General features: G+C 33.1%; 1 protein-coding gene across 1 annotated transcript; it reads left to right on the top strand.

The window, feature by feature from the left end:
- Nucleotides 1-45803: 45803 nt before the first annotated feature.
- Nucleotides 45804-61477, top strand: LOC145291612 (uncharacterized). The gene is made up of 4 exons (XM_080137687.1): nucleotides 45804-46930; nucleotides 47488-47756; nucleotides 49663-49795; nucleotides 60793-61477. The coding sequence occupies exons 1-4, from the start codon at nucleotides 46915-46917 to the stop codon at nucleotides 61185-61187; spliced, it is 813 nt and encodes a 270-aa protein (XP_079993813.1). The 5' UTR covers nucleotides 45804-46914; the 3' UTR covers nucleotides 61188-61477.
- Nucleotides 61478-72089: the final 10612 nt, after the last annotated feature.

Below are 72089 nucleotides of genomic sequence, written 5' to 3'. Positions count from 1 at the left end.
AAGAATTCTGGTGAAAGAACTGATCTGCTCAATTACTGCCCCGTCAGTCTCCTCTCCCTCTTTGCTAAAATCTTTGGGTCATTAATCAGTCAAGCTCTAGTTCACCACCTTGTAAAAGCGAATCTTCTTTCTTCTCTCTCACCTACAATATCGATTTAAGCAAGTCCATTCTACTGTGAATATTTTAATCGCTATCTCTGAACACTGGCTAAGGCAGGGAAAAATAGGGCAGTATCCCTTAATATATCCAAAGACTTTAACATGATCTGGTATGAATGGTATTCTCATGAAAATTAAATCATGCAGTATTACTGAAAAAATGTTAAATATAATCAGGTCCTGTTTAGACAAGAGAAAAATTTAGATTGTTCTCAATAGGTGTACAGCCGAGCAACATGATATTAATATAAAAGTGCCTGAGGGGTTGATCCTTGGACATTTATTATTCCTGATTTTCATAAACGCCTTCCCAGATAAAATTATATCTGAAACGAGTATATTTGCTGATGACACCATGCTTTATAATAGACATGAAGGAAAAACTGAATGGAAATATATGTTGGTAATGGCAGAAACCCTAGAAAATGACCTCCAGTCTGTAGTGAAATGGATGATAACATTAAATGCTACGAAAACTAAGCTGCTTTTCTTCAACAATAACAAGAAACCTTCTCAACCACCAATAGCCATAACTAATAACACATCGCATGAGAGCTTCTTGTTCAAATTCTTTGGTTTAACATTCACAGACAACATGAATTGAAAAACATACATCGATGACATTGCCAATGTTGAGCAAAGAAGGTGAGGGGTTCCCTATATCGTGCTAGAAAATTACTCACACTTGAGAGTATTCTGTATTTCTACAAAGCCACCATTTGCATGGAGTACTGTTGCCACATGTGGGATGGTGCATCTACCACTAGTATCTTCCTCTTGGACAAGGTCCAAGAAAAAGTCTCCAATCTAATAGGCCTCGCACAATCAATTAAGCTCACACTCCTGTCCCATCAGTGCAATATTGTATCCCTGTGCTTGTTTTACTAGTACTTTAATAGAATGTGCTTTGATGGACTCATAGCACAGTTGTACAATATACATACAATGTACATACCCCCAACTAACCTATCAAACAGCAAAATTCCACTCCTTCAGTGTTAAGATCTCTAGATGCCGGAAAGTCTTCTACTCTAGTAGTAGAATTGTTTTTCTGCTTCCTGACTGTACTGCAGGAGTTTAAATGTAATGTGAACAGACATCTCACTGCTAATCTCTTCCTGTAGGCATTATCCCAAATAGTAGCCCTTTACATTCAAGATAAGGACAGATTGTTTAGTCTCTTGAGCAAATATGTATTGACTTATGTTGTTTCTAAGAAACTGAAAGAAAAGGTAAATTCTGTCAAAATGATTGTTGAAGAGGATGCAAGATATAAGCGGTTTTGGATTGAAAATGAAAAGTAAATAGGTGATGTTGGATTTTCATTGCAGGGAAATAAGTAAATAAAATGATTTATGCTAATTATGTTATTGATCGTATTATAATGTTTAAGTTGATGTTTACAGAGAAAAGTCTCGTAAAAATAATTGTTTATGCATCAAAATGTGGTTTGAATGAAGATGCAAAAGATGAGTTTCAGGAATAAGTGTTGTTGCATAAATGTTTAAGGTTGTATATGGAACAGGGACTGAGAGGATCACACACTTGACAAATCAGATCATAAAAGAGTGTGTTCTGAAAGACTGGGAATTTAGTAAAGTTGTCAACTGTTACAAGGTTAAGAGTGAAACCCTCTAAATAGGGGTAAAAATTATTGAAGTCCAGAAACCGGTACGAGAATAAGTAAATAATTAATAAGAAATAAGTTAATTGAATAAGTAATAAGAAATAAGTTGATTGGTTTCCTGCCCAAGTGAAGAGATGTTTTATGCTGATAATTTAATTATTACCTGTGAAATAATGTAAGGTTTACTTTTTTAAATTAATGCTATGGAAAGTAATGTTCTGAAAGTGAAAATTACACAGAACAAATTGATTATTAATGGTTATAGTACTGAAAAGCCCCAAGAAATAGACAAGTTTCATGCTCAGTTTGTAGAAAGTGAGTTGGGAGCAACACAATTTTTTTGTACTTGTAAGCATTGGATATTCAAGGAATTCAGGAGTATTACAGGCAATTTGAGTTGAGTCAATGAGAACCCTGATGTGAAGAAAATATATTTGGGTAACTGTTGAGAATATCTAGAATTTTGTAAGCTTAGTAACACCACAGAAACAAAGAGAGTAGCTTAGACTGGTGTGATAGCAAGAGTTAGGAATGGATTGGGAAAGTTTAAAGATGTTTTGTCATAATTAACCAGTAGATTTTTAATGTTGTTGACTAAGGGTAGAATTTATCAAACATGAGTCTACAAGGTGCTAATGTATGCAAATGAAATATGGCCATTGAGGATACAGCATTCTAGAGCTATCATTGATGTTTTCTAGTGAAGGATTAGGATTATGCATATATATATATGTGTGTGTGTCTGTGTGTGTCTGTGTGTATGTACAGATATGCAATCGTGTGTGTGTGTTTTTTTTTTATTTTTGTAAGCATCATTAAAATCAGATTGTGCAATATTGGGTGTATATGACATTATTTTTTTCATGGCATGATGCAATTTTTAATTGTTCAAAACTATATTTTAACTTGATTCTAATATACAATTTTTTGTTTGATTCAATTTCAGAATGTCAATCCAACTGACATAATTACATTAAATCAAACAAGTGAATTGCTTGAGATTGTTATTACAATTAAGAAGACATTTCCAAACAGACCAGTGGAAACAGAATTGAGTGTAGAACTTTGTAGCAAGTTAAGTGAGTATATTTGTCATTAATACTAACGTTGTTCTAACAATTGTTGTAAATTTTAATATTGCATATGTGTCAAATGCAATAGATTTATTTCTATAAATATGATTATAAATATGATTTTAAAATATTATTTATATTCACTATCTATTTAAACTTATAAAAAGAGTTATTTCAAAATTAAAAATAACATTTTCGTTTAATTTCCAAGAAAATAATGAAATAACTTGTCAAAATCAAGCGAATCGTTTATTTTTAATGATTTTAATGAAGAGTATGACAAATGGTGCATCAAATGAAGGTCTAGGTGAATGCAGGTTTAGTTGCTATGAGAATGGTATTAGAAACAAATTAAAACATTGTGGAAATATTAAGTATGAAAAAAGACATTGTAGTTTGTACGGTTTGTTGACTCATCGATGTCTAAGAAAATGACCAAATTGGATGTCAGAGCCTGTGAAGTGTATCAGTCAACTGATTTAGCACCAAATCATTGGAATCAATGAGAGTCATACATGAATTAAAACTGTAACAGGTAGATATTACCCATTATAATAGTGGACATTTTTATCACTTATTGTTGTAATCCAAACCAATTCGTAATCTGGTGGACAGTTTTTTCAACAAGGATCAGCTAATGTTCCTATTTACTTGCCTCCTCACGAGGGAATAGTCTGACACAAGGTCATTTTTTATGTGGGAAAATATCCAGTTCCTTAAAAGAAAAGAAAACACCCTGGATTGGAGCAAGCATAAATATTGCCTCGGTCTAGAAGATTTCGCTTCACTGAAAAACTATGTGCAGCATCAGAGCAAGTACTACACTTGGCTCTGAACCAAAAGGATATAGTGTTATTATGACTCAACCAGTGTTCATATTTGCTTGTCTTTCCAAGAGGGACGAGTTAGGCATATGGTCAGCTTTTAATCTGGGTAAAATCCCATCCCCAAAAAAAAAAAAAAAAAGGGCACCCTGAATTGATACAAAAAAAATTCTCAGTCTGTAAGGATGTCTCCTTCCCTGATAATTCAAATATTTTTTGCCTTAAAATTATATAAAATTTTACTTGCTTAAAATTGATGAATAAAAATGTATTGTTTTATTGCTTGAATATTTAATTGTAAGTTTTATTAATAAAAAAATGTATATTTTCAATTAATATTTTTATTTATTCTATTTATCACAGCTCCAACAGGTAAGTCATTTTATGAATTATTTTTTTAAATTAAAATCCCTTTTATAATATTGATTTAATATTCAAGTATTATTGTACATAAGGATTAATTGCTAATAATCTAACTATATATCTATAAAAGTGGGAATGTGTGTGGGAGTGTAAGTGTGTGAGGACGCTACTCAACCTATATATTGATAGTCAACGAATGTCTTATCTACAGACTTGAAATTTGGTATATAATGTCTTCAGACATATGGAAAACGTTTTAATCGGTTTTCATCCGGAAAAATGGGTTGCTAAGGGGGTCAAAATGGAAAAATTAGTACTTGGGGGGGTGGTCATCGGATTTTTATTTGTCAACTATTTCTCGACTGCACATGCGCGAATCGTTCACATGACAGCTTCCTTACGTTAAAAATAAGTAGGTTTGAAAACACTTTTTAAAGATTGCAGCAAGCTGATCTAATTGTTATTATACTTGACTCACTGACTTTAGGTTTTGATTTCAATCTCAGCTCAAGTATTTTTCTTGTTTTTACTTACAAGAAGTTAACTGTTTAGAAAAAACATAATACTTGTATGCACATGTCTCACTTTCTTTCCGTTTTTTACTTCTTTTTTTTTTTTTTTAGAAATCTAACGTTACATTTAATGCCAGACAACGCCAAATACATCTGTTAGTTCTTCGATATTTTTCTTATTAAAAATGTTTTGTAGATTTAGTTTAATATTTCAAAATTAAACTCTGTTAAGTCATGGAACCAAAAGTCTCTACCTGCATAGTTTTAAACAGACAGTTCCATTATTATTTCCATCTTGTTCTTTTTAACTGAGTAAAAATAATATTTAAATAAAATGTGGTGTATAGCTGCAGTGTGCTATGATCCCTGGAAAGTTAAAGAACCACTATCATAGAAAGTTGCCACCAGGATTTTCATATTAAATGTACCAGTACCACATGGCCAAAAAGTTGAATTTCGGTTTATTTATCATTTCTTATTTAATTGAGATTCACTAAAAATTTGTAAAGTACTTATAGTATAGCCAGGAAATATGTCTGGCAAATGGCCAAGAGTTGGAAATATATATGGCAAATGGCCAATAGTTATGACTATGTATTATTCTGAAGTGAAAACTAACCAAATGTACTGAATTTTCTTTATTTCTTCTTTTGTTTTTTTTTTTTGTTTTTGTTTTTTTTTTGTTTTTTTTTTGCTAGGGCAGTGAATATACTGAAAAAACTAGAAATATGTTAGAGTTTATGTGAATGTCACAGAAAAAGGGAAGAACGGAGAGACTGACTATGTGTAAAAAAACAAGGATAAATATATTATTAATAAAGATAAATCTGGATAGTTTCTGTTAAAGTAAAATTATTTGCTATTCAATTGATAAATAGCTGCAGACGCGTTTGGAATATTTTATTCTTTATGTGGACACGATTTTCATATGTTTTGCCATATTAATGATACAACATGTGTGCCAGGCAGAATCATAAAATAAACAGTTATTAAAGGTAGCATTTATGTTCATCTTACAGTTTGCTAGCAATGCCTTTTAGACATTAAAACCTGTAGAAGACGTCTGATTATATGGAATTGTGAATCACACAAGCAACATAGAAAAAACATTAATTATAAACGTTTCATCACAATATTGAAATACACGAATCTCTGAGGCAATGAAAAATAATTTTAGATAAAAAATTGCTTCTTATCTGTGATTAAGTTATTAGCTACCAAACAAATCAATATATGCTAACATCTACTGATGTGTACTAATTCCATAATATATATATATATACACACTTTTTTCTGTTTGACTCGCTGATACCCCTCTCTCCTCCATATCCATCACTTCTCTGTTACTGCTAATTTCTTGTAATAAAATATATCTTTTGGAATAATAATTTTCTGAATAAATATATATCATTGACCCTGACTCGTATACCATTTCTCTTAATTAATTTCTTTAAGAAAATATTAACATTTTTTAAGATAATTTAATCAAGGTACATATGTCTTTTAAATCACTTGGATATCTTATCAAAATATATATATCTTTAATGTTTAAATATTTTAAAAGATTTACATTTACATTATGTTGATAAAATATTACAATCTTTGCGATAACTTTTTTTCCAACTACAATATTAATCACACTGTTCCTACTATTGTTCCAACAACTATACCAACTACCATACCTACCACTGTATTTACCATAATACAAACTACCGCGCTTACCACAATTCCAACTACCATACCTACAATAATGGCAATTATCATACCTATAATAAAAAATACCATACCGAACACAACACTAACTACAATACCTATCACAATACCATATCTACTACTATACCAACTACCATATCTACTACCGCACCAACCACCGTGCCTACGATTATACTGACTACAATACCTTCCACAATACCAACTACAGTGCCTACTACAATACCAACTACAGTGCCTACTACAATACCAACTACAGTGCCTACCACAATACCAACTACCATACCTACCACTATACCAACTACCATACCTACCACTATACCAACTACCGTACCTACCACTATACCAACTACCATACCTACCACTATACCAACTACCATACCTACCACTATACCAACTACAATACCTACCACTATACCAACTACAATACCTACCACTATACCAACTACAGGTAGATCTTTTATCTTTCATTGAAAAATTTGTTAACTTTTTTCTAGATTATTTAATCATTTAATAAAATAAGAAAAATTATTCAATACTTTAGATATAATTGATATATTGTTTCTTACTCTAATCTTCATATGCTTGATACTCTAGAACAAATAAATGTTGGTAGATTTTCAGAGAGGTCTGGAGGATTCACAGTTACGTAGGGAGTCCCATGGGCTTAATTGGCGTAATAAGATACATCAGACTGATTACAGGATTACTAGTTACAATGATAAATTGCTGGATGAAGAACAAATAGATTTCATTTAATGGAAAAACAAATTAACATATCGATGTTGAAAATTGCTAAATAAAAGAGATAAACACCCTTTGATAAGTTTTATACTGATCTGAAGGGAGGTAAGTGGAAATTTCATGATAGAGTAGGAATTTACAACATTTTAATTGTGATATTTAAGCTGATACAACTAGTCCTATTGTTAAGCTGCATATACACCATCTTGAAAAAAAAATAAGACCCTATGATTTTCTTTTCCATGGGTCAGACTGTTAACAACATGTACTACACATGATAATAGCCTGAGTGCATAGTATGCTTGAAATTGGAAGATAAATTATATGTAAACATAAAACGAGCATAAACACATGTGGATTTGTCAAATATCATTTACTAGATATCAGTTTAGCAATTAGCGCCAGTGATCAGACAGTCATGCATCAGGATGTTTACTTTTATATGATATAGCCTGGAGAAGAGGGAACCTGAACTAAAAACTAAGGATCACTTTTATTTTCTTTTTGTTGTTATCTTTTATTTATTAGCATATAAAAAAAAAGAAAGAGAAATATTGATAAGAACCTGCTGCTGAAGACATAATGAAGATGGGCCTCAGAAACTTTATCATTTCTTTTTCTTTTCATTCTATTTTATTTTATTACTAGCAGAGTTACCCAGCATTGCCCAGGTGTTTGTAGGTGTAAAAGAAAAACAAAATTCGAACCCATGACAAACCCTTAGGCGGAAAAGAAAGTGAAAGAAAATGTGAGATCTTACCACTGCAAGACCATAGGAAGTGAAAAACATTGAAATTTAGCGATGTCAATGAAAAAGTTGACTTGCAGAAACGAACATTGGCTGGAGGCTAGTTAAGCTTTCTGCCATTTCATTTCCCAACGATATTGGGAAACCAGCTCCCCACAAAAAAGGAGTGTCCAAATGAATAGCAATTGTCTGATATGATGGGTTTTCTCAATACTGATCCACGCTAATTGCTTTCTGGGCATCCCGGCACGAAAAGTCAAGAAACTGCCTTCGCTTTTGATTAGTTTCACTTTTATACGAAAAGCACAAACAAACACGCGAGAGGATGGAATAATGTGAATTTTATAAAAGTCGATCAAAATAAATCTAGATACGACGTCCCTTCACAAATTGTAGATTTATAATCTAGGGAGTATATAAAAAGTTTTAAAGAATAGTAACCCTCCCCTGCCCCCCGTAAAACCTTGTGAAAAAAGCTTTTGCTGGACATATAAAAACACACGCCGACATTTTGTCTTTTATATATATAGACTAGTGGGGCGGGTCCCAGCATTGCCCGAGTGTTTGTTGGTGGTTGTGGGAGGGGAGTTTTGGTAGACATGTAGGCTCGAACCTGAAGCCTTAAGGCGATGGTGGAACCGAAAGTGGTAGCCTGATAACTTACCACGATGCTACGAGGGTAGCCGAAGTGAGAATGGTTGAAATTTAATGAGTAAAAGGTTAAGTGGCAGGTGCATAAATTTAATAAGGTAAAACATCACGCCATAGAGAAATGTAATGCCGCACTTAAGTTTGGCTGCAAGCCAGATTTTTGCATATTTGTTTGTTTCCCCAACATCTTGTTGTAAAGCCAGCTCCCTATAAAAGGGGGAGTCTCCAAATGAATATCGATTGTCTGATATGACAGGTTTTGCCCGCATTAATCAAAGCTCATTGCTTTATTGACGTCCCTGGCACACATGCCAGAAAGCTTCCTTTGCTATGGATTCAGTTTCGCTTATATATACGGAAAAGCCAAACAAATACATGCAGAGTCAAAAATAGCACAAAAATAGCATGTCAAAGTCACTCAAATAAAAGATAGACATGACCTCCTTTCGTAAATCATAGATATTATAATCTAGGGAGTATATAAAAAGTTCTAAGAAACAGTAACCCTCCCGAGCACTCCTCACTCGAAAAAAACCTTTGCCGGACATACAATAAAAGCGCGCACACACAGAAACACACACACATTTTCACTTTTATATAATAGATTATTACAGAGCACACGTTAGTTGATATTCTTTAATTATTTTATTGCAATCTGTTGGGGGTGGTAAAGAGAGAGATACAATGAAAATGTTCATGTATAAACATTTTGGAAAATAGAATAATGAGTAATGTTAAAAAAGGTTACCTAACAGAACTAGGAGCAATTGGTATAGACATGCATCAGGTCAGTAAAACAAGTTTGGTGTTTCTCAAACATAAAATACTTGCTGATTGGAAATGTTAAATATCAAAGTCAGATGTACTGGAAGGTCATTTAACAGAAATAGGTGCACTTGACATGAACACGCACTTGGCTGAAAAAAAACTTAACATGATTGATTATCAAAAATAAAATAATCGTTGGGTGAAGTTGAGTAACATTTGATTGGTTAAAAATGATCAGCAGTACCCGCTAACTGGTGTTGCTCGATAGAAGCGTGCTCCCCTTTCAAAGAAAGTTAAAGTATGGTTGCTGTTGTTGCTGCCCAACCCCTAACCTCCTCAATGTTACAAACGACATTCAGAATAGACATTCCCAACTCCTCATGGTAAGAATGTCAAAGACGGTTGGAGAGAATATCGATCAACTCCCAGCCGTAAAAAAAAAAAATAAATAAATAGCAGCAAGGGGAGGGAAGCAAAAAAAAAATTGACTCAGTAAACATGCCGGGTGAAGAGAGGGGAAAAAAACAAAAAACATCCATTTAGGTGTTGAAGATGTGGTAATGTTGACTGGTTAATTACCGCCCTCCATGCTTAAAAATAGTTGGTCTCAAAGTTTTATTAAGAAGCAAAAATTTTATTTAAGAAGTAAAATATGTAATCCGATCCTAATGAAATGAAATAAAACTTCTTAAGTGTATTTATTCTTGAATATTGTTTTTATCAATTACTACAATAATTTCACTTATCAGAATGTAGAATGAGTACATAACTCTTTTTCAATGTTAAAACATTCTCCATCAAAAAAAAAAAGAAGAAAAAAGACTATGTTATATTGGTGCAAACCTGAAACCCCTATATTTCGACTCTGCTCCTTTATCCACTGGTCCACAGTGACGAAATTGAAATAACGTCATGTTTTTTTTTACTATTAAAACAAAATCAAGAAAGAACGCAAGCCCTTGTTGAATTCGCTGTGTTTATAAAAATGGGGGCGGGACACGTTAGCATAGGGAGATATCAACCATTCCACATACCAGTTATTATAGGTGCTACAGGGCTTATGAAGAAGAACCTGAAGTCCTACCTAACTAATATTCCTGGTGAACAAAGTGCAAAAGAAATCCAGACAATTACACTTAAGGGAACAACGAGGATACTAAAAAGAGCTCTCGGTTGACTTTAGTAAAAAGCAGGGTTATGTTGGCAGCTGGTTATGCTGCCCCATACCCTGCATTACAATCTTTAAAGAAAGAAAATGATTTTTAAACAAATGACCCCTCCCTCCACAAAAAAATAGAAAGTAAAAAGACAAGAAATGTGGCTTCGTTGGTTAGAATGTAATCAAGATAAATATAGGATAGTGAAACCTGATATGATGTAAAGAAATCTGCAACGTAATTGTTTAAATCGAAGAATATCTTAAATAACTCCCCCAAAACACACCCAAAACAAATGAAGGTTTTTTGTTTCTATCTGCAAAAACAAAATAAATACAAAGCCCCCTAAAAAACAAAATAAATAAATGTAACTGAAATAATCAGATATCGAAAGTTTTATAAATGAAAAAAAAAGAAAAACATGTAATTTATAAATAATGAATATCACCCCCCTTCCCCACCAGAGGTATCAAAAAGTATATAAGGAAACGAAAAATACAAGAAAATGTGGAGTATATTGTATGTGTTGCTAATTATTTTTTAATGTTTTCTAGTTGGTTTAAATCTAATTGAGGTAAATATAGGACGCTAAAACCGGATGTGATGTATAGAAAGCTATGATGTAATTGTTTTAAATTTAACAATATGTAAATAATTGTAATGTAAGAAATGGGAAATGGCATGTGTAATTTTAAAGTGATTAAATAATTTATAGCAAGATGGGTAAGTTTAAATGGAATAGATGATGCATAACAATATGTGTCAATTGCACTGCCGTAGTGAATTAGGGCTGCCGTGTTCGTTTTTTGTATGTTTGGGAATAATTACAAATTCAACAACAACAATTATTCAAACATTAACAACATACAGACGAAAAGCGAAAACAACTACAAAAAAACAGTTATTTGAGTGGAAACAGCATCTGGAGGAGTTACTTGCTCAAGTCGTAACATATAATGTGTTCACTGAGAATAATACCTTATTTTCACAAGCCTCTATATGGAATGCGATTGACAACTGCTATATACCAGAAGAAGTTAAGTCATTTTCAGCTTACTACCGAAGAAATGAGGACTTTTTTTAGTCTATAGACCGGTCCGACCAGAAAAAAGTTTGTTTGCAATTATGCAAATTGGAGACTGTTGAACATAAATTTGGGGTTTTTATTTTGCCACGTTAAACTTCGGAGCTATCTTTTGCCGATATCGTGGAGCTTCTTACTGAACTTTTTAGCCCAAAAGTTTAAAATGTTCTATAAACTATGGAAATGTTTGAATTTGGTTAAAAACGACAAAGATGACTTTGCAACATATGCGGCCATGGTTGATAAACAATGTAACGAATTTAAACTATCAGACGTCAGTGTGAAAATTTTTAAATGTCTAGTATTTTCGCAAGGACTGACATCAAACTAAGATGCTGAAATCAGAAAGCTTAAATCGAGTTTAACTCTACAAAAATTAACAGAAAACTACCAGAAAATAGAAATTATTAAAAAAGACTCAGAGGATACTGAATATGGCATTGAAAAAAAGAAGTAGCTAAACGATCGAAAATACATGTAACAAATAACACACAAACTAGGAAAATGGCCACACATATCCAAAAAAGAATTTTCAGAAAGGAAAATTTCATCCCCTTGTAATCGATGTGGAAATCTGTATCGGGTTAGAGACTGCCCATATCTGTGAAAAAATGTTTGGCATGTAAACAATGGGACACAAAAGATCTCATTGCAGAAATAAAAATAAAACCTGGGTGCATTTCATGGAAACCAAAAACAACAAAGGGTAATGCAAATATGTGATGGTAAAAATTTGAGATCAAGAAATTAAAATGTAATTAAACTTAGGTTCAGACTTTTCAATATTAAATTTAAATTTAATACATGGAAAAAATCGTCTAGACCCACAATGTTGAGATCACACAAAACAGCAAATGAACTTTCAAGGAGAACTTTTGATCTATGTTACACTATTGGGAAAAACAACAAATTAAAAATCTATGTATTAAGGAATACCACGAACGTACTCTGTTCGGACTGGATACATGAATTTTATTCATATCAATGTTCTGTAGAAAAGCAGAATATATTTCATTAACAATAACAACAACAACAAGAAAGCAATACAAATTATGACTCAGTTTAAATCTGCTGACCTAAATTCTCTTAAGATTCGATCAAATCAGCTTCAGGATTCCGAAGTAAAAATCAGCAACCAAATGGTATTCCTTTTCAAAAAAGAAAAAACAAAACAGGCTAAAATCGCAGCAACTCAAAATTTCAAAGCTAGAAGAAAAATTCTCCAGACAAAGTAATAATTCCCAATGGTCTCATATAAAACTTTTTAAAAATACAAAACTTAAGGAAACCTTAAGTATGGTGAAGAAGTTATTCCTGCTCTTAAGAGTGTTTGTTCAAAAAAGAGCAATTCTCAAAATTACCAAAAAAGTCATATTCATTTAAGGGAAGTGAACTATCTGCAGTTAAATGTAAAAAAGGGAAATCTATCTATATATCTATCTATCTATCTATCTATCTATCTATCTATCTATCTATCTATCTATCAAAGTGAACGTGTCTGTGTGTTTGTGTGTGTGTCTGTGTACATTTCCCTATGCAATAACTCTGTCAATTTTGAGTCTACAGACTCGAAATTTGATATACAGGGTACTGACATGTGGGAACATCCATTGGATCGGTTTTCGGCCAGAAATATTGCTGGTAAGGGGTCAAATTTCAACGATTTGACCTTTGAGAACTCTACCAAAACTCCTCCGACAATTTGGGGTCTAAACACTTGAAATTTTAGATATAGGTTCCTTGGACATTGGATCTAACTGAATAACTTTATTTGAGCTCCAAACAAATGTTAAGGGGACATAATAGGGATCAAAGTTAAAAACATTGACCGTTTTTTTTTGTTTTTTTTTTAGCATACACCTCACACCCGGGAAACGCCGGGCACCCATGCTAGTATATATATAAAAGTGAACGTGTCTGTGTACATTTCCCTATGCAATAAGTCTGCCAATTTTTAGTCTACAGACTCGAAATTTGATATACAGGGGTCATAATAGGACTCAAAGTTTAAAAAGAATTTGATATAAGGGGTCATAATAGGAGTCAAAATTTAAAAAGAATTTGACCTCTGCAGTCTCTACTTAATTACTCAGACAATTTCTGGTCTAAACATTTGAAATTTGACATAAAGGGTATTCAGAGATACGGCAAGCTTTGTAATTGGTTTCGGTCGAAAATGTTTAGTTACCAACAGATAAATGTGTGTATGTATGTTTGTTTGCATGTCTACCTAAAACTTTCGACAGGGGCGACGACGGATTTTCACAAGACCAGTATTATTTTGAAGTTCGACCTTTCAGACAACAGATATCGAAAAATTAGCTAAAAACATTAATATCTTCACCTTATACTGGGCACTTTTCTACAGGGGGTACTTGCTTTTTCTGCTGATAAAATCATTCTCTCCTTTTGGTTGTCTAGCCGTAATTTGAAAACCTACGTCACCATCCGGTTTGGCGGCGGTTGTAACAGTAAAGATGTCAGGTTTTTTCCCTTCCTATTCCTCCTTCGCGGTATCGAGACTGCCTTCCTACTACCACTCTGGGCTGAAATGCTAGTCTATATATCTATAAAAGTGAACGTGTCTGTGTGTCTGTCTGTGTGTCCATCTGTGTGTCTGTGTACATTTCCCTACGCAATAACTCTGTCAATTTTCAGTCTACAAACTCGAAATTTGATATACAGAGTATTGAGATTTGGGAAAAATCTATATGATCGGTTTTCGGCTAGAAATTTAGCTGTTAAGGGGGTCGAAGTTCAACGATTTGACCTTTGAGACCTCTACCAAGCTCCTCCGACAATTTGGGGACATAATAGGGGTCAAAGTTAAAAAAAATTGACTCTGAGGTCTCTACCTAATTACTCAGACAATTTTTGGTCTAAACATTTGAAATTTTACATAAAGGCTACTCAGATATAGGGCAAGCTTTTTCATTGGTTTGGGTTGAAAATTTTTAGTTACCAATATATAAATGTCATTATGTATGTATGTTTGCATGTCTGCCTAAAACTTCCAACAGAGGCGATGGATTTTCACAAGATCAGTATCATTTTGAACTTCGACTTTTCATACGACAAATATCGAAAAATTAGCGAAAACATTAACATCTTCACCTTCAACTAGGCACTTTTCTACAGGAGGGTTCGCTTTTTTCGCCGATATTTTTTAAAGATATCCGCCGCTTTTGATTGGCTAGCCTTAATTTTTTTAGAGAGTGCAACAGAATGTACATTATATAAAATAAATTCAAGGTAATTGTTTTATGCAATTTAAATTAAATTTTTATACCTTACTTTGTAAAATTTTGGGATATAACATTTTATAAGATGGTCTTTTATATTGTGTAGACAAAAATAATTTGAATTAAGACATAAAAACTGAAAGAAATATATAATGCATTTTTATTTGATTAGCTTTTCTAATTTAATATAAATACTTAAGTTTGTTTTCTCAGCGCCATATCTCATTGTGTATATAGCAATTATTTTCAAAGTGAATTAATTATGTTACCATGGAAATGTATATCTACCTATCCATCATTAACGTGACCCGACATCTTGCTACCCAACTCCCCACCTAGTACCCCTGTAGCCTGTGTCCCCAATAGTAGCCCCAATGTGCCTTGTTTGGGGATTAAAATGTAATTAAATTACATTATATATATATATATATATATATATATATAAATATATATATATATATATAAATATATATATATATATGAACTCAACTTAGTTGTGTATCACCGTCAAACATAATAAATCTTTTATGTATATAATGACTTTTCATTTGATTAACTTTTATTAAACAAGGTTTGCTTCTCCCTTATATTCATATCTGATGAAGCCAAATATCATTGTTTATATAGACATTATTTTCAAAGTGAATTAATTATTTTACTTTGGAAATGTTTAGAAAGGTTCATTAAATATTTCTGCTTTTTATTTTACTTTTTCTAAAATGAATTATTCTTTTTCATAAATAAATGTAAAAAAGCATTAAATATTCCTTAATGCCAATTTTCTCTACAATTTTTGCAACCAATGTACCACCAACAATTTCAATAACTGCACATACAACTGTTTACACAATATTCAAATAACAATTTCAACTATTGTAGAATAAAATTTTACAATATTTGCCAACCACAATACTAATCACATCTAACTGTTCGAACAACCTAATCCGCCACAGTTCCTACAACTATTCCAACTACTATTCCAACAACGATACCAACAACTATTCCAACAACGATACCAACCACTGTACCAACAATAATTCCAACAACGATATCAACGACAGTACCAACAACTATTCTAACTGTACCAACAACTATTCCAACAACAATTATGTTTTTTTCATTTATTTAAAACTAAAATTATTATATCTTTTGATAAGGACTACTACCACTGTGTCCACATTCCACTCTAAAGCTTATTGCCTTAAATATCAGAACAAAATACAGATAAGAGAATATTCTAAAATCACGGAACATTAATTCAATAAAACGTAAAAATAAAACAAACATTGCAGTTAAATTGCTAGGTTCTTATCTGATTCAGCCACCAAATCTGTTTTTGCTAGTTTTTAAAAAGATGTTTTACTGAATTAATCTATAGTCATGATATTTTTCTGCAGTGCTTTTATAGAGCATATGAATGTGAATATGTTAGAGCTTAGTCTTGCAGTTATGATTTATAAATTTCCCTAAAACCTATTCTATTTCATGATTATGAAATCCATTAGAAAATTTTAATTAATAATGGGAGAATGTTTATTCTGACAGTAAATTTCAATTGTTTTTAAACTTGTACATGATTGATGATTAATAAACAGAAATCATTGTAAAATGCTTCCATTGGTGTATGCATATAAAAGATGGTAATAATTATTTTATCTTTTTGCAGCAATATGTGCTCATGATGAAGAAATAACATATGAGAATATTGATAATGATGCTCTGGATATACGTACCTCAACCAATCAAGATCATTTCCGAGAGCTTGTTGTTGGTGATGGTGTGTTCAGTTTTGATGTGCAAGATGATGGTCCAAGAATCACTGTAACTTTTCTGAAGCCAAAAGTTCCAGTTAGGATGAGTCTTGTGAATACAACAAATATACTTTCTTATAATCTGACTGTTACTTATATAAATGGTTTAGTTATTGAATATAAGGTGAGTAAAAAAATTTTTTAAATAAAATGCTATTGTTCTTTGAATATATTATGATTAAATATATGTGTTTGTTGTTTAGCTTAATGAATAAATTGGAAATATTTTCTCTTCTTATGTGTGTATATAAATGAAAATACTAATTTATATAAAAATACTATTTACTTCATTATGAACCATAATCTATTAAAACAGATGTTACATGCACACATGTAGAATGCTGAAATATTTTCTAGGGCTATAAAATATGTCAACTGCACACCCTCTCCATAAGGCTCTCTATTAATCATGATGTCTCAGCACAGGATCAGTGCCTTTCTTACTTAAATTGTTATGCGGTTTGCAGCCATTAAAAGTGATTGGTCACAACATGCCCTTGCAAAAAAAAATAAATAAAAATAAATATATATTTGACTTGATCATGAATTGAAAAACATACATCGAGGACATTGCCAATGCTGAGCAAAGAAGGTGAGGGGTTCCCTATATCGTGCTAGAAAATTACTCACACTTGAGAGTATTCTGTATTTCTACAAAGCCACCATTTGCATGGAGTACTGTTGCCACATGTGGGATGGTGCATCTACCACTAGTATCTTCCTCTTGGACAAGGTCCAAGAAAAAGTCTCCAATCTAATAGGCCTCGCACAATCAATAAAGCTCACACTCCTGTCCCATCAGTGCAATATTGTATCCCTGTGCTTGTTTTACTAGTACTTTAATAGAATGTGCTTTGATGGACTCATAGCACAGTTGTACAATATACATACAATGTACATACCCCCAACTAACCTATCAAACAGCAAAATTCCACTCCTTCAGTGTTGAGATCTCTAGATGCCGGAAAGTCTTCTACTCTAGTAGTAGAACTGTTTTTCTGCTTCCTGACTGTACTGCAGGAGTTTAAATGTAATGTGAACAGACATCTCACTGCTAATCTCTTCCTGTAGGCATTATCCCAAATAGTAGCCCTTTACATTCAAGATAAGGACAGATTGTTTAGTCTCTTGAGCAAATATGTATTGACTTATGTTGTTTCTAAGAAACTGAAAGAAAAGGTAAATTCTGTCAAAATGATTGTTGAAGAGGATGCAAGATATAAGCGGTTTTGGATTGAAAATGAAAAGTAAATAGGTGATGTTGGACTTTCATTGCAGGGAAATAAGTAAATAAAATGATTTATGCTAATTATGTTATTGATCGTATTATAATGTTTAAGTTGATGTTTACAGAGAAAAATCTCATAAAAATAACTGTTTATGCATCAAAATGTGGTTTGAATGAAGATACAAAAGATGAGTTTCAGGAATAAGTGTTGTTGCATAAATGTTTAAGGTTGTATATGGAACAGGGACTGAGAGGATCACACACTTGACAAATCAGATCATAAAAGAGTGTGTTCTGAAAGACTGGGAATTTAGTAAAGTTGTCAACTGTTACAAGGTTAAGAGTGAAACCCTCTAAATAGGGGTAAAAATTATTGAAGTCCAGAAACCGGTACGAGAATAAGTAAATAATTAATAAGAAATAAGTTAATTGAATAAGTAATAAGAAATAAGTTGATTGGTTTCCTGCCCAAGTGAAGAGATGTTTTATGCTGATAATTTAATTATTACCTGTGAAATAATGTAAGGTTTACTTTTTTAAATTAATGCTATGGAAAGTAATGTTCTGAAAGTGAAAATTACACAGAACAAATTGATTATTAATGGTTATAGTACTGAAAAGCCCCAAGAAATAGACAAGTTTCATGCTCAGTTTGTAGAAAGTGAGTTGGGAGCAACACAATTTTTTTGTACTTGTAAGCATTGGATATTCAAGGAATTCAGGAGTATTACAGGCAATTTGAGTTGAGTCAATGAGAACCCTGATGTGAAGAAAATATATTTGGGTAACTGTTGAGAATATCTAGAATTTTGTAAGCTTAGTAACACCACAGAAACAAAGAGAGTAGCTTAGACTGGTGTGATAGCAAGAGTTAGGAATGGATTGGGAAAGTTTAAAGATGTTTTGTCATAATTAACCAGTAGATTTTTAATGTTGTTGACTAAGGGTAGAATTTATCAAACATGAGTGTACAAGGTGCTAATGTATGCAAATGAAATATGGCCATTGAGGATACAGCATTCTACACCTTTTACACCTCAAATTAAAAAAGCACAACTTCAAATTAAAAAACACAACTTCAAATTAAAAAAACTAAACTTCAAATTAAAAAACATAACTTCAAATTAAAAAAAGACAACATCAAATTAAATAAACCCAAGTTCAATTTAAAAGCACGTGACATTATGTTAGAATTATTCATACTCAAACTTTGTAAGGTAATTTGCATAACATCACTTATGCAAATTACCCACTATTACTTGTAGTTGCTCGCAACAATAAAAAAAGAAAAGTTTCTAACAATTAACATTACAATAATTTAAAATATGGAAAATAACAATGGATCTCCGGTAGTTGTGCGATCAAGTAGAGGAGTCAAGAGAGGCACAGTACGTGGTCAGTACAAACGCAATCGAAATTCTCCTAAGCGTCGGATTCTGGAAGCCGCTCGAAATAGCAGGGACTGGACAACTGTCGCAGAGAACTGTGGGATAAATAGGAACACCGCGTACGCCTGGGTGAATAAACAGGCCAAGGGGCAAGACGTGGAGGATAAGCCGCGGGGTGGAAGGCGACATGGGAAAGTGAATCCGGACATGGTCAACAACATGCTTGATATAATCGGAGAAGATCCTACCATCACTCTCAAGGAGTTGGCCTTGAAGATTTCGGAGATGCATGGAATCAACCCCCCAATCAGCGTTACTTCCATAAATAACCATCTCGATGGTAGACTCTTCACTGTAAAACGGGTTCACAAGCAAGCCGAGAATGTCAACACTCCAGAGAATAAGGTAAAACGTCGTATCTATGTAGAAAGGGTTATGGCCGCATTGGGAGCTGGTAAACATGTGGTGTATTTGGATGAGTCAAACGTGAACTTATTTTGTACTCGGACCGTTGGACGATCCGCGAGGGGCCAGAGAGTGGTGCTACATGTTCCAGGCTCGAAAGGTCCAAATATTCACATGGTTGCTGGTATTAGTCAACAGGGACTCATCAACTTCACCCGCAGGCGTGGCGCCTACAAGCACCCGGATGTCAACCAATGGGTTGCAGAACTACTCAATTCTGTCTTCGCAATGGGATATGATGCCGGACAGGTAGCCTTGGTAATTGACAACGCCCCGTGCCATTCCCGAGTGGAACAACTACACGACCAGGCAGCTTTTGCAGAAGTGGAGTTTATTCGCTTGCCTCCATACAGCCCGGCTCTCAACCCCATCGAAATGGCCTGGTCAGCCATCAAAGCCGTCATCAAGAGGGATCTACCGAGCGTTATACATGTGCCACAACCGGAAGATATCACAAAAGTGGAGCACCGTCTTCGTCTTGTGGAGACCGCCATCGACCGAGCCTACCAAGTGGTAACTCCTGCCATGTCTCAGGCATTCTGTAATCGGGTTCAACGCCATCACGCTAGATGTCTCAGGGAAGAGGACCTCCCTGTTGGAGAATAAATGGTTTATCTATCATGTAATAAAATTTTAATTTAATTTGAACTTGGATTTTTTTAATTTGAAGTTGTGTATTTTAATTTGAAGTTTAGTTTTTTTAATTTAAAGTTGTGTTTTTTAATTTGAAGTTGTGTTTTTTTAATTTGAACTTTAGTTTTTTTAATTTGAGGTGTAAAAGATGTAGAGCTATCATTGATTTTTTTCTAGTGTAGGATTAGGATTATGCATATATATATATGTGTGTGTGTGTCTGTGTGTATGTACAGATATGCAATCGTGTGTGTGTGTTTTTTTTTATTTTTGTAAGCATCATTAAAATCAGATTGTGCAATATTGGGTGTATATGACATTATTTTTTTCATGGCATGATGCAATTTTTAATTGTTCAAAACTATATTTTAACTTGATTCTAATATACAATTTTTTGTTTGATTCAATTTCAGAATGTCAATCCAACTGACATAATTACATTAAATCAGACAAGTGAATTGCTTGAGATTGTTATTACAATTGAGAAGACATTTCCAAACAGACCAGTGGAAACAGAATTGAGTGTAGAACTTTGTAGCAAGTTAAGTGAGTATATTTGTCATTAATACTAACATTGTTCTAACAATTGTTGTAAATTTTAATATTGCATATGTGTCAAATGCAATAGATTTATTTCTATAAATATGATTTTAAAATATTATTTATATTCACTATCTGTTTAAACTTATAAAAAAAATTATTCCAAAATTAAAAATAACATTTTCGTTTAATTTCCAAGAAAATAATGAAATAACTTGTCAAAATCAAGCGAATCGTTTATTTTTAATGATTTTAATGAAGAGTATGACAAATGGTGCATCAAATGAAGGTCTAGGTGAATGCAGGTTTAGTTGCTATGAGAATGGTATTAGAAACAAATTAAAACATTGTGGAAATATTAAGTATGAAAAAAGACATTGTAGTTTGTACGGTTTGTTGACTCATCGATGTCTAAGAAAATGACCAAATTGGATGTCAGAGCCTGTGAAGTGTATCAGTCAACTGATTTAGCACCAAATCATTGGAATCAATGAGAGTCATACATGAATTAAAACTGTAACAGGTAGATATTACCCATTATAATAGTGGACATTTTTATCACTTATTGTTGTAATCCAAACCAGTTTGTAATCTGGTGGACAGTTTTTTCAACAAGGATCAGCTAATGTTCCTATTTACTTGCCTCCTCACGAGGGAATAGTCTGACACAAGGTCATTTTTTATGTGGGAAAATATCCAGTTCCTTAAAAGAAAAGAAAACACCCTGGATTGGAGCAAGCATAAATATTGCCTCGGTCTAGAAGTATTTCACCTTAACTGAAAAACTATGTGCAGCATCAGAGCAAGTACTACACTTGGCTCCGAACCAAAAGGATATAGTGTTATTATGACTCAACCAGTGTTCATATTTGCTTGTCTTTCCAAGAGGGACGAGTTAGGCATATGGTCAGCTTTTAATGTGGGTAAAATCCCACTCCCCCCCCCAAAAAAAAGGGCACCCTGAATTGATACAAAAAAAATTCTCAGTCTGTAAGGATGTCTCCTTCCCTGATAATTCAAATATTTTTTGCCTTAAAATTATATAAAATTTTACTTGCTTAAAATTGATGAATAAAAATGTATTGTTTTATTGCTTGAATATTTAATTGTAAGTTTTATTAATAAAAAAATGTATATTTTCAATTAATATTTTTATTTATTCTATTTAACACAGCTTCAACAGGTAAGTCATTTCATGAATAATTTTTTTTAATTAAAATTCCTTTTATAATGTTGATTTAATATTCAAGTATTATTGTACATAAGGATTAATTGCTAATAATCTAACTATATATCTATAAAAGTGGGAATGTGTGTGGGAGTGTGAGTGTGTGAGGACGCTACTCAACCTATATATTGATAGTCAACGAATGTCTTATCTACAGACTTGAAATTTGGTATATAATGTCTTCAGACATATGGAAAACGTTTTAATCGGTTTTCATCCGGAAAAATGGGTTGCTAAGGGGGTCAAAATGGAAAAATTAGTACTTGGGGGGTGGTCATCGGATTTTTATTTGTCAACTATTTCACGACTGCACATGCGCGAATCGGTCACATGACAGCTTCCTTACGTTAAAAATAAGTAGGTTTGAAAACACTTTTTAAGGATTGCAGCAAGCTGATCTAATTGTTATTATACTTGACTCACTGACTTTAGGTTTTGATTTCAATCTCAGCTCAAGTATTTTTCTTGTTTTTACTTACAAGAAGTTAACTGTTTAGAAAAAACATAATACTTGTATGCACATGTCTCACTTTCTTTCCGTTTTTTACTTCTTTTTTTTTTTTTAGAAATCTAACGTTACATTTAATGCCAGACAACGCCAAATACATCTGTTAGTTCTTCGATATTTTTCTTATTAAAAATGTTTTGTAGATTTAGTTTAATATTTCAAAATTAAACTCTGTTAAGTCATGGAACCAAAAGTCTCTACCTGCATAGTTTTAAACAGACAGTTCCATTATTATTTCCATCTTGTTCTTTTTAACTGAGTAAAAATAATATTTAAATAAAATGTGGTGTATAGCTGCAGTGTGCTATGATCCCTGGAAAGTTAAAGAACCACTATCATAGAAAGTTGCCACCAGGATTGAACTTAAAAGTGGAATTTCGGTTTACTTTATCATTTCTTATTTAATTGAGATTCACTAAAAATTTGTAAAGTACTTATAGTATAGCCAGGAAATATATCTGGCAAATGGCCAAGAGTTGGAAATATATATGGCAAATGGCCAATAGTTATGATTATGTATTATCCTGAAGTGAAAACTAACCAAATGTACTGAATTTTCTTTATTTCTTCTTTTTTTTTTGCTAGTGCAGTGAATATAGTGAACAAACTAGAAATATGTTAGAGTTTATGTGAATGTCACAGAAAAAGGGAAGAACGGAGAGACTGACTATGTGTAAAAAACAAGGATGAATATATTTATTAATAAAGATAAATCTGGATAGTTTCTGTTAAAGTAAAATTATTTGCTATTCAATTTATAAATAGCTGCAGACGTGTTTGGAATATTTTATTTTTTATGTGGACACGATTTTCATATGTTTTGTCATATTAATGATACAACATGTGTGTCAGGCAGAATCATAAAATAAATTATTAAAGGTAGCATTTATGTTCATCTTACAGTTTGCTAGCAATGCCCTTTAGACATTAAAACCTGTAGAAGACGTCTGATTATATGGAATTGTGAATCACACAAGCAACATAGAAAAAACATTAATTATAAACGTTTCATCACAATATTGAAATACACGAATCTCTGAGGCAATGAAAAATAATTTTAGATAAAAAATTGCTTCTTATCTGTTAAGTTATTAGCTACCAAACAAATCAATATATGCTAACATCGACTGATGTGTACTAATTCCATAATATATATATATATATATACACACTTTTTTCTGTTTGACTCACTGATACCGCTCTCCCCTCCATATCCATCACTTCTCTGTTACTGCTAATTTCTTGTAATAAAATATATCTTTTGGAATAATAATTTTCTCAATGAATATATGTCATTGACCCTGACTCTTATACCATTTCTCTTAATTAATTTCTTAAAGAAAATATTAACATTTTTTAAGATAATTTAATCAAGGTACATATGTCCTTACAATAACTTGGATATCTTATCAAAATATCTAAATATATAATGTTTAAATATTTTACAAGTTTTACATTTACATAATGTTGATAAATTACAATCTTTGTGATAACTTGTTTACCAACTACAATATTAATCACACTGTTCCTACTATTGTTCCAACAACTGTACCAACTACCATACCTATCACTGTATCTACCATAATACAAACTACCGCGCTTACCACAATTCCAACTACCATATCTACAATAATGGCAATTATCATACCTACAATACCAACTACTATACCTACCAAAACACTAACTACAATACCTATCACTATACCATATCTACTACTATACAACTACCATACCTACCACCGCAACAACCACCGTGCCTACTAATATACTAACTAATATACCTATCACGATACCATCTACTGTGCCTACCACAATACCAACTACAGTGCCTACCACAATACCAACTACCATACCTACCACTATACCAACTACCATACCTACCACTATACCAACTACCATACCTACCACTATACCAACTACCATACCTACCACTATAACAACTACCATACCTACCACTATACCAACTACAATACCTACCACTATACCAACTACTATACCAACTACAATACCTACCACTATACCAACTACAGTGCCTACTACAATACCAACTACAGTGCCTACCACAATACCAACTACCATACCTACCACTATACCAACTACCATACCTACCACTATACCAACTACCATACCTACCACTATACCAACTACAATACCTACCACTATACCAACTACAGGTAGATCTTTTATCTTTCATTGAAAAATAATCTTTTTTCTAGATTATTTAATCATTTAATAAAATAAGAAAAAATTATTCAATACTTTAGATATAATTGATATATTCTTTCTTACTTTAATCTTCATAAGCTCGATACTCTAGAACAAATAAATGTTGGTAGATTTTCAGAGAGGTCTGGAGGATTCACAGTTACGTAGGGAGTAGCATGGGCTTAATTGCCATAATAAGATGCATTAGACAGATTACAGGATTACTAGTTACAATTATAAATTGCTGGATTAAGAACAAATAGATTTCATTTCATGGAAAAACAAATCAACATATTGATGTTGAAAATTGCTAAATAAAAGAGATAAACACCCTTTGATAAGTTTTATACTGATCTGAAGGGAGGTAAGTGGAAATTTCATGATAGAGTAGGAATTTACAACATTTTAATTGTGATATTTAAGCTGATACAACCAGTCCTATTGTCAAGCTGCATATCAACCATCTCGAAAAATAAATAGGACCCTATGATTTTCTTTTCCATGAGTCAGACTGTTAACGACATGTACTACACATGATAATAGCCTGAGTGCATAGTATGCTTGAAATTGGGAGATGAATTATATGTAAACATAAAACTTGAGCATAAACACATGTGGATTTGTCAAATATCATTTACTAGATATCAGTTTAGCAATTAGCGCCAGTGATCAGATAGTCATGCATCAGGATGTTTACTTTTATATGATATAGCCCAGAGAAGAAGGAACCTGAACTAAAAACTAAGGATCACTTTTATTTTCTTTTTGTTGTTATCTTTTATTTATTAGCATATAAAAAAAAAGAAAGAGAAATATTTATAAGAACCTGCTGCTGAAGACATAATGAAGATGGACCTCAGAAACTTTATCATTTCTTTTTCTTTTCATTCTATTTTATTTTATTACTAGCAGAGTTACCCAGTATTGCCCAGGTATTTGTAGGTGTAAAAGAAAAACAAAATTCGAACCCATGACAAACCCTTAGGCGGAAAAGAAAGTGAAAGAAAATGTGAGATCTTACCACTGCAAGACCATAGGAAGTGAAAAACATTGAAATTTAGCGATGTCAATGAAAAAGTTCACTTGCAAAAACAAATGTTGGCTGGAGGCCAGTTAAGCTTTCTGCCATTTCATTTCCCCACGATGTTGGGAAACAAGCTTCCCACAAAAAGGGAGTGTCCAAATGAATAGCAATCGTCTGATATGAGGGATTTCCCCAACATTGATCAACGCTAATTGCTTTCTGGCCGTCCCGCCACGAAAAGTCAGGAAACTGCCTTCGGTTTTGATTAGTTTAGCTTTTATACGAAAAACACAAACAAACACGCGAGAGGATAGAATAGTGTGAATTTTATAAAAGTCGATCAAAATTAATCTAGATACGACGTCCCTTCACAAATTGTAGATTTATAATCTAGGGAGTATATAAAAAGTTTTAAAGAATAGTAACCCTCCCCTGCCCCCCGTAAAACCTTGTGAAAAAAAGCTTTTGCTGGACATATAAAAACGCACTCCGACATTTTGTCTTTTATATATATAAACTAGCGGGGATGCCCAGCATTGCCCGAGTGTTTATTGGTTGTGATGGGGGTGGGGAGAGTTTTGGTAGGCTGGTACGCTCGAACCTGAAGCGATGGAGGAACCGAAAGTGATAGCCTGATAACTTACCACGATGCTACGAGGGTAGTGGAAGTGAGAATGGTTGAAATTTAATGATTAAAAAGTTAAGTGGCAGGTGCGTAAATTTAATAAGGTAAAACATCACGCCATAGAGAAATATAATGCCGCACTTAAGTTTGGCTGCAAGCCAGTTTCTGCATATTTGTTTGTTTGCCCAACATCTTAGGGTAAAGCCAGCTCCCTATAAAAGGGGGAGTCTCTAAATAAATATCGATTGTCTGATATGACGGGTTTTGCCAGCATTTATCAAAGGTCATTGAATAGACATAACAACTCCTCCTGGTAGGAATGTCAAAGACGGTGTGAGAGAGTATTGATCAACTCCCAGCCGTAAAAAAATAAAAATAAATAAATAAAAAAATAGCAGCAAGGGGAGGGAAGAAAAAAAATGTAAGCAGTAAGCATATCGGGTGAAAAGAGGGGAAAAAAAAATATCCATTAGGTGTTGAAGCAGTGGTAATGTTAACTGGTTTATTACCGCCCTCCACACTTAAAAATAGTTGGTCCCAAAGTTTTATTAAGAAACAGAAATTTTATTTAAGAAGTAAAATATGTAATCCGAATGAAACTTCTTAAGTGTATTTATTCTTGAATATTGTTCTTATCAATTACTACAATAATTTCACTTATCGGAATGTAGAATGTAAAATAAGTACATAACTCTTTTTCAATGTTAAACATTCTCCATCAAAAAAAAAGAAGAAGAAAGACTATGTTACATTGGTGCAAACCTGAAACCCCTATATTTTGACTCTGCTCCTTTATCCACTGGTCCACAGTGACGAAATTGAAATAACGTCATATCATTTTTTACTATTAAAACAAAATCAAGAAAGAACGCAAGCCCTTGTTGAATTCGCTGTGTTTATAAAAATGGGGGGGGGGACACGTTAGCATAGAGAGATATCAACCATTCCACATACCAGTTATTATAAGTGCTACAGGGCTTATGAAGAAGAACCTGAAGTCCTACCTAACTAATATTCCTGGTGAACTAAGTGCAAAAGAAATCCAGACAATTACACTTAAGGGAACAACGAGGATACTAAAAAGAGCTCCAGGTTGATTTCAATAAAAAGCAGGGGAATGTTGGCAGCTGGTTTGGCTGCCCCATACCCTGCATTACAATCTTTACAGAAAGAAAATGATTTAAAAAAAAATGACCCCTCCCTCCACAAAAAAATAGAAAGTAAAAAGACAAGAAATGTGGCTTAGTTGGTTAGAATGTAATCGAGATAAATATAGGATAGTGAAACCTGATATGATGTAAAGAAATCTGGGTACTCCTGCAGTATTTTACCCACCGATTTCACGATCTTTGCCGAGCGTTGACGAACGCTTTCGGCGTTAACGCCGACGAAAGCCGAGAATTCGGAGCTACGCCGACGGTGCAAGAACGCTAAAAGTATGTGAATAGCAACAACATTACAAGGAAAAGATATTACACACACACACAACAAAATGGATAAAATTATTCACAAAAAATTTGGATAAAATAAATCACAAACACTTACCGTAAGTTTTTTTTAAAGTAAAATAAATTTATTTTGTTGAATATTTTTTTTTTTTTTGGTTCATTTTGTTTTCCGATAGCTTTTTTTTTGGGGGGGGGGGTAAGCAACAGTAATAAACACTTCAATGTTTTTTTTTTTTTTGTTTGTTTTTAACAAAACGTTATTAAACAGTAACAACAATGTTTTTTTTTTGTTTTTCTTTTTTTCAGTAAAGTTTGTAGGGGGGGGGCAACAATTACTGTTTATCTTTAGTTCCGACTGGAAGATTTTCTACTGACTGTAGAGAGGCAAAGTAGGGAGCAAAGGGTTTTCAGAGGATGTGGAAAGAAGCTCCTTCCCAAACCGGGTAGCCTTCCGCGATTTGATTTATTATGGAGACAAAAGGGTTGTGTCCAAATTTTTGTCTCCACATAAATTCGCATAAATATGTTTCCAACAGCTCCCGTTTTTTTTGGTTTTTTTATCGCTAAATTAAATAGCTGAAATGAAAGGTTGTGTATTTTTACTTTGAACAATAAAATAACTGAAATGAAACGCTATGTGTGTAATTCCAATGAAAATTATTCGTCTGCTGCGCGTTCGTTTGAAGCGCCCTGATTGGCTGATAGAGTATCGTACCGCTCGCCATGTTCCGGCGTTTTCCAACGGATGTCGATCAACCCTCGGCTAAGATCGTGAAATCGGTGGGTAAAATACTGCAGGAGTACCGAAATCTGCAACGTAATTGTTTTAATCTAAGAATATCTTTAATAACCCCCCAAAAACACACCCAAAACAAATGAAGGTTTTTCATTTCTATCTGCAAAAACAAAACAAATACAAAGCCCCCTAAAAAACAAAATAAATAAATGTAACTGAAATAATCAGATATCGAAAGTTTTATAAATGAAAAAAAAAAAAAGAAAAACATGTAATTTATAAATAATGAATATCACCCCCCTTCCCCACCAGATGTATCAAAAAGTATATAAGGAAACGAAAAATACAAGAAAATGTGGAGTATATTGTATGTGTTGCTAATTATTTTTTCATGTTTTCTAGTTGGTTTAAATACAATTGAGGTAAATATAGGATGCTAAAACAGGATTTGATGTATAGAAAGCTATGATGTAATTGTTTTAAATTTAACAATATGTAAATAATTGTAATGTAAGAAATGGGAAATGGCATGTGTAATTTTAAAGTGATTAAATAATTTATAGCAAGATGTGTAAGTTTAAATGGAATAGATGATGCATAACAATATGTGTCTATTGAACTGCCATAGTGAATTAGGACTGCCGTGTTCGTTTTTTGTATGTTTGTGTATAATCTAGAATAATAGAATGGCATCGTTGCAGGCAATGAAAATAGCCGGATTATGGGGAAGAAATCGGTACTTTTGAATAGCAAAGTGTACTGGTAGTTGTAAGTGTATGAGTGTGCAATCCAGCTAATGTGGGTTTAAGAGCAATATAGTTATAATGGTTATGGAAGTATCCAGTCCTGTTTAGGAGCGTGGGAGGACTTTTCAGTTAGAGGGGGAAATATGAGCTACTTTGTCTTTAGCTCTTGGCAATCCCCTTGTCTTAGGTCTTGGTGATGATGTCACTCCTAAGCAATTAGATAAGATTTTATTATATCTAATAAATGTGTCTGTAACGGCGTTTATAAGTTACATAAGATGGTGGGTAAAAGTTTAAATGAAATAAATTCGTATGTGGCATCTGTCATTGCAGACTTATTACTATAATTATTATATAAATAGTTAAATTCAACCACGTTTGGTCAACCCCACACCCAGCCCCGCATGTAAATCAAATATCCCCATTATAAAAACAGCTAATTAACCACAGTATATAAAGCACTCACTCAAACATCGATTCAAACCCAACGAACAGCAAAACAAACTCATCTATAGATCGCCTCTAAACAGAAATATACATTTTAAATAAATTTTAAATAAACGTAATTAAACCAGACCACACTATGACAACAAGCATATTGAACTAACTGTATCTCAGTTCATCAAGTTACCTTTAAATATACACTCAAAATTAAAAGAACCCAACCTTAAACTCACTTAAATAAATAACCCTCCTAGCATTTCAAAATTTCAGACCATGCATACATAATTCAATGTTCAAATTCTATTACTCACGGGGATAATTACAATGGAATGATATATCTACCCAACATCGGATACACTTTGTCAACACTGAGAAAGCTTTTGGCCTACACTCAACACACCAACGAATAAGGCTGCCTCGTATACCTTTCGAAAATTCAATAAGGAGCAATATGCTTTTGTTATATGGGAAGATTACTTTCTCCTCTGGACCTATTTTCTGCCCACCTTGATTTATAATCCCGAAGGACATTGTACTCCTTCTGATTTCCCAGGTTGTATCAAATTCTCTTTTTGTATAATTTTTTCCATATAATTATCCATAACCACTAAAAAAACTATTTTCAATATTTGTGCTGAAAAGCAAAATAAGCGTCCACTCACAGCTGAACATTTTGCTTTCATTTCCTCTGATGTTATGAGCCATTATTGAAAATCCATGGATTAAGGAAATTAACATAACCCCTTCTATATATTCCTTTTGTCAAACAATAAATTCTTAATTCAAATATATGGGTCTATATGTTGTTGCTTTTTCAGAATTTAAAATTTAACCACCAAACTTACATACACACACATATATATATATATACATATATATATATATATATATATATATATATATATATATATACATATATATATATATATATATATATTCATACACATATACATACATCTATACATATATCTATCTATCTATATATATATATACATACATACATACATATATATACACACATATATATACATATATATATATACACATATATACATATATATATATATAGACATTTATGTATATATATATATATATATATATATAGAGAGAGAGAGGGGGGGTAGTATGAATGAAATAAAAAAACAATATAAAAATATATACTAATGTATATAGATTTATTCGTTTATTCAATAAAGATTATACATCTATTAGAAGTGTAGGATAAGTAAAACTCCTTATACCATGGTATTTCGAAGTCTAATGTTTCTCATCAAAATGGAGAAATGCTAGGTAACATATTAGGGATGCAACGTCTAGCAATAGCTACATTAGAAGTAAAATGTGTGCGATAAAATATTGAGACTGTTTTGGTAGGGAATGAGAGAACTAAAGTGATCTCTATGATATAGGAGGAATATAGTTTTTATGTAGGTAGGTTTATACCACATATGCCATGGTGGGTTTAATATATGTGTGCATATGTGCATCTAAACTCTCGGGAAGAATATAGAATAAGTGATTGAAAGAGAATGTTTAATTATATGTATTAATGGGTTATAACTATCGAAGGAGGTTTACTTGAAATAGGGGATTTAGGCTAGGTTAGTATATATTAGTAAGGTATCGGAATTACAGCTTAGTATTTAAATGAAGTATAAATTATTAGAAATAATGTATATAATAAAGGAATAAAGGTAAGAGGGTAAATTTTAAAGGATAAAATAAAAATTGTAAGTGAATAAGATAGAGGATAAATAAATGATAGAATAGGGGGGTTAAAAATACAAAGGAATGTGGGATAAAAAGTATAAAATTACAAAATAATAATAAAGGTATAAGAAGTACAAAGTTATTAAATACAAAAGAATAAAAAAATAAATATAAAACATAAGTAAAAAAGCCAAGTAAAATATAAAATAAAAAAATGAAATAAAATAACATGAATATACAACAATAAGGAAAAAAAATTACAATGAGTGAAAGTTCTTAAGCAAAGGAGTTGAGATGTTATCCAAAGTTTTGAGGTCGTTGTTGAGGGCAAAGTAGTGTTGAAATATATATATACTTCATTTATATACTAATTTGTAATTCCGATACCTCTACTAAAAAACACTTCTTAGTTCTGGTCTATTGCTGATACACTACAATCCATCATTAGACATTACTTTTGTGACGGATGCTTCAGTAATCTAATATATAAATCTCACTATGTGTGTGTGTGTCCGTTTTTTAATTTGTATCTTCTCCTAGACGGATGACCGTTAGACGATGTGCAATAGCTCAAAAGATTGCATTTTTGGTGCATAATTTTATTAGGGGATTTAATCGAGTAAGATAATTGCTAAGGGCTTCAAAAAGGGTTCAAACTTGAAAGCAATAACACCTTGACGAGCGTAGAACAATGGCGTCATTATGCTCATACGTTACATCGAGTAAAAGAGAAATGTATTTATTAAGATATTTCACAACGGTTTGAAAGCGATTGTCTCTTTGGTGCAGCGGCTAACGACCGATTACTAGCACAAGTGTTGCGGTTTCAATCCCCATCATTTCTTTTCTTTCTTTTTTTTTTACATTTCGATATTCTTGATTTTTAAATGTTATATAATGAATACACAATAACACTTTTATTAAAAAAAAAATGAAGGAATGTTTTTGCTTTACGTAACGAAAATGTCATATTCAAATATATATATATGATATATCGGCTTATTTGTTACATTCCAAAAAATCACGTAACTAGATCAAGTAATGGCATTTGTATTGGATTTACTCCTAAACTAATTACCCGATCATTATGAATTTTAATTATGTGTATATGTTTATATATTTGTATGCATTGGATTCAGTTCTACACTAATTAACCGATCATTATGTATTTTAATTATGTGTATATGTTTGTATATTTGTATGTATTGGATCCACTCCTTAAGCAATTAACCGATCATTATGAATTTTAATTATGTGTATATGTTTATATATTTGTATGTATTGGATTCCCTCCTAAACTAATTAACCGATCATTATTAATTTTAATTATGTGTATATGTTATATATTTGTATGTATTCGATTCACTCCTAAACTAATTAACTGATCATTGTGCATTATAATTATGTTTATATGCTTGTATATTTATGTATTGGATCCACTCCTTAAGCAATTAACCGATCATTATGAATTTTAATTCTGTGGCCAAGCCATTCGTTTTTCCCTATGTTGTTTGCTCAATGGAGGCCTTGGAATAGTTTTGATGTTCCTTGCCATCTCATTCAGCATATTACATCAGGCCTGCCTGGACCTTGGAGCGATTCTAGCTCTTGCAAAAATGGAAGCACTGGTGCTGTTTGAGTTTCTGTTGACTTCCCTACAAATACTGTAGAAGTACCATTTTTTCTAACTTAAAAATGTAAAAACTCGATATTTATAAGTAATTTTCTGTTGTGCTAAATTTTCTGTGCGTCTAGAGTAAGAATTTGTTTGTTTTTTCATCTATTGTTATAGTGAAGAAGCACCTTATTTCTCATTTAAAAGTCATGCTATTTGAATATATAATGCGATTTTCGGTTTTAATCACTTTTATGCACGTCACAGGTAGGATTTTATTTGTTTTTCATATGAGTACTATACTAAACAAGCACCTTATTTCTTGGGTAAGATAATGTGCAAGTACCTTATTTATAATATATAGATGAAACTACTCAATGACTTTACATAATTTTCTGTTGGGCGAACATTTCCGTATGTCATAGGTGAGAGTTTGTTTTTATAATAGAGTGCTATAATAAAGCACCTTATTTCTTATATAAATGTCATACTACTCGAATATATTATTTTTCGGTTTAGATTACCTTTATGTACGCCACAGGTAAGATTTTCTTTGTTTTTTATATGGGTACTATACTGTACAAGTACCTTATTTCTTAGTTAGGATACTGTACAAGTACCTTTTTTCTAATGTAAAAATGAAAGAACTCTATACGTTTATATAATTTTCTGTTGTGATATATTTTCTGTACGCCATGGGTAAGAATTTGTTTATTTTGTTATCTGGGTGCTATAGTGAAGAAGCACCTTATTTCTCATATGTAAGTCATACTACTCGAATATTAAACGGGATATTTGGTTTTAATAACTTTCATGTATGTCACATGTAAGATTTTCTTTGCTTTTTCATGAGTACTATACTACATAAGTACCTTATTACTTTGATAGAATTTCTTCTACACATAAATACATTAAAAAGTGATCATTGTATGTGGTTTTTGGCATATGACTATACAAATATACAAACATATATAATACATTAAATTTATTATGATCAGATAATTAGTATAGGAGTGAATCCAATACACACAAATATATAAGTATATACGTATACTAATCATTGATAATATTCGCTTAATTATTTTAGGAGTGACTCCATAGAAATATACAAACATATAAACATAATTATAATGCACAATGATCGGTTAATTAGTTTAGGAGTGAATCGAATACATACAAATGGACAAATGGGTTGCTAAGGGGGTCAAAATGGAAAAATTAGTACTTGGGGGGGTGGTCATCGGATTTTTATTTGTCAACTATTTCACGACTGCACATGCGTGAATCGTTCACATGACAGCTTCCTTACGTTAAAAATAAGTAGGTTTGAAAACACTTTTAAAGATTGCAGCAAGCTGATCTAATTGTTATTATACTTGACTCACTGACTTTAGGTTTTGATTTCAATCTCAGCTCAAGTATTTTTCTTGTTTTTACTTACAAGAAGTTAACTGTTTAGAAAAAACATAATACTTGTATGCACATGTCTCACTTTCTTTCCGTTTTTTACTTCTTTTTTTTTTTTAGAAATCTAACGTTACATTTAATGCCAGACAACGCCAAATACATCAGTTAGTTCTTCGATATTTTTCTTATTAAAAATGTTTTGTAGATTTAGTTTAATATTTCAAAATTAAACTCTGTTAAGTCATGGAACCAAAAGTCTCTACCTGCATAGTTTTAAACAGACAGTTCCATTATTATTTCCATCTTGTTCTTTTTAACTGAGTAAAAATAATATTTAAATAAAATGTGGTGTATAGCTGCAGTGTGCTATGATCCCTGGAAAGTTAAAGAACCACTATCATAGAAAGTTGCCACCAGGATTTTCATATTAAATGTACCAGTACCACATGGCCAAAAAGTTGAACTTAAAAGTGGAATTTCGGTTTACTTTATCATTTCTTATTTAATTGAGATTCACTAAAAATTTGTAAAGTACTTATAGTATAGCCAGGAAATATATCTGGCAAATGGCCAAGAGTTGGAAATATATATGGCAAATGGCCAATAGTTATGACTATGTATTATTCTGAAGTGAAAACTAACCAAATGTACTGAATTTTCTTTATTTCTTCTTTTGTTTTTTTTTTTGTTGTTTTTTTTTGCTAGTGCAGTGAATATAGTGAACAAACTAGAAATATGTTAGAGTTTATGTGAATGTCACAGAAAAAGGGAAGAAGGGAGAGACTGACTATGTGTAAAAAAACAAGGATAAATATATTATTAATAAAGATAAATCTGGATAGTTTCTGTTAAAGTAAAATTATTTGCTATTCAATTGATAAATAGCTGCAGACGCGTTTGGAATATTTTATTCTTTATGTGGACACGATTTTCATATGTTTTGCCATATTAATGATACAACATGTGTGCCAGGCAGAATCATAAAATAAACAGTTATTAAAGGTAGCATTTATGTTCATCTTACAGTTTGCTAGCAATGCCTTTTAGACATTAAAACCTGTAGAAGACGTCTGATTATATGGAATTGTGAATCACACAAGCAACATAGAAAAAACATTAATTATAAACGTTTCATCACAATATTGAAATACACGACTGTATTCCAATTATATTACTCAAAAAACTTCAACCTGAACTAGCGCCTATACTTACAAAAGTATTTAAACGTTGTCTTAAGGATAATAGTTTGCCATCTCCCTGGAAAATTTCATCAGTATGCCCTGTATTTAAGAATTCAGGTGACCGCTCATCCCCCTCTCAGTACAGGCCAATAAGTCTCCTGTGCGTTATAAGTAAGTTGCTGGAATCTGTGTTAAATACAGAAGTAATCAACCATCTCAACAAAAATAACCTTCTTAGTGACACTCAATATGGTTTCCGTTTTGCTAGATCTGCAGCCGATGTGCTTACAGTTATATCTCATAGGATTAGCAAATCTCTCGACGGAGGCAACCTTTCTAGGGCAATTGCTCTTGACATATCTAAGGCCTTTGATAGGGTATGGCATAAAGGTTTACTTCATAAGATCTCTAGCTATGGTATAGCTGGAAATGTCTTTCAATTATTAAATCATTTCTTTCTGATAGGTTCATAAGAGTAGTAGTTGAGGGACAAAAATCAGAAGCCCACAGTAATAATGCCGGTGTCCCTCAGGGGTCCATCCTGGGCCCAACTCTTTTCCTGATCTACATTAACGATCTTCCAAATCACATCCTTACATCATTTGTAGACATTTATGCTGACGACACTACCATTTATGGTAGCACATCTAAGACAGTAAACGACCAAGTTCTCTCCAATTCTCTCTCCTCTGATCTTGAGCATGTAGTACAATGGGGAAAGGAGTGACTGGTTACTTTTAATGCATCTAAAACCAAGCTTCTCTCTTTACATCATCAACATTCTGATCCCCATCTGGCATCAATTGAAATGAATGGCTCTCGTCTTCAGGAGGCCTCAAGTTTTGACAAGCTTCTGGGCTTGACCATTACTCCTGATCTTAAATGGAACACGTACATCAAATCTGTTGCCAAGGCCGCTGGAAAAATGGTGAGATCTTTCTATCGATCCAGTAGATATCTCACTGCTGATGCAATTCTCTATCTATATAAGAGCCAGGTACGTCCAAGGGTGGAATACTGTTGCCACATCTGGGCAGGAGCTGCTAGAAAGGACTTGTCCTGCCTTGATAGAGTTCAAAATAGACTTCGTAGCCTCGTAGGAGATGTCCTTTTCTCTTCCTTGCAACCTCTATCTCACAGTAGAGATGTTGCGAGTTTGTCTCTGATGTATCGTTATTTTCATGGAAAGTGTTCGACTGAGCTTCAATCCATGGTCCCCCCTCGCAAAACTTTCACAAGAAACACTCGTCTAGCTGTAAACACTATCAATAATTCCCCCCACTCTTTATCTGTGCCTAAACCTAAACATAGATTCCATGAACAAAGCTTTTTTCTTAGAACTGCACGCCTGTGGAATTGTCTTCCGTTTTCCTGCTTTCCGGCTGACTACAATATGGTTGTCTTCAAGTCTAACGTAAATAAGTTCTTGATGAGCCGTTCCATATAAGTTATCAAATTTAACAAATTTTCATTACTAATGATTATTATATTGTCCAATTTCTACTGTACACTCTTTAACCCTTATCCTTGAGTGGCCTCTTGGCCTTGATAATGTGTTGATACCTATGAAAAAAAAAAAAAAGAAAAAGTCCAATGTGAACAAGTTCTAATTGAATCGTCCCCCTAAGTAATCCAAGTTACAAAATTCCCACTGTTTACTATGCTAAAATAACAATGATTAATGTATACCTATTAACCCTTATCCTCGAGTGGCCTCTGGGCCTTGATAAGTGGTGACACCCATGTAAAAAAAAAAAACAAAAAAAAAACACGCATCTCTGAGGCAATGAAAAACAATTTTAGATAAAAAATTGCTTCTTATCTGTTATTAAGTTATTAACTACCAAACAAATCAATATATGCTAACATCTACTGATGTGCGCTTATTCCATAATATATATATATATATATATATACACTTTTTCTGTTTCACTCAGTGATACCCCTCTCTCCTCCATATCCATCACTTCTCCTTTACTGCTAATTTCTTGTAATAAAATATATCTTTTGGAATAATAATTTTCTCAATGAATATATGTCATTGACCCTGACTCTTATACCATTTCTCTTAATTAATTTCTTTAAGAAAATATTAACATTTTTTAAGATAATTTAATCAAGGTACATATGTCATTAAAATCACTTGTATATCTTATCAAAATATATATATATCTATAATGTTTAAATATTTTAAAAGATTTACATTTACATTATGTTGATAAAATATTACAATCTTTGCGATAACGTTTTTTCCAACTACAATATTAATCACACTGTTCCTACTATTGTTCCAACAACTATACCGACTACCATACCTACCACTGTGTCTACCATAATACAAACTACCGCGCTTACCACAATTCCAACTACCATACCTACAATAATGGCAATTATCATACCTACAATACAAAATACCATACCTAACACAACACTAACTACAATACCTATCACAATACCATATCTACTACTATACCAACTACCATACCTACTACCGCACCAACCACCGTGCCTACTATTATACTAACTACAATACCTACCACAATACCAACTACAGTGCCTACTACAATACCAACTACAGTGCCTACCACAATACCAACTACCATACCTACCACTATACCAACTACCATACCTACCACTATACCAACTACAATACCTACCACTATACCAACTACAATACCTACCACTATACCAACTACAGGTAGATCTTTTATCTTTCATTGAAAAATATTTGTTAACTTTTTTCTAGATTATTTAATCATTTAATAAAATAAGAAAAATTATTCAATACTTTAGATATAATTGATATATTGTTTCTTACTCTAATCTTCATATGCTTGATACTCTAGAACAAATAAATGTTGGTAGATTTTCAGAGAGGTCTGGAGGATTCATAGTTACGTAGGGAGTCGCATGGGCTTAATTGGCATAATAAGATGCATCAGACTGATTACAGGATTACTAGTTACAATGATAAATTGCTGGATGAAGAACAAATAGATTTCATTTAATGGAAAAACAAATTAACATATCGATGTTGAAAATTGCTAAATAAAAGAGAGAAATACCCTTTGATAAGTTTTATACTGATCTGAAGGGAGGTAAGTGGAAATTTCATGATAGAGTAGGAATTTACAACATTTTAATTGTGATATTTAAGCTGATACAACTAGTCCTATTGTTAAGCTGCATATCCACCATCTTGAAAAAAAATTAAGACCCTATGATTTTCTTTTCCATGGGTCAGACTGTTAACAACATGTACTACACATGATAATAGCCTGAGTGCATAGTATGCTTGAAATTGGAAGATAAATTACATGTAAACATAAAACTTGAGCATAAACACATGTGGATTTGTCAAATATCATTTACTAGATATCAGTTTAGCAATTAGCGCCAGTGATCAGACAGTCATGCATCAGGATGTTTACTTTTATATGATATAGCCTGGAGAAGAAGGAACCTGAACTAAATACTAAGGATCACTTCTATTTTCTTTTTGTTGTTATCTTTTATTTATTAGCATATAAAAATGGACCTCAGAAACTTTATCATTTCTTTTTCTTTTCATTCTATTTTATTTTATTACTAGCAGAGTTACCCAGCATTGCCCAGGTGTTTGTAGGTGTAAAAGAAAAACAAAATTCGAACCCATGACAAACCCTTAGGCGGAAAAGAAAGTGAAAGAAAATGTGAGATCTTACCACTGCAAGACCATAGGAAGTGAAAAACATTGAAATTTAGCGATGTCAATGAAAAAGTTGACTTGCAGAAACGAACGTTGGCTGGAGGCTAGTTAAGCTTTCTGCCGTTTCATTTCCCCACGATGTTGGGAAACCAGCTCCCCACAAAAAAGTAGTGTCCAAATGAATAGCAATTGTCTGATATGATGGGTTTTCTCAATACTGATCAACGCTAATTGCTTTCTGGGCATCCCGGCATGAAAAGTCAGCTTTCGCTTTTGATTAGTTTCAATTTTATACGAAAAGCCCAAACAAACACGCAAGAGGATGGAATAATGTGAATTTTATAAAAGTCGATCAAAATAAATCTAGATACGACGTCCCTTCACAAATTGTAGATTTATAATCTAGGGAGTATATAAACAGTTTTAAAGAATAGTAACCCTCCCCTGCCCCCCATAAAACCTTGTAAGAGAAGCTTTTACTGGACATATAAAAACACACGCCGACATTTTGTCTTTTATATATATAGACTAGCGGGGCAGGTCCCAGCATTGCCCGAGTGTTTGCTAGTGGTTGTGGGGGGGGGGGGAGTTTTGGCAAACATGTAGGCTCGAACCTGAAGCCTTAAAGCGATGGTGGAACCGAAAGTGGTAGCCTGATAACTTACCACGATGCTACGAGGGTAGCCGAAGTGAGAATGGTTGAAATTTAATGAGTGAAAAGTTAAGTGGCAGGTGCATAAATTTAATAAGGTAAAACATCACGCCATAGAGAAATGTAATGCCGCACTTAAGTTTGGCTGCAAGCCAGTTTTTTGCATATTTGTTTGTTTACCCAACATCTTGTTGTAAAGCCAGCTCCCTATAAAAGGGGGAGTCACCAAATGAATATCGATTGTCTGATATGACGGGTTTTGCCCGCATTAATCAAAGCTCATTGCTTTATGGACGTCCCTGGCACACATGCCAGAAAGCTTCCTTTGCTATGGATTCAGTTTCGCTTATATATACGGAAAAGCCAAACAAATACATGGAGAGTCAAAAATAGCACAAAAATAGCATGTCAAAGTCGCTCAAATAAGAGATAGACATGACCTCCTTTCGTAAATCATAGATATTATAATCTAGGGAGTATATAAAAAGTTCTAAGAAACAGTAACCCTCCCGAGCACTCCTCACTCGAAAAAAACTTTTGCCGGACATACAATAAAAGCGCGCACACACAGAAACACACACACATTTTCACTTTTATATAATAGATTATTACAGAGCACACGTTAGCTGATATTCTTTAATTATTTTATTGCAATCTGTTGGGGGTGGTAAAGAGAGAGATACAATGAAAATGTTCATGTATAAACATTTTGGAAAATAGAATAATGAGTAATGTTAAAAAAGGTTACCTAACAGAACTAGGAGCAATTAGTATAGACATGCATCAGGTCAGTAAAACAAGTTTGGTGTTTCTCAAACATAAAATACTTGCTGATTGGAAATGTTAAATATCAAAGTCAGATGTACTGGAAGATCATTTAACAGAAATAGGTGCACTTGACATGAACACGCACTTGGCTGAAAAAAAAACTTAGCATGATTGATTGTCAAAAATAAAATAATTGTTGGGTGAAGTTGAGTAACATTTGATTGGTTAAAAATTATCAGCAGTACCCGCTAACTGGTGTTGCTCGATAGAAGCGTGCTCCCCTTTCGAAGAAAGTTAAAGTACGGTTGCTGTTGTTGCTGCCCAACCCCTAACCTCCTCAATGTTACAAACGACATTCAGAATAGACATTCCCAACTCCTCATGGTAAGAATGTCAAAGACGGTTGGAGAGAATATCGATCAACTCCCAGCCGTAAAAAAAAAAAATAAATAAATAGCAGCAAGGGGAGGGAAGCAAAAAAAAATTGACGCAGTAAGCATGCCGGGTGAAGAGAGGGGAAAAAAACAAAAAACATCCATTTAGTTGTTGAAGATGTGGTAATGTTGACTGGTTAATTACCCTCCTCCATGCTTAAAAATAGTTGGTCTCAAAGTTTTATTAAGAAGCAAAAATTTTATTTAAGAAGTAAAATATGTAATCCGATCCTAATGAAATGAAATAAAACTTCTTAAGTGTATTTATTCTTGAATATTGTTTTTATCAATTACTACAATAATTTCACTTATCAGAATGTAGAATGAGTACATAACTCTTTTTCAATGTTAAAACATTCTCCATCAAAAAAAAAGAAGAAAAAAGACTATGTTATATTGGCGCAAACCTGAAACCCCTATACTTTGACTCTGCTCCTTTATCCACTGGTCCACAGTGACGAAATTGAAATAACGTCATATTTTTTTTTTTACTATTAAAACAAAATCAAGAAAGAACGCAAGCCCTTGTTGAATTCGCTGTGTTTATAAAAATGGGGGGCGAGACACGTTAGCATAGGGAGATATCAACCATTCCACATACCAGTTATTATAGGTGCTACAGGGCTTATGAAGAAGAACCTGAAGTCCTACCTAACTAATATTCCTGGTGAACAAAGTGCAAAAGAAATCCAGACAATTACACTTAAGGGAACAACGAGGATACTAAAAAGAGCTCTCGGTTGACTTTAGTAAAAAGCAGGGGAATGTTGGCAGCTGGTTATGCTGCCCCATACCCTGCATTACAATCTTTAAAGAAAGAAAATGATTTTTAAACAAATGACCCCTCCCTCCACAAAAAAATAGAAAGTAAAAAGACAAGAAATGTGGCTTCGTTGGTTAGAATGTAATCGAGATAAATATAGGATAGTGAAACCTGATATGATGTAAAGAAATCTGCAACGTAATTGTTTAAATCGAAGAATATTTTAAATAACCCCCCAAAAACACACCCAAAACAAATGAAGGTTTTTCGTTTCTATCTGCAAAAACAAAATAAATACAAAGCCCCCTAAAAAACAAAATAAATAAATATAACTGAAATAATCAGATATCGAAAGTTTTATAAATGAAAAAAAAAGAAAAACATGTAATTTATAAATAATGAATATCACCCCCCCCTTCCCCACCAGAGGTATCAAAAATTATATAAGGAAACGAAAAATACAAGAAAATGTGGAGTATATTGTATGTGTTGCTAATTATTTTTTAATGTTTTCTAGTTGGTTTAAATCTAATTGAGGTATATATAGGATTCTAAAACCGGGTGTGATGTATAAAAAGCTATGATGTAATTGTTTTAAATCTAACAATATGTAAATAATTTTAATGTAAGAAATGGGAAATGGCATGTGTAATTTTAAAGTGATTAAATAATTTATAGCAAGATGGGTAAGTTTAAATGGAATAGATGATGCATAACAATATGTGTCAATTGCACTGCCGTAGTGAATTAGGGCTGCCGTGTTCGTTTTTTGTATGTTTGGGAATAATTACAAATTCAACAACAACAATTATTCAAACATTAACAACATACAGACGAAAAGCGAAAACAACTACAAAAAAACAGTTATTTGAGTGGAAACAGCATCTGGAGGAGTTACTTGCTCAAGTCGTAACATATAATGTGTTCACTGAGAATAATACCTTATTTTCACAAGCCTCTATATGGAATGCGATTGACAACTGCTATATACCAGAAGAAGTTAAGTCATTTTCAGCTTACTACCGAAGAAATGAGGACTTTTTTTAGTCTATAGACCGGTCCGACCAGAAAAAAGTTTGTTTGCAATTATGCAAATTGGAGACCGTTGAACATAAATTTGTGGTTTTTATTTTGCCACGTTAAACTTCGGAGCTATCTTTTGCCGATATCGTGGAGCTTCTTACTGAACTTTTTAGCCCAAAAGTCTAAAATGTTCTATAAACTATGGAAATGTTTGAATTTGGTTAAAAACGACAAAGATGACTTTGCAACATATGCGGCCATGGTTGATAAACACTGTAACGAATTTAAACTATCAGACGTCAGTGTGAAAATTTTTAAATGTCTAGTATTGACTTCTTTGGTGGACAAAAGGTTATTTAAAGTTATTTCAAAAAATTGTTGGATATGGTGAAAAATAATTAATTTATTTGAGGCTTAGCACCTAGAATGTGCTTTAGTTTATTATTCTTTAACAGAAAAATATAATAAAAAGTAACGTTTTCATGATTAGACATTGTATTTTTGCCCTAATACAACATTTATAGAGATTTGCAATAAAGCGATGGACAGTGGAAATTCCTTGATAAAGACAAAAATGTCATAACTTTGTGAATATCACATGAATTTGAATAAAATTTTGGGAAATAACTAACCTTAAAGCAGTCATTTTATTATACAATTTTATTTTTTGTGACATATATTTAGTGAAATATTGATATTTTACTAATCTGCAATAAAGCGATTGACACACTTTATAAACATGAAGACTAATTTCCTCAATAAACAATTAAAAAAATACTACTCATACAGTTAACTACAGAAATAAAACCAGAAACAGATACACTTCTAACAAAAATACAGCCAACATCATCCCAATTGCTTTAATCTATCTCATATAAATAATGAACAGAACCCATGTACTAGCATTGCCTGGTTGAAGTATGGCACAAAGCCAGAAGAGATTCAATAAAGAACCTCCCTCACAAAACAAATAAAACTATTGTTGTTAGTGAGGGCCACTGTTGGCCCTAGAAAGTGGGCACTGGCATCTGTAACCAAAAAAAAATCATCTACCTTCCACTGTTGGGCATTGCCTGGCAGTAGCAACTAGTGAAATTTACTGGCTGTCATTGTCAACACTGGTGGTTACTGGCGATCAGTGCTAATTTGGGGCGGTTACTTTTGGGTATTGGCATTTACTAGCTGTTTTTGCAACTGTCAGTCACTGGTGACAATGATTAGCGTCGACTTCCATTGGATTGCTCTGAATTGAAATCGTCTATCTTCAACTGTTGGGCATTGTTGGTCACTGGCATCCATTAGCTGTCACTGGATACCTATGGTAGGCACTGATGATCACTAGTGCTAATGTATTTTGAGGCGATTGTGTTTATTGTTGGACACTGGCTACCTTTACAACTATCACTGTTGATTCCTGGTATTTACTGGCAGCCATCACTAGTATTGGACTCCATTGGACTGCTCTAAAATGAAATTCTCTGTCTTCAATTGTGAGTACTGGTCGTCACTGGTGTTTAGGAGCGTTTTGAGACTGTTTCTTGCATTTACTAGCGGGCACTAGTTTTCTCTGCAACTATCGGTCACTACCAGTCATAATTGGTGTCAGTCCCCATTAGACTGCTCTGAAATGAAATTGCCTGTCTTCAATTATTGGGCATTTTCATCCAGTAGTGGCCACTGTCCTCCACTTGCGGTTATGACAGTAACTGTTGATCAGTTCTCTTTTAAGATGGTTACTCTGACTCATGACAGGGGTGGGCATTGACAAGCACTACTATTTTTAGTTGATTACCGCTGTTTTGAGGCGATTTTTGTACTTATGCAGAATACGAACCATGCTATTGTTTTAGATATGATGTTCAAGTTAAATTTAACTTCATACAATATTGTTTGTTTATTAAAATGTTAGTTGAAAGTACATACTATTTACAAAGAGCTCTGATCTCCTATATTAACAATGGGTTTATAAATAATAACATTATTATTTTAGCAATGTCCGTATTCTGCATAAGTACTTATTTGTTGACTGATAAACACATGGATATAGCACAGATATTAAGAAAATATGTAATGTCTACCATATATGAAATAGTTTTGAAAAATGTATCAAAGTTCCCGGTCTCATCAAGGAGAGTAAGAGTAGAAAATAATGACTGAAAAAGTATCCTGCTACTACCTGTGAATATGATTTGTTGGGGAGAGTGAATGTACTCAGAAATATTATAGGAATCTACAATATTGAATAAAATCGATGGGTAATATCCAGAAAACATGCAGCAGATATTTGCAGTTAGTGTGACTATTGAATTTGTATCTGTCGGCTGTGTTTCTATTGCTAGATTTTTTTTTTTTCTAGGGAGGAAAAAATCGTCTCCATTTTATAAATATAGAGAAGAGATCAAACAAAAATAACTAGATAGAAACACAATTTCTAAAACAAAAAAAATAAACATAGCAAGAAAAACACACATCCCAAGATGAAAATAACCACAGAAAAAACCTCTAAGACCACCATACAAAAAAATTACTGTCCAGTAATTGTTTGTCTTCAAGAAACTCAACTGAAAAATGTGGGTAATAAAATTATAAAATTAATATCCCATTAAATCAATTAATTAAATTAAATACAAATATGCAAAAAGTCACCATATTGGCATTTTTCATAAAACTATCACATTGTGCTTATTATAGATACTAGCAAATGACAATTGAAAGAATTAAAACAAGGCAGTCAATTGAACAACTGCCAAGATACTTCATCATAATAAGTGATTTGAACAACCATAATAAAAATAGGGAAGCAAGAAAACCGAGAAAGGCGAATATAAGTTTCACAGAATACAATTAAAATGAAAACCCATAAATAATTGGAATATCAGAAAAATATGGGCCAACTATTGTGAACATTATAAACCACTATCCAGCAATTGTTTGCCTTCAAGAAATTAAACTCAAAGATGTAGATAATAAGTAATCATTAAAAATATCTCACACAATGAAATACAAATATGCAAGAAGTCGCTATATCAGCATCTTTTCATAAAAGTATAAAAGTGTGCCCAATACATATATATCAGCAATAAAGAACTCGAAGAATCAGAACTAAGTGAATTAATTAAACAACTGTCCAAATATTTCATTATAATGGGGAACTTTAACAACCATAATGAAATATGAGGAAGCAAGAAAACCGGAGAAAAAAGTAAAAATAATAGAGTCTATACACATATTCTGCAAAAATAACAACGTAAACATATTCAGCAACAGTCACATATTGTACAATATGTCGTTTTAAGCTATTCCTAAATTATAACTGGAAAGTCCAAAACAACCATTTCCCGATTTTCTTAGAATAACGTCTTTACATCTCAAACTGACGTAAAAATATCATATTGGGATTTCAAAAAAGCCAATTAGGAAAAATTTAAGAAGTTATGAACATTACAAATTGATTCCATAATCAAACAACCAAAATAAAGATCGTACCACACACGTTAGTAATACATTATTATCAGCAGCAAAGGAAAACATGCTCAAAACATAACCTTCTGTAAAACGCAGTAAACCATCGTTTGATGATTGATGTAGAAAAGCTGTAAAAAATGCTACCCAATTCTAAGAAAATTGCAAAATATCCAACAAAAGAAAACCTCATTAGCTTTGAGAAGTATAGAAGCAAAACGTTGCAAATATTTAAGGAAGGTAAAAGAAAAATAGTGCACCTGGTTCTGTGCATGAATATATGAACAAGATAGCAAAAGCAATTCTAAATACTAATGAACGTTTGTTTGGTATATTATTTGAACCAGCATAACTTGTTATTTTAACTCAATTCTAATTCTGTTTGTGTAACATTTGATTAGTTAGAATTAATGAGATTTTGTTTGTAAAAAAAAATCTTAATTTTAATGATTGTTGACATTTTGTGGTTATATTCACAGTTACCTCAACAACAACTTTTCCTACTAAAAGGCCTATAAGAATGACTACAACACATGGTAGAGTATTTCTGATTATATTATTGTATTATCATGACTTTTTATTTTCTTTAAATCATCTTTGTAGTATATTTATTTGTAAGGATAAACTTATAAAATCTTTTAAACTGTAGTTTATATGCGATATACGAAATATTTTGTATCTGCAAATCTTTATTATATAATTTATTTATATAATTAAAAGTATATTGAAATATGTGATGATACACGTGCATAACTTACTTTATAATTATCATTAAATCATCATTGTAGTATATTACTTAACAAGAACAAGGATATAAAATCTTTAAAACTGTAGCCAATAAAGGAGAAAATATTTTGTAGTTGCAATTTTTATTATATAACTTATTTATATAATTATAAATGTATTGAACTATGTGATGATACATGCGCATTACTTACTGTATAATTGTCATTGAATGTTGCCTCATATATTGTGATTAGAAAAGTTATTGGTTCATTAAGCTAACCTGACAGTTATCAATGTATTTTCATAAAAATTCAACATAAATTTATATTTATCTTTCTATAAGTTATTTTTTAATGCTTTATTTTAGAAATCTGTATTCATGCTGAAGAAATCACACAGGAAAATCTCAGTGATGATGATGTGGAAATTATTTCATCAAGCACAAATGATCCCATTCAAAAATTAGTTCCTGGTGCTGGACCCTATAAGTTTGACGTAAATGATAATATTCTAAGACTTGTGATCACTTTCAATGAACCAAGACTTCCAGTTAAGATTAGCCTTCTAAATACAAAGAATATCCAAAGTTTTAGTGTTATTGCAACATATGCAGCTGGTGAAGTAGAGCCTTTTACGGTAAGTCAAATTTCCTTTTTGACAATTCAATTTTATAGAAGAAATTTTTTGTATTGAATTGAGTTTTAGTAATTGCTTTCATCAAAAATATTATTTACTACATATTACATTTACATTGTGATTTCTGTTAGAAATTGTTTTCGTATTATTTGGATTCATCAGACTACTGTTTTCGTCTGGAGTATCATTTTTACAACGTTTCGATCGGTATAATCTCGAACTTGGGAATGTTTCTGTCGAACTCGAGAATTTGGATGGAATTTCGAATGGAACCCTTTATTTACTTCACGCTATAATGCACGCTGATGGAAACACATGCACACAGGAACACGTGTAAAACAAAGTAACAGGTGAGAAATAAAAAAAAAATTAAAAAAATGTAAATATATTGTAAGTTTACCGAACATCTATATATATATTTAATTTTCTAAGGAGAAGTTGCATTTTGTATATCATTTAAATTTTTGTAATGTTTATTTGCATGTATAATACTGATTAGATAGATATTAAATTATCTAAAAAAACTTGCAGTTCATAATGTTTATTAACATCTAATAAATATGTTTGCAAAGCAAAAGCGTTTTTCTTTGGTAACGCATGCTGGCGGGAACACACGGACACACGCACACATGTAGATGTAAACAAAGAAGCGGGTCAGAAATATATTTAAAAAATAATAAGGAATGTAAATATATTGTAAGTTTACCGAATATCTATATATATATATATATTTAATTTTCTGTTAAGAAGTTGCAGTTTGTATAGAATATAAACATTTCTGATAGCAATATATGTAAAAACAGAAGTTTTGGGTTTGATATTTTCTCTGTAGAAGCTGTTTTTTGTAATGTTTATTTCCATATAGAATACTTAGAAATTGATCGTCTCCAAGCATATGTGCAGCTTCTTTTAGTTGCGTTACTCTTCATCGTTCCTCTCCGTCAATAATTTTTACTTCGTCCCATAGTAGTAAATTATAATGGTTTCCTTTTTCCCTCCAAATATGGTCAGCTATACTCGATTTTTAAATCTCTCCATATGTTACGGCTTTTCGACGTTCTTCTAACCATACTTTTAGTGGTCGACACGTCTCACCTTTGTATAGTTTTCCACATCTACATGGGATTTCATATACACAGTTGTTAGTCATAATTTTTTCTGTAGGGGGCTTGACTCTCACAAGCTATTTCCGGAGAGTTAAATCGTTCTCAAATACTGTCCTGATTTGATATGGATTCATTGAATTTTTTTTTTTCAGACAAGCCCTTCATGTGTGGTATACAAACTGTGGTGAGTTTTTGAGTGATGTCCTTTTGTGTCTGGTCCAGATTTCTTGGAGCTGCTTTCATGCTCTCTGGATAGTTGATTCAGCAGAGTGTTTCTCTTAAACTGTCCATCTCCTCTTGATATGCATTGCTGTTATTACATATTGCTTTTTCTCTGTGTTTTAAACAATGGATTATTCCTTTCTTTACATTATATGGATAGTGAGATTGAAGTTTAGGTACTGTCCAGTGAATGTTGACTTTCGGTATATAGATAACATAAACCCTGACCAATGTGGATAATCAGTACATCTGGAAAGAATAGTTTGTTGTTATGTTGTTTTTCCATCATGAACTGTATAGTTATGTGGAGAGAGTTCACGTGGTCTAGTAATGTTTGAACATCTTCCTGATGGGGCCAGAGTATGAATGAAAACGTTGTAAAATGACACTGAAGATGAAAACAGTAGTCTGATGAATCCAAATAATATGAATAACCAATTGTTTATTTCAAAAATTCAAAAACAGAAATTTTGTTGTCGGAAAGGAAAATCATAAAGCAAATGCAACACTAATTAATTGTAACTGAACTATTGAAGTATTTTTTGATAAAATGTTCAATTTTCTATTTTTCATTACAGAATGTTGATCCTACTACTACAGTATATCTTCCACAAATTGATACATTATTTGAGCTTGAAATTACAATTGAAAAAGAAAATCCAGAAAGGCGTGTTGAAACCGAAGTTAGTGTTCATCTGTGTGGTCCACGTGGTGAGTAATACTTTTACAAATAGTTTATAGATTTGTGATTTTTGTTCAAAGTTTAACATTTTTTAAATACTTTAAAAATACTTTCAAAGTCTGCTGACTGTAGATAGCAACTCATGATGTAGCTGGGCAATCTTTACTCCAGTTGCCTAAATAATTGCATGAATTGCAACACCACACTTAGGCCCTTACTTGGGCTAGATAGAAGGTCAGAGAGACTTGATCCTACTAAGTCATGACAAGTAATGACAAGCCTTAGTACTAAAGAAAAACAACCTTTATCTTTATTCAATCAGACACCCATCGCTTTGTAACTTTTTATTGCTAGAAGGTAGTTGATGAGGGTGACTCATACCAAGGAAACAAAAGACTTGATCACTGGTTCATGTTACTGAATATTAGTTTTTGGATACTAATTCTGAAAGTATACTTAAAATTGGAGTCGGTGTAAGTAGAGTGCTTTGTATCACTGTCTCAACTAAGATAAGTGAAATTCCCCCTTGTACATTGTACATAATGTTGGATGTGTAGCTGTGCAGAGAACCAGTGTATAATTCCTTTTTTATTTATTTATTTATTTATTGAGAAAACTAATTTTTAAGAAATCCCAAATGCAGTTGTAGCACTTTAAGTCTTGCTATGATATTTTGTTATAAAAATTGGTTCTTATGACATCACTGGGTTGATGTCAACAAGAATATCTGGACTAAAAAAATCTTACCTCAAATAAGGAAATGTCATAAAAAAAGAATACATTTCAGACTATGTAAATATTGGAAGGTAGCAATGAATAGCTGGTTTAATTGTTGATTTGCTTGAAAGAAGATGTATTGATTTGGGTTTTGTGGTCTGAGTTGTCCCCCTTTGCAAATTGGCTGTTTGGAGAAATGGAAAACTAGATGGCTCTGTGTGGTTTGAGTTGTCCCCCTTTGCTAATTGGCTGTTTGGAGAAATGGAAAACTAGATGGCTCTGGTTAATAGTCAATTTGCATAAGTGGAGAAATGGGCAGCATATAAACGGTACTTTTTTTGTAAGCAGGGGTGAAGAGCGCAGAGAGTGAAACGACAGTTGGAAGAAGTGACGGCGAATTCTTTTTGTGACAGTGAATTATTTGTGGACGTTGAAGGGCTCGACCTTTTGGAAGGAACAGCTGTGTCTTATATATTTTTTTTAAATTTCTTTTTTTTCTACTTCACTACAAGCTATTTCGGCAGCGCCTTTCGTCTTCACCCTCCTTTCTCCTGTAGCTCCAGACTGGATCCAAGAGAACACAGTGGCTGAGTCGATCCTCACCTAACTATTCTGTAGCCCCCATTTCAAGGCTAAGTTGATGCCCTTCATAACCGCATCCAGTTCCGCCACATTTATGTGAGCCACGTCGTCCTTCTTCCGCAACCAAGCAGCATCTTCTGCAGTAACACCACCTATCTCCAAGGTGACCGCCACTGCTATACGGCTTGCATCACACCACATAACACTTTCTGCACTGTTGGGTACATGCCAAACACCTCTCACTGGATCCCCCCTCTTCACCTCTTCAATAATCTCTCTCATAATGTCCACAGTCTCTTTATCAACTCCATCCTCCCACTTCGCTCCACTAGCTAGCCTTTTGATATAACTACATGCAGTCCATAGCCATCCTGCAATAGGGTAATGGCCCACCAGTCTTCCGCATATTGAGAAGAGTTCTCCCCTGCTCAATTTTTCCGACACCTCCAGGATCTCATTTCCCCTCCGGAACACTAACCGTCCTATCTGGTCCTTTCTTAGTTGGAGCCCTAACACAGCTCCTCCCTACAACGATTCCGGGCGTTTTGCAATTAGCCCAAAGCTGTTGAGGTCTTTTACTATGTCCACCGCAGTTGTTACCGTCTCATCCACCAAAATATCATCAATGTAGGAACTGGTGTCTCTTCTGACTGCGTCCTCCTTGCTTAGCACCATTTTAAGGATCGCTGCCATGATTTTTGGTGCAGAATTCAGGCCAAAACCCAACCTAGTCAGGTAGTACGTTCGGCCCTTGTATCTGACCAACTGGTATTTCCAGAATTCCTGTGAAATGTGGATCTTTAGGTATGCAGATTTTAAATCCACAATCGTCGCAGCCTTCTAAATCTCCTCCACTCTCGCATGGTCTCTCCGCACACGTCAATCACATCGCCTCCTGTGTGACACGCAACGTGTACGTTCAGCTCCCTGAAGTCCAGTACTGGCCTTTATCCATGGCTTCCCGGACTATATTTCTATAGCTCTGCAGCAACTGCTCGGTGTAAATACTATGGAGGTGGCGGAGTTGATTACACAGGCTAGGGTGCTGGCCAGGAAAAAAGAGAGTGAGCAGGGAATCGTAGCTGTCGCTCAACGAAGCAAACTGCAGCAGGAAATTGTGAAGGACGAAATGCAGAGAGGACTGTGGCAGACACCCAGGTTCTCTGGCAGATGCTACCGATGCCAAGGCCTCCATATGGCGAGGCAGTGCAGGTAGTCAAAGCCAGAAGTCATGTGTTACTGCTGTGGGGAATTCGGCCACATCAGCAGATTCTGTTCCCAGGGAAACGAACAGGGGAAAGCCACTGCGCTGGTGGCTACCCCACTTATTCGATGAAGGCGCTTCAGGGTATATCACCACAAGTAGAGGTGACCCTAAATGGACGAAGTGCAAAAGCCCTTGTCGACATGGGCTGTACTTCAACAATTGTCACCAAAGACATGGTTGACACATGCAATGGAACCAGCAGCATTACGGCAGTTGACGGCAGAGAGGTGAAGTGCAATGGCACAAGTATCGTTCGGTTGATGGTACGTGGGATGTCACTAAAAATCCAGGCGATTGTTATTAACAAAATTATCACGGGTTTCGATGTGGTGCTAGGGATGTACGCAATTGCTCGACTAGGGAGCATTACAGTATATAGGAACTCTGTGAGATTTGGACGACACCAAGGGGCTTCAGGTGTGCAATTCGAAAAATGTGTCACAGGAACGGCCGGGTTAGACAAAAGTTGCACGATAGAGGACTAAGATTTCTCTGCACACTTTGATGGTGAGAAATGGACAGTCCAGTGGGCATGGAAGGGAGAACCTCCCATACTGAACAACAGAGTGGAATGCTACGAGCATACGTTACGAGGAGGCACAAGAGTTGAATTTGAGAAGGATGTGGACCGATGGATCTCGGAGGGAATTTTAAGACCATGGACGGAGAAGGTGGAAGGTGTGATGCCGTTAATGGCGGTTGTTCAGCCCACAAAACAAAAAGTTCGGCCAGTACAGGACTTCAGGGAGCTGAACGTACACGTTGCGTGTCACACGGGAGGCGATGTGATGGACGTGTGCGGAGAGACCATGCGAGAGTGCAGGCAGATTCAGAAGGCTGTGACGATTGTGGATTTAAAATCTGCATACCTACAGATCCACATTTCACAGGAATTCTGAAAATACCAGCTGGTCAGATACAAGGGCCGAACGTACTACCTGATTAGGTTGGGTTTTGGCCTGAATTCTGCACCAAAAATCATGGCAGCGATCCTCAAAATGGTGCTAAGCAAGGTGGACGCAGTCAGAAGGGGCACCAGTTCCTACATTGATGATATTTTGGTGGACGAGACGGTAACAACTGCAGAGGACGTAGTAAAAGACCTCAACAGCTTTGGGCTAATTGCAAAACGCCCGGAATCGTTGTAGGGAGGAGCTGTGTTAGGGCTCCAACTAAGAAAGGACCAGATAGGATGGTTAGTGTTCTGGAGGGGAAATGAGATCCCGGAGGTGTCGGAAAAATTGAGCAGGGGAGAACTCTTCTCAATATGCGGAAGACTGGTTGGCCATTACCCTATTGCAGGATGGCTATGGACTGCATGTAGTTATATCAAAAGGCTAGCTAGTGGAGCGAAGTGGGAGGATGGAGTTGATAAAGAGACTGTGGACATTATTAGAAAGATTATTGAAGAGGTGAACAGGGAGTATCCAGTGAGAGGCGTTTGGCATGTACCCAACAGTGCAGAAGGTGTTGTGTTGTGTGTGTCAAGCTGTATAGCAGTGGGGGTCACCTTGGAGATAGGTGGTGTTACTGCAGAAGATGCTGCTTGGTTGCGAAAGAAGGACGACGTGGCTCACATAAATGTGGCGGAACTGGATGCGGTTATGAAGGGCATCAACTTAGCCTTGAAATGGGGGCTACAGAATAGTGAGGTGAGGACCGACTCAGCCACTGTGTTCTCTTGGATCCAGTCCGAAGCTACAGGAGGGCAGTCTTCAAGTACGAGTGGCAGCATCCCCGAACTGCACATGTACCTGCGGAGGAAGGCGAGAAGCGAGCGACTGTGCGAGTGGGAGAGGAAGTGAGGATCAAACCGCCTGATGCTCGCTGTACCACACGCTGGGGGAGGGGCATTGTGGCAAGTGTCCAGTCTCCGAACAATGTATCTATCGACGGCATCCCTCGACACATCCTTGATGTGCGGCCGGTGGTGGTGTTATCAGAGGAAGACAGCGACATTGAGCCAAGTAGCGACGTTCACGAAGAGGCTCCACGGAAATCGCAGTGAGAGAGACGGCCGCCATGTTGGTCGAGCGCCTACGTGATGGGTTGACATGTGATGATCGTGTAGATCAAGGGAGTGTGGGGTTTGAGTTGTCCCCCTTTGCAAATTGGCTGTTTGGAGAAATGGAAAACTAGATGGCTCTGTGTGGTTTGAGTTGTCCCCCTTTGCTAATTGGCTGTTTGGAGAAATGGAAAACTAGATGGCTCTGGTTGATAGTCAATTTGCATAAGTGGAGAAATGAGCAGCATATAAACGGTACTTTTTTTTTTTAAGCAGGGGTGAAGAGCGCAGAGAGTGAAATGACGGTTGGAAGAAGTGACGGCGAATTCTTTTTGTGACAGTGAATTATTTTTGGACATTTAAGAGCTCGACCTTTTGGAAGGAACAGCTGTGTCTTATATATTTTTTTTAAATTTCTTTTTTTTCTACTTAACTACATGTTTTATCCAGAAAACTTGGTTGAAATGTAAAGGGACCAGGTAATGTTGGTATTTTTATTGCAGAAAGGTGGATAGATACTATTATTGAAGTTAATTATGTAAGTGAGCGAATCATATTGCTGAAGATGATTAGTAATAAAATATTGACAGCCTTGGTGTTTATTTACACTACATGTGGTTTGAGCAACTTGTAAAATGTAGGTTTAGAGATCACATAGTGGATCATTTGAATACTATATTTACAACAGGAATTATCTAACAAGCTGAAGGATATACTGTTGGAAGTAACAAACTGGGCATGTGGGTGGACAAAAAGCCACCAAAACATAGTGATATAGTGATTGTAGTGATACTGACAATTCTGTTTGACTAATTAGCATAAGCATAGGAGAGAGCCTATATGATTCTCTCTCTAAGAAATATAGGAAAAAGCTTGACTATCTATGAACAAGGCCAACTTTCACTTCATAACAATGGCATCGCTGATAGAATTGCAATAGTCTCTCGAGGATTCCAATATTATCGATACATTGCTACAATGTTTTGTTGCCAGTGAAGGAACTAAAATGTTAAAAGACTACAAGGAAACTAAACGAGAAAATGAAATAACAGATTTATTTTTGACTACAGCTGGATGTGAAGCAATAATAAAAATATCCATTATGGCATATCCCATAAATCTGGAAGACCTGACTTTGTTAAAAAATAAGTCAAATCGTAAGAAAAAATATGAGACTTAAGAAAATGTTGGTCGTAATAGAAAAAACAAAGTTCATGTTGATGAAAGAAGAAAGTGATGAACCAATCATAAAATATCTATCCTGTTTAAAAAATGTGAATAAATATTGTGAGTTTGAAAAACTTAGACAAGAAGAACAAACGATCGGAGAGGAATTAAGTCAATTAGGATTAGTTTAAGTTATGTGCAATATAGGCTTCTTGGAAATGATATAATTGACATAAATTCTACCAAATTAATTAAATGAGATAAAAATAGGAACAAATTAAAAAGTTAAAAAACTATGAAGTGAGTTTAAAATTCAAAGAAAATTATCAGTGCATTTGTAGGAGCAAAATTGCAAAAGCTAATAGGACTTTCTTGAATATGTTCCCCCTGTGTGTAGCAAGTAGTCATCACCTATTGTATTTTTGAGAAAATCAGATGGAAATAGATGTATATGTTAAGATTTAAAAATAGCAATAAATCATAAACTTTTCTCAATTCACATCCAATACCTAATGTTGAAGTTGCATTACATGAACTGACAGTTATGAACGTTCTTACAAAAATAGATTTAAAAATAGCATATCAGCAAATACCACTACTATTTTAAACTGTTTGGAGTTAGTATAAGAAAATTCCTAGTACCCCTACAATTATTGGTATTATATATTTTTTCTTCGGATTTCATATTCAGCTTCTAGGTCTTTACTTAGTCATCTGCTAAAACAATTATATCTACAATTTAGCAAGTTTTTTTCCTTCCAGCTCACTATTATGATGTCCGGTGTCCTTGGCCAAATAAATTTGTCTGTTTGTACTGCATGTTCAAAATAATGACGTTTGCATAGTTTCCAGTGAGCTGCTTTTCCCAAGCAGTCGTGTCTCTTTTTGTAATTTTTGGAAGCTAGTTTGCTGCATTTACTTAATATATGATTTACCATTTCGACTTTTTATCAAAGTCTACATTTACTAGTTTTTATAACTTTTATTCATCCCCGAACAAAAAACATGTGTCTACTTTGTAGGTTTTAACTTTAAAATAGTTTGCTCTAATCACATTGTTTTTTAGTTATAGTGAAGGCATGATATCAGAAACCCCCCCCCCAAAAAAAAATTGTTTTATGAAAAAAAGGCATCAAATTGTAAGAGAAGCATTGTAATCAGTGAATCTCAGAAGGAGATTATGCTGAGTAATAAAGTAGAATTTTGCCTAAAAGGTGTGGTTTTTATTAATTAGGCTCAGAATTTATTAAGAGATGTATTAGTATATATTTTCAGTATTTATTTCAACTGTGCTCTATACATTAGTAGATATTAGTAGAGCAATTAGTCTGATGATTTCCTGGAATGAAACATAAACGTTTCTCTATAGCTTACCAGCCATAAGTATATTTTCATACTATATATATATATATATATATATATATATATATATATATATATATATATATATATATATATATATATATATATATTTGTTTTCCTTTATACATAATATTTTTGCAAAATCAAGACAAGAAAATATGAAATGAAAACATCATATGGTGTATTTCTGTGTGTTACGATTGTTTCATAACTATTTGGACAAATTTAAACATTATATCATTTAAAAATATTCCAAAAATAGCTTCAGACACTAAAATATATTTGTTATATATGTATAAATATATTCATAATCCCTATTTTAAAGGATCAAGCGGTTAGACTCACCTCTTTCTCATCATATTATTCTATTATTTGTTTATTTATTTTTTGGTTGCCTTCGAATTGATTAATCTCCCATTTTCGAATTTCTTCTTTTAATATGATACTTCATCAATTTCCTGTTTTACATTCATTTAATCTTTTAATGTTTTTTCTAATTCTTATAATTATTTCTCCCTCTCCAATGTATTTATTTTATCAATTTATTCCCCAAGTTCTATAATCTACCCCTTCAAATTGTAGTCTCTATTTATATGTCCAACTATTCATATCTGTATTTTCCCGACTTTCGTATAAATATTTATTTACATATTGCCATATATTTGTTGATTTTTTTTTTCCTTTACATGTTATTTTTTTTTTTTTAAATTATAATTAAAAGGTTTATTTAAATAATATCAATTAAAATTTATCTTCATCACATACTGGTTATGTACATAATTTAAATGTTAAATCTATCTTTTCAAGTTTTATCTCAATATAAACATTTTATTTTTATTTTTTTTTTAATATTTACTATTCTGTATTATTCAGTATATCATTATGGTGTAAGATATAACTCAAGTTTGCCTATATTTATCGATTCATAATTTTATCGAAATTCGTGTGTATTCTTACTTTAATATTTTGACTTTAGTATTCATTAATCTCTTTTGCTTAATTTTAAAATTTGTAGTTTTAATATTATTATCTTTATATCAGTCTAGGTTCAATTTTTCACCTAGTTTGCTTCAAACTTCTTATTTAGTCCATTTTAATCCATCATAATCTGTTCGTCTCAATATTTTGCAATTACTTAATGTTTGATTCTTTTTTGTGCTAATGAAATTTCTCAGGTGTTAGTTTATTCCCAATAACGATTATCAACTTTAAATTTAATTCTATTTCCCTTATTTAGGTTATAATTAGTTTATTTTTATGTGTTAAGTTAATGACCCATTAATTTGTTTATTGCACTATCCTAAAATCTTTGTATTAAATTTAACATTCTCTTATAACACTTACATTTCACTCTCAACATATATCTTAATTTTTTTAAAAATTTAAACACGTTTAATCAGGTCTTGAGCATGGTAATAGGAATTTATTTCTCTGAAGACAGCTTTAATAACATGAAATTTTTTGTTCCAAATTTTCTCTTTAGAATTCACTACGTTTACTCAAGTAAACATAAATTACATCTTTTTGATTTACTAGGATTCTATTTTCTACCTTTATCTACAATTGACCATTTTAATTCAAATTCTATTTTTTCTTACATGGTTCTGTAAGCCAATCACCTCACGCAGTTGTGTTTCTCTTCTTATTTTTAATATTTATTTTTGTCATATCATTATTTCTATCCTTATCCTCATTCCAAGTTGTTTCCTTTCCTGGTTCAATGTTAAATGATACAATATGGTTTCGGTATATCTTTTTACTATTATTTGCCCTAACTGCACATTTGTATACAATTTCATATATTAAGCAATTGCCCTCCAATGGACATTCATTAGGTATTCTACAGTTACATTTTTTCTCAATATTTAATTCACCTGATTCCATCCTACTATAATTCATATAGTTCTTATCAATTATTTTGTAAAATTCTTTAGGGATATTATTTTGTATCTGTTCACTAAAAGGATGATTAAACCAGACTTGTTTTTGCACCCATTTCTCTTATTCTTAACTGTATTATTACTATTATATGCTTCTTTAATTTCATTCTTTTTATTCTTATGTTTATTTTTTATCTATTTTATTCTTTACATTTCTTCTTCCCTTCATCACCATGTTATATGATGTTGTATAATTTATCCTGCTATTTTAATTATCAAACGCCTTTATGTATTTGATCTTTTCTTGATATCCTGATTGAGGTAATACTTCATTATATTAATCCTTATTCTTATCGAATATATTTTCATTTTGTGATATCTTAGATATTCTTTTTGATATACTGGGGATGATTGCTTTTTTCATACTCTTAAGATAATTAGATTTATATCTATATATATATATATATATATATATATATATATATATATATATATATATATATATATATATAATATTACTATAATTATTTTTAATACCTATAGACACTAGTGTTTAATCCTTTTGGGAATCATCAGTGCAGATTACAGCTGGTCGGAAGAGTTGAACGCAGGCACAAAGCCATCTCTGACCCCATTAGCAAGGAACAAACCACCTGTCTAACATTAACTGCGAGAAATATAGTTGAAATTAACATTTATATAAATTTCAAGATGGCGATAATGATCTTATGATTATAACATCATAATCTGCACATGTGTCTTTAAGTGACTGACTTCAATTTCAATTTAGAGTGCTCAACAATAAGAACCGAGTTCTTAAAGAGGCTGATATAATAATTACTATAATTATTTTTAATACCTACAGACACTAGTGTTTCATCCTTTCAGGAACATGTATGTGTGTGTGTGTGTGTGTTTGAGGGACTTGAAATATGGCTTGACATTAAAACAAGCAATGCTTAAAAAGTAAAAAACCATATAAGATAATAAATATAAAAATAAAAATGATATAAGAAGGCATAAATCGGTGTAGAAAATAAAAGAAGATTTATCATAGGGGTGAGTGCTCTGACATTCCTTTCCTTATTTGTAGCTTGTTTATAAGTTGTGATTATATTAAAAAAATTTTAATTATTTTCTATATATATACTAGCGGGAGTTTGGAGGTGTAAAAGAAAAAAAAAGTGTTAGTAGGCAGGCAGGCAGGCTTGAACTCGTGACAAACCCATGACACGAAGGTGAAAAAGAAAGTGAAAGAAAACATGACATCTTACCGCTATGCTATGAAGCCATAGGAAGTGAAAAACATTGAAATTTAGAATGTCAATCAAAAAGTTTATTTGCTAAGTGAATGAGTTCATGCAGGTGCAGAAATGAACGTTGAGCTTTCCACCATTCCATTTATTTATTATGTTAGGGAAACCAAGCTCCCCTGAAAAAGGGGGAACTCTCAAATGAAAAGCAATTGTTTGATATAAAGGGCTTTCCCAAAATTGATCAAAGCTAATTGCTTTCAAGACTTCCTGGCACGAAAGGCTGCTGACAGCTTTGCTTTGTTGAGTCTCAGTTTATTTATATGAAAAAGACAAACAAACATGTGAAAAGACGGAAGTAGCATGAATTTTATAAAAGTCGATCAAAATAAATGTAGAGATGACATGCGTTCACAAATCGTAGATATTATGATCTAGGGAGTATATAAAAAGTTCTCGAAAATAGTAACCATCTCGAGAATCCTGGTGAAAAAAGCCTTCCATGGACATACAAAAACGTATGCCGCCATTTTGCTTTTTATGTATATAGATTTACACGGACTTGTAATATGTAAAAAGTATTTCTCCTTTGTGCTTTTTTTTCATAAAAAATATAAATTGGATGAAATATATTCTAATGACAATTATTTTTTTTACATTTTCCAACTAATGTACTGCCAACAATTTGAACCACTGTACATCTGTTTATACATCGTTCAAATGACAATTTCAACCATTGTGCAATAAAATGTTATGATCTTTGTGATAAAATATTTGCAAACAATAATATCAGTCACAACTATTCCAACAACTGTACCAACAACTATTCCAACAACCATTCCAACCACAGTTCCTACAACTATTCCAACTACTATACCAACAACCGTACCTACAACTATTCCAACAACTGTACCAACTACTATACCAACAACTGTACCAACTACTATACCAACAACTGTACCAACTACTATACCAACAACTGTACCAACTACTATTCCAACAACTATACCAACAACAATACCAACAACTATTCCAACAACGATTCCAACAACCATTCCAACCACTATACCTACAACTATTCCAACAACTATACCTACCACTATTCCAACCACTATACCAACAACGATTCCAACCACTGTACCTACAACTATACCTACAACAAGTATGTTTTTTTTTAAATTTATTTGAAACGAAGTTTTATGCAGTTTTATTTAATAAATAATTCCATGCAAAATTAAAATCAATCAAACATTTCAATGTAATGAATAATTTTTATTTACTTTAGTTGTTTTTAAACTAGTGCATAATTGTTAATTAATAAAGTGCACCGCAACAAATAGCAATGGTCGCATCAAGAGGCGCGTTAGTAAATAAACTGGAAATATCAAACGAGCAAAAGAAAGAATTATTTTGATTGGTGTTAGTATCTCGAATGATTTTAGAAAAAGTAAAAGAATCAGAGACACAGTAAGTGGAATAGAATGTACGGACAGGCTAAAGTAAGTCAGTGAGATATTAGGTGAGGGCATGTTGAGCGAAACCAATCATGGATAAAATGGATCTACAAGGCACATTATCTTCGCGCATTTTAGGGAGACCATAAATTCGAAGCCTCAGGGAAGTAGGTCATATTTTCTGATAAATATCTTTGGAGAGATAATTCTTTTTAAATAAGAAGTACAAGCGTTTTTGAAATTTGCTTTCAATATTCAAAGTATTATCATAAGAGTCGATCGAATTAAGTTTGAGAAATTTATTCGTGTCATCTAAAATATAACATTTTATTAATATAGTCAATACGGTTCAGAACGACTACGGCGGCACCTTTATCAAATCTGGAAAGATAAGTATCTTTATTTTTCTTAAGATTAAGTGCAGAAAAATGGGATATTTTTCCAGACAAAATTCCCTTTAGTTATCTTCCTACAAGTTACCTAAAAGGTGCAATGTGTTAATGAACCTCTTCTTTCGACAGAGAGAATGTCTGAGTCATGCAATGGAGACAGATTCGAGAGTTTTCAGATGATTACTTGATCGGCCTCGAAATAGAATTGAAAAAAAGTCATCATTATATGCCAGGAAACATTCTGGATTATCCAATAAATGTTGACCAATCGCAGAATCTAAATTATCGTTGGTAGGGTTGAATGTGTGTGTGTGTGTGTGTGTGTGTGTGTGTGTGTGTGTGTATATATATATATATATATATATATATGTATATGAATTTTTCCGGATAGTTTTAAAAGAATTGTAACTAACGATGAAATACACTATTTGTTGCTATCAATCTATTCCTTGATGTCTTGATTGTGTTAAAACAATATATATATATATATATATATATATATATATATATATATATATATATATATATATATATGTGTGGGTGTGTGTAACTACTTCATTTAATCCCATAAATTAATATACGAAAGTATAAATTTGTGTAAACTTTAAGTATTTACTTCAACAGTGCTCAATATGTAGGTAGATCTAAGTAGTAAGTTATAAAATATATATGGCAATTAAGCTACACAGAATATTTCGCATTTGCATGTGAAAAATTTCCCTCACTCTATATCTGTGCCTAAATCAAAACGCGGATTCCATGAACAAAGCTTCTTTCTTAGAACTGCACGCCTGTGGAACTCTGTTCCGTCTGCCTGCTTCCCTCCGGACTACAACTTGGATGTCTTCAAGTCCAATGTTAACAAATTCCTAATGAACCGCCCTCCTAATTAAACACTTCATCAAATCTCCACACTAACATAATGTACTTGCAATAACCCTTATCCCTGAGTGGCTTCCGGGCCTTGATAAGTGGTGATCACTGTGTGAGAAAAAAAAAAAAAATTTGATCCCCGCTAGGATTCATCAGGCTTATGCGAGGATTTTATGGTTGTCTCGTGTTTTTATATATGCACCTTTTAAGTTTCTAGTTAGCCAATCAGCTTTCTAGTTTCCACCACACCCTTCCTGACTAGCCAATGAGCAGGCACTTACAGGACAATGGCCCAGTTAAACTCCCGTTCATCTGTTTCTTGTGTGTGCTACTTTAGCGGGGAGCTTAGATATCTAGTGACCGGACTTATTTGTAACCTATGTTAAATGTGTTTTTTTTAATGTTAGTGGGCAAAGTGTGCGGCATCTGTAGTTTCATTTATCTTGTTCGTTATTAGTATTTTTATTTTTATTTCTAGTGAATGGGAGGTCAACTGGGCCTTTCTCCTGTAAGTGCCTGCTCATAAAATATTTTACGTGTGCAATTTTTTGCTAATTTTAAAGAACAATTAGTCCATAAAGTTTCTTTTGTGGTTTATATTTAATGAACGTATTGGTTTGGCTGTTGTATAAATTTACATTGTATCTAAACAGCAGCGGTAAGTTTCATATCATTGCTTCCATATGCAAATGATGCAAAATTGTGGTTGGTCCAGGCAAACACATACATGAGAAACACCTAGGTGAGAGGCCCCCTACAAAGTTTCTAAGATGGTTAAAAGAACTTTAGAACTCCTCGGCAGAAAAAAATGTTCTTTTACGTTTGCCTACTGAAGTCCAGGCTATACTGGTCCCGAACATGTAAAAGAACACTGCTGAACAACTGGCTACCATGTTAGAAAAGATTCTAGAATTATTACCTAAACTCAGCCAGCAACCCGGGTCAATTTAGACTGTAGCAGCTGCTGGGGCTTTGTTTAATGACGAATTATTAACAAAGCTTGACTTGTTAATGCACAAATTGGCTGTGTTGTAGCGAGACAGACAAGTTCTTTGTGTAAGGAATCAAGGTCATAATAATTCTTGGCTGTATATTACAAATAATACTGGACAGTTCGTTCATGGTAGACACAGGATCCTCATGCTCTATTTTGTCATTACATCTGGTTTCTAATAAACCGAAGAAATCCGCCATTTCTGTATTTGCTATGAATTCATTGAAGATAGGCACATGTGGTCAAGTTTTATTGATCCTTGACCTCAAACTTCACCAAGTACTCCCTACCTACCCTATCCAGTCTAGGTGCTGATTTCTTAGATCATTTTGACTTGCTGGTTGATGTTAGAAAGCAGAGACTTGTGGATAATTGAACATCCCTGTGTGTTTTTGCACATCCCTTAATTAACACTGTATATGCTCACAAAATTTTTATCACATCCACTGTTGACTGGTTTTATAGTCTTCTGTCATCCTATGCAAAATTAATAGATCCTATGTTTAGTTTCACTAAAGTGGTGTATTCAACTGTTCACCATATCACCACATCTGGGCCTCCTGTTTACTTTCATTCCTGATCATTTCAAGAAGGCTAAGACCGAATTTGGTCACATGCTCCAACTCGAATTAACCCACCCTTTAAAAAGTCCATAGGCATCTCCTCTTCCTAACTAAATTCTCTCACTGTCTCCAACAGATATTGGATCCCAAATCTCCAAGATTTTTCAGCTTATATTTATGTTTGCACAATATTTAGTAAGATTGATTTCATCCAATTCCTATAAAATTAGAGGATATCCTTACTATCAAATTCCTATGAAATTAGAGGATATCCTTATCAAATGAAGCGGTTCATAGACCTCTCAACCCATCTTGCCTTGGATCATGCAATGTTTTGACATGAAAAAGAAAACACTTTAAGGTGAATATGAATGGTTGCATATTAAAGTGCGACTCTGCTGGATTGGACGCACTCGACCACCCAGTTTCACTCACTGACACACACCACACACACATCTGAACAGTCGACCCATCTATACAAAGCAAGAGCAGGGAGGACGGTCAACTGGCCCAAGAAACTTTCAAAAGATTACTATACTTAAATTTTCAATCTCCTTCACCTACGTAATCAATAATTTTTTTAAACATTTGTGATACTCACAATTGTTCTGGATGAAGAACCTGGTAGCAGAGTGATATTTTGGCTGCGGGATTTTAATCCCATCAGCAAGAATCAAAAGAAGTTCTTACCTACAAAGAGAGAAACGCAACTCACTACCAACTCCTTTATTGTGAAGACTCGCAAACATACTTTCAGTCGACATGACACACTCAACTTGATATCTCGCAAAGAGACACAATGAACAATATATATATATACAGAAAGATAACGGAAAAGACGAAAATATAAAGATATATACTAATGCATATACATTTTTCGTTCATTATAAAGATATATACTAATGCAAATCCTTCTGTATATAAGCCCCAACCTCGATTATCGAGCTTTGCATCATCCCAAGAAGTCTCCTTGTAAAGAATTTCTCTAATTCTTCTTGGTTCCCTCCATATATATACAGCTATGGTCAAAATTATATTATATACCAATGAAAAATCAAAATTATGATTCAAACTTATATATTTAAAGGTTAAAAATAGTGAAGTAAACATTGATAAATCTATTTTAATAACAATCAATATTTGGCATGTCCTGCTTTTGCCTTTATAACAGCTTTTATTCGTTTTTTCATATTATTGGCCAAATTGTTGCAAATAGTAGGATCTATTTTCTGCCACTCTTCATGAAATTTGGCCTTTAATTCTTTTTTTGATAAACATTTATGCATTCTCACTCTTATCCTTAGATGGGATCACAAAGTTTTAATGGGATTTAAGTCCAAGGATTGAGAGAGCCACTTCATCACTGTAATCCCTTTTATCTCAAACCAACCCATTGAAACTTTTAACGTATGGCTTGGGGCATTGTTTTGTATGAAGATTACATCACTTGAAATGTTATTATTAAATATTTTAGTCAAAGAGGTTTAGTAAACCTGGTCCAGCATGTTAGTATAAATTGTGGAGTTCATTCTGCTCTTACATATGTACAACAGTCCAGTGCCTAGAGGAAGCTATGAAGCCCCAAACCATTATGCTTCATCCTGCAAATTTGACAATTGGGACCACACAATCAGAATGAAATGCCTTCCCTACCGCTCCAGATGTGCCAAAAGTCTGATGAAAAAAATGAGAATTTGCTAAAATTTTTGAATAGGTGTTATGGATGTGTATTCACATAAAAATTTCAATTGTTCTGTTCAAAGTTTAGAAAATAGAAGCTGTTAATTACCTCAAAGTTACTTTCGTCAGACAAAACAATTTTGGCCCAATCATCAAGTGTCCAATTTTTATGCTATTTTGCAAATTGGAGTCGTTTTTTTCTTGTTGGCCTGAGACTTCTTCCTTGCTTTGCATCCTTTTAATCCCGATTCTAATAACCTTCTACTCACTGTTTGAGCTGATATGTTTTTGCTTGCTTCCCCTCTAAGTTCAGCAGCAAGCTCCAGATAATTTTTCTTCCTCTCTGCAAGGGATGCTCTTTTCAAAGATCTGTCTTCCATGGCTTTTGTAGACTTTTTACGGCCTTATCCTTTTCTGTTTTTGAAAAAAATTTTTCCTTGTACCTTTTAATCGTTTGAACTCCCTTCCGTGAATATTCCATCTCCCTAGCAATTTCTACCTGAGAATATCCTTCACGAGATAAAGTAATAAGTTGTGCCTTTTTAATCTCTGAAAGCTTTGGAGGCATCTTCAATTAAATATACTATTAAAGCACTGGCCGGAATCAAATATTACCTGAAAACTAAGAAACAACTTTTAGTATATGACAGTGAATCATTTTGAATATTGGAATGAATTTAGTATAAAACTCAGCTAAAACTCTTGAAGATGCTTTAAAGCAAATAAATACCTACAATCTACTGTTTATAAATTTTATAAATACTGGTTTTTAAACTTCTAAATATTTTACATTTACTCTCAACTGTTCACTGTATAGTTCTTAACCTTTAAATGCGTAGGTTTAAACTATTATCTAAGTTTTTTTTTATAGGTGCTCCATAATTTTTACCATGGCTGTATATATATATATATAGTATGTATAATAGAAAAGGTAGTTTGCATGTTTGAAGCATTGCTGGTAAATAGATATGGATGAATATCAGAAGGACATAGCAATGCAATACAATATTTCAATGTTTTTCTTTTTTTAAGGACATTCTTTGATCCCTTTTCTTTTAAAAAGAGATCATATTCTTAAAATAATAAGACCTTCACCATTCCATTTATATCAAACAGTAAGTTCATATTTATTGATTTGTATTTTGATTATTTTGAAAAATGAATAGTATTTGCGCAAGGACTGACATCAAATCGAGATGCTGAAATCAGAAAGCTTAAATCAAGTTTAACTCTACAAAAATTAACAGAAAACTACCAGAAGATAGAAATTATTAAAAAAGACTCAGAGGATATTGAATATGGCATTGAAAAAAAGAAGTAGCTAAACAATCGAAAATACATGTAACAAATAACACACAAACTAGGAAAATGGCTACACATATCCGCACACATCTAAAAAAGAATTTTCAGAAAGGAAAATTTCATCCCCTTGTAATCGATGTGGAAATCTGTATTGGGTTAGAGACTGCCCATATCTGTGAAAAAATGTTTGGCATGTAAAAAATGGGACACAAAAGATCTCATTGCAGAAATAAAAATAAAACCTGGGTGCGTTTCATGGAAACCAAAAACAACAAAGGGTAATGCAAATATGTGATGGTAAAAATTTGAGATCAAGAAATTAAAATGTAATTAAACTTAGGTTCAGACTTTTCGATATTAAATTTAAATTTAATACATGGAAAAAATCGTCTAGACCCACAATGTTGAGATCACACAAAACAGCAAATGAACTTTCAAGGAGAACTTTTGATCAATGGTACACGATTGGGAAAACAACAAATTAAAAATCTATGTATTAAGGAATACCACGAACGTACTCGGTTCGGACTGGATGCATGAATTTAATTATACCTTACTTTGTAAAATTTTGGAATATAACATTTTATAAGATGGTCTTTTATATTCTGGGACAATTTTATAAGATGGTCTTTTATATTGTGTAGACAAAAATAATTTGAATTAAGACATAAAAAACTGAAAGAAATATATAATGCATTTTTATTTGATTAGCTTTTCTAATTTAACATAAATACTTAAGTTTTTTTTCTCAGAGCCATATCTTCAATTATTTTCAAAGTGAATTAATTATGTTACCATGGAAATGTATATCTATCTATCAATCCATAACGTGAACCGACATCTTGCTGCCCAACTCCCCACCTAGTACCCCTGTAGCCGGTGTCCTCAATAGTAGCCCCCTACATCAAAGTGGCAATGTGCCTTGTTTGGGGTCAAAATGTAATTAAATTATATATAAACTCAATTTAGTTGTTTATCACCGTCAAAAATAATAAATCTTTTATGTATATAATGACTTTTCATTTGATTAACTTTTATTAAACAAGGTTTGCTTCTCCCAAATATCATTGTTTATATAGTCATTATTTTCAAAGTGAGTTAATTATTTTACTTTAGAAATGTGTATAAAGGGTCATTAAATATTTCTGCTTTTTATTTTACTTTTTCTAAAATGAATTATTCTTTTTCATAAATAAATGTAAAAAAGCATTAAATATTCCTTAATGCCAATTTTCTCTACAATTTTTGCAACCAATGTACCACCAACAATTTCAATAACTGCACATACAACTGTTTACACAATATTCAAATAACAATTTCAACTATTGTAGAATAAAATTTTACAATATTTGCCAACCACAATACTAATCACATCTAACTGTTCGAACAACCTAATCCGCCACAGTTCCTACAACTATTCCAACTACTATTCGAACAACGATACCAACAACTATTCCAACAACGATACCAAGCACTGTACCAACAATAATTCCAACAACGATATCAACGACAGTACCAACAACTATTCCAACAACAATTATGTTTTTTTCATTTATTTAAAACTAAAATTATTATATCTTTTGATAAGGACTACTACCACTGTGTCCACATTCCACTCTAAAGCTTATTGCCTTAAATATCAGAACAAAATACAGATAAGAGAATATTCTAAAATCACGGAACATTAATTCAATAAAACGTAAAAATAAAACAAACATTGCAGTTAAATTGCTAGGTTCTTATCTGATTCAGCTACCAAATCTGTTTTTGCTAGTTTTAAAAAAGATGCTTTACTGAATTAATCTATAGTCATGATATTTTTCTGCAGTAATTATATAGAGCATATGAATGTGAATATGTTAGAGCTTAGTCTTGCAGCAATGATTTATAAATTTCCCTAAAACCTATTCTATTTCATGATTATGAAATCCATTAGAAAATTTTAATTAATAATGGGAGAATGTTTATTCTAACAGTAAATTTCAATTGTTTTTAAACTTGTACATGATTGATGATTAATAAACAGAAATCATTGTAAAATGCTTCCATTGGTGTATGCATATAAAAGATGGTAATAATTATTTTATCTTTTTGCAGCAATATGTGCTCATGATGAAGAAATAACATATGAGAATATTGATAATGATGCTCTGGATATACGTACCTCAACCAATCAAGATCATTTCCGAGAGCTTGTTGTTGGTGATGGTGTGTTCAGTTTTGATGTACAAGATGATGGTCCAAGAATCACTGTAACTTTTCTGAAGCCAAAAGTTCCAGTTAGGATGAGTCTTGTGAATACAACAAATATACTTTCTTATAATCTGACTGTTACTTATATAAATGGTTTAGTTATTGAATATAAGGTGAGTAAAACATTTTTTTAAATAAAATGCTATTGTTCTTTTAATATATTATGATTAAATATATGTGTTTGTTGTTTAGCTTAATGAATAAATTGGAAATATTTTCTCTTCTTATGTGTGTATATAAATGAAAATACTAATTTATATAAAATACTATTTACTTCATTATGAACCATAATCTATTAAAACAGATGTTACATGCACACATGTAGAATGCTGAAATATTTTCTAGGGCTATAAAATATGTCAACTGCACACCCTCTCCATAAGGCTCTCTATTAATCATGATGTCTCAGCACAGGATCAGTGCCTTTCTTACCTAAATTGTTATGCGGTTTGCAGCCATTACAAGTGATTGGTCACAACATGCCCTTGCAAAAAAAAAAAATAAATAAATATTTGACTTTATCTTTCTGTAACTTCTAAATATTATAAAACAATGGCCTAGATTGAATTGAGGAAAAGAAACAAAAGTCTTAATCACTGCTTCATTTTTAGAAACTTTCGATTTTAAGACAATCTTTAATAGTATAGTATATAAAGGACGATCAATAGTTCCTCCACTATCCAACAACTATGATGAGGTGTAACTATTGTCTGGCTATTTGCCTCGAACTCCACCTTAGAACCCAGAAATCACTCCCTCCAGATTTTCCTATGTGGACAAAAGCCACATTTGATGATCTGAAAATTACCCCTTCTCATATTTGTTATATCATAAAAACTTAGATACCTCCAAGGCATGTGGGTCTGATCTCATCCCTGAACTACTATTGAAATAATCTTCCATTGAGCTAGTCCATGTATTCTACTAACTCTTGTTTCTCAGATAGCTGGAAAATTACCTCTATGGTACCAGTATACAAGAATTCTGGTGAAAGAACTGATCTGCTCAATTACTGCCCCGTCAGTCTCCTCTCCCTCTTTGCTAAAATCTTTGGGTCATTAATCAGTCAAGCTCTAGTTCACCACCTTGTAAAAGCGAATCTTCTTTCTTCTCTCTCACCTACAATATCGATTTAAGCAAGTCCATTCTACTGTGAATATTTTAATCGCTATCTCTGAACACTGGCTAAGGCAGGGAAAAATAGGGCAGTATCCCTTAATATATCCAAAGACTTTAACATGATCTGGTATGAATGGTATTCTCATGAAAATTAAATCATGCAGTATTACTGAAAAAATGTTAAATATAATCAGGTCCTGTTTAGACAAGAGAAAAATTTAGATTGTTCTCAATAGGTGTACAGCCGAGCAACATGATATTAATATAAAAGTGCCTGAGGGGTTGATCCTTGGACATTTATTATTCCTGATTTTCATAAACGCCTTCCCAGATAAAATTATATCTGAAACGAGTATATTTGCTGATGACACCATGCTTTATAATAGACATGAAGGAAAAACTGAATGGAAATATATGTTGGTAATGGCAGAAACCCTAGAAAATGACCTCCAGTCTGTAGTGAAATGGATGATAACATTAAATGCTACGAAAACTAAGCTGCTTTTCTTCAACAATAACAAGAAACCTTCTCAACCACCAATAGCCATAACTAATAACACATCGCATGAGAGCTTCTTGTTCAAATTCTTTGGTTTAACATTCACAGATAACATGAATTGAAAAACATACATCGATGACATTGCCAATGTTGAGCAAAGAAGGTGAGGGGTTCCCTATATCGTGCTAGAAAATTACTCACACTTGAGAGTATTCTGTATTTCTACAAAGCCACCATTTGCATGGAGTACTGTTGCCACATGTGGGATGGTGCATCTACCACTAGTATCTTCCTCTTGGACAAGGTCCAAGGAAAAGTCTCCAATCTAATAGGCCTCGCACAATCAATTAAGCTCACACTCCTGTCCCATCAGTGCAATATTGTATCCCTGTGCTTGTTTTACTAGTACTTTAATAGAATGTGCTTTGATGGACTCATAGCACAGTTGTACAATATACATACAATGTACATACCCCCAACTAACCTATCAAACAGCAAAATTCCACTCCTTCAGTGTTAAGATCTCTAGATGCCGGAAAGTCTTCTACTCTAGTAGTAGAACTGTTTTTCTGCTTCCTGACTGTACTGCAGGAGTTTAAATGTAATGTGAACAGACATCTCACTGCTAATCTCTTCCTGTAGGCATTATCCCAAATAGTAGCCCTTTACATTCAAGATAAGGACAGATTGTTTAGTCTCTTGAGCAAATATGTATTGACTTATGTTGTTTCTAAGAAACTGAAAGAAAAGGTAAATTCTGTCAAAATGATTGTTGAAGAGGATGCAAGATATAAGCGGTTTTGGATTGAAAATGAAAAGTAAATAGGTGATGTTGGATTTTCATTGCAGGGAAATAAGTAAATAAAATGATTTATGCTAATTATGTTATTGATCGTATTATAATGTTTAAGTTGATGTTTACAGAGAAAAATCTCGTAAAAATAATTGTTTATGCATCAAA

Source organism: Euprymna scolopes, chromosome 12, assembly GCF_053919585.1.
Source record: "Euprymna scolopes isolate OS-2025 chromosome 12, ASM5391958v1, whole genome shotgun sequence".
NCBI lineage: Eukaryota > Metazoa > Mollusca > Cephalopoda > Sepiida > Sepiolidae > Euprymna > Euprymna scolopes.
The sequence above is the reverse complement of the archived record's forward strand: the minus strand, read 5'-3'. Positions and strand labels throughout refer to the sequence as shown.

Bases quoted from the DNA above. Each gene is read 5' to 3' on its own strand.
- LOC145291612 (XM_080137687.1), top strand. The intron at 47,757-49,662 runs GTAAGTCAAATT...TTTTCATTACAG, and splicing joins GTGAAGTAGAGCCTTTTACG to AATGTTGATCCTACTACTAC. The intron at 49,796-60,792 runs GTGAGTAATACT...CAATAATATCAG, and splicing joins TCATCTGTGTGGTCCACGTG to TCACAACTATTCCAACAACT.